Genomic DNA, 72,089 nt, shown 5'->3' with positions numbered 1-72,089 from the left:
GAATAATATTAGTCATAATTAATTTTAGTTATATTAAACCAATTTAGTTGGATTTGGTTAACAAATATCATTATTCATTTTTATTTTACATTTAAAAATATAGTTTAATTTTGATGCAAAACGTTTTACATAGTTATGCAATAGTATCCGTTTTTTAGATGACTATTTACGCGGCTAATGTGAAAGATTTTTATTTTTATTGATGTGTTGTCACGTAATTAGATGCACATATAAAACTATTTTACACTGACAACACATTAAAGTTAAATTTTTAAAAATATTATATAAACACCAAAAATTAATGACTATATATTTATATATGAATGCATGTGTTATTTAATTTATTTTTTATATATATTTTATAAAATAATAAATTTGATAATAATTAATTTTAAATGTGTATCTAACATAGTTATTTTACATCATAAATGTTTCAAAATTTTAATATTAAATATACAAATTAATCTTTAAAATATTGTAGAAGTTTTGGTTCTTAACAAAGTTTTATTGGACAAATTGGTTTCTCTTTTAGTATTAAAAGAGAGTTAATTTATCTTAAAATGTATATTTGGAATCTAATTATATTATAATAAAATTTGTTAAAAATTTATTTTACTAATATAAACATTAAATATTGGTTGAAGGCGAATAATAGATCAATTTGTTCAATGAGAATAACTTTTAAAAACGTTCAAAGAATAAAAAATTAGCAGGTCAAAATATCAAATATAAATTTTTTTGGGAATTAATTTGAGTGTTTATTCTAACAGTTGATAATCTATTTGTTTTGTATTTTTATTTTTAAAATTTTATATAAAAAAATTAGTTTTTTGTTTTATCTATTATTTTCACTTCAACCCAAATAAAGTATTTGAAATTTCTTTAGTCAAAGTTATTTTTTTAATATTTATAGAAGTCATTTTTTCAATTTTTTTAAAAGAATTTAACAAGGTGTTTTTATTGTTAAAAAGAAAAAAAAGAGAGATTTAACTCCTATCTATTAAGATAGAGTATAAATTTATTTAATTATAACAGAAAATACAAGCATATCTTTCACTTTTTGTTTTCTTTTGTTCAATTATTTGATTGTTTATCCAAATTAAAAAAAAATAAATTACTACAAGAAAATTAATTTAATTTAATTACATTGTATTTTAAATTCTTTTGAAAAATTTATAATTCACTGTCCAAACAGATGCTCACGCACACTTTTTCTCGATCACTAATGTAATTTAAATTGTGTGTAAGATAAAGTTAAAAATAAGAATTAAAATAACTTATATAAAAAATACGGAATTTGTTTAACTTTTTTTAATACGTTTGTTATTTATTTAATAAAATAAAATATTTAAAAAATTTCACTATAATAATCTTAATATATATTTTTAAGATGTATAATAATTAAATTATAAATTATTTATTAATGAATGAGAATAAATAAAAGCATATGAATAAAATTGAAAAAGTACTATTATTATTATTATTATTATTATTATTATTATTATTAAATGCTTTGTATACAAACAAAACAACCCGTTATTAATTACTAAAAATATTTAATTATAAATATAAATTATATTTAATTATAAATTGTACATTTAGTTTGGATTATAAATTACGTGAAGTTCGCAGTATCTCAGCCAACTTCAAATGACAGATTTTATAAGCGCTGTCAACCTACTCAAATTTTATAATTTTTTTTGTCAGCCACCTTCAAATGATAGATTTTATAAGCGTTGTCAACTTACTCAAGTTTTATAACTATTTTTTCAATGTCAGAGAGTATTATTTGTACTACGTTATTGCACGCACTATTTAAATTTCATCTCATTTTTTTATGAAATTTTCAAGAGTACATGTTCTTAGAAAAAACTAATGTGACTTATTATTGTATTCTTTTGCGTATTCTTTTGACAGAGACGATGATAACATTGTCAATAATGTTGAAGAATTGAAATTATCTGTACTATTTAATATTTAGCTATTTTAACTGCTTTTGACAGAAACTTGTTCACCACAAATTTTTTACTGTGAAGTTGGTTGACGGGTGCATAAATCTTAATCTCTTTTGAAAATTAGAGTTGGTTTATTAATTTTTTGGAATTAAATATTTTTTATTTTATTTTAATATTAACTATCCAACTATGATACTTTTCTCTCTTAAAATTTGAGGTGTTGACTAAAAAAATATTAATTTTTAGATTTTTTTTTATTAATTATTATGTATAAGTCAACCTAAATATTAATTTAGCATTTATATTCTAATATAAATGCTAAATTAATATTTAAATTGACTTATATATAATAATTAATAAAAAAATCTAGAAATTAATATTTTTTGAGTCAAAGCCTTAAATTTTAAGAGAGAAGTATCCGATAGTTAATATTAAAATAAAATAAAAAATATTTAATTCTAACAAAAAAATAGATAAATAAACCAATTTTAATTTTCAAAAACGAACCTATAGTTAAGGTTTACCGCATCCGTCGACAAATTTCACAATAAAAAACGGCAAACTTTAAGGTCTGTGTCTTGTACTTGGGAAGAATATATACGATGATAAAAAAATTTAATTCTGACAAAACTTAGTTTAATTTATATGAGACAGATAATTAAAAAAGCTGAATATTAAACAATATAGATAACATAAATTCTTCAACGTGACCACGTTAGTTTTGTTTAAAGAATATGTACTCTTGAAACTTTCATAAAAATAAATGAGATAAAATTTAAATAGTCCGTGTAATAATAATGTAGTAGAAATGATACTCTTTGACATTAAAAAAATAGAAGTAAAACTGGAGTAATAGAATTAAATTGCGTATTTTATGTATGCATTTGTATATTTCATCTGCGTATATGTGCATCTGCAAAAATAAATAAATAAATAAGTAAATATTTTTTTATATTTTATTTTAACTAATAATTATTATATATGTTGTATTATTTTATTTTTATTATTTAAAAAATATGTTTAATATTATTTTAAAAATAAATATATTTTTAAAAAATAAAAATAATTTTATTAATTTTTTAATAAAATAAACTTTAAAAATAAGTCTTAAAATTTTTTCTATACATGCACTTTTTAAGAAAAATGCTATAGGTAAAATTTTTGTTAAGTATTTAATTTTAGTACACAGTAGGTAAAATAGTTTTATATGTTGCAGAAGAATAAATGTGGATACTATAAACAATTTTAAATACCTTGTATTTATAACCATTTCTATAAATTAGAAATAAGACAAATTTATAATAAGAATTGATTTAAGACAATAACATAAAGTTGCTTCCAATTTAATCCAATTGTCATAAGAAAATAAGTAAATAAATAAATAAATAATAAAATCATCATTATCATTACTTTTTTATTTTATAATGAAACACTACATTTTAATTAATACCAGTCAATATTATTTAAATTCTTCCTCAAATTAATAAATTGTTATGAAGTTATTATTACAACCGCAATCAAATTTTTTTTATCCATGCATTTTCCAAGGAAAATGCTATACCTACAATTTTTATTAAGTATTTAATTTTAATATACGGTTTGTAAAATAGTTTTATATGTTGCGTTCAATTATGTAAGAATGAATGCGGATCGAATATGATCAAAATTTATGGATTTAATATTGAAATTTTGGTCATATTTAATCCGCATTCACCTTTACGTAATTAAACGTAATATGTAAAATTATTTTACAAATATTATATCAAAATTAAATACTTAACTAAAATTGTTCTTATTGCATTATTTAAAAAAGTGCATGTATAGAAAATTTTTTATTTCAGTTGTAATAATTTCATAACAATTTATTAATTTGGGAAGAATTTATAAATAATATTGACTGGTATTAATTAAAATGTAGTGTTTCATTATAAAATAAAAAGAGTAATGATGTGATGATTTTATTATTTATTTATTTATTTACTTATTTTCTGATGACAATTAGATTAAATTGGAAGCAAATTTATCATATTGTCCTAAATCAATTCTTATTATAAATTTGTTTTATTTTTAATTTATATAAATTATTATAAAACAAGGTATTTAAAATGGTTCATAATATCCTGTAACTGACAATGATTTAGTAGGTTTAATTTTTAATGTATACAAAAAAAAAATTAAAGAATTGATTTTTAAGTAGTCAATATTAATTACTTTTTTATTGTAAAATTATTTTTTAATTTTATTTTTGGAGAATTAGTTTAATATTAAAATTTAAGATTTAGGATTTAAAATATAGAATTTAAAATAATATAAAAAATATAATTGACATTAATTGTAAAAAGTTGACTCATTAATTAAATTTAAGTTGGTTCACTAATTTTAAAGTTTTTTACATAAAATAAAAGATTTAATTATAAAATTAAAAGTAATATAGAGATTCAATCAAAAAAATATAAAAATTTAATTATAAATTTGGTGAAATTACAAGAAATAAAAAAGTAATTAAATCTTAATTTTTGTTGGATCTATCTCTTCTAAAATTATATTATCACTTAAAAAGAATGTTAATCACCTTTGAATAAAGATAATAAAACTCACAAATAATAAATATTATAAATTTAAAAATAATTAAAATATTATTTATTATTTTATTAATATTATTAATTAAAAGATTTTTTTTTTACATTTTTTTTACTTGGCTTGCATTTGACTCTTTGGATAGGAATATTTCGCCTACGGCGTCGTCTTTCAAATGCATGTTGGAGATGTGGACTAGTTTAAGAAACAGTTAAACATTACTTTCGAGAATGTGAGAAATATAAAATTATCGGTAAGCTATTAGATTTTTCTATTATTGAGTCTGATGGGGTTAGTAGTTTTGGCTGATGGATTCGAAAATTACTGGATGGTAAAAAATTAATTCAAAAAGTAGTTTTGGCTCGTATATTCAGAAAATCACATTTTGATTGAATTTTTTTTTTTATAATTCTATTCTTTATTTTTTTTTGTTTTGAGTCTTTTTAGTACTCAAATATTTTAAATATATAATTATATATTTTATAAAATTTTATTTTTGATTTTATATAAAAAAAATATTTTTTTGTTTGATTCTATTAAAATTTATAAGTATAATTTTTGTATATTAATTTATTATTATAATTTTGTTATAATATGAATTATTGATTCCATTAAAACAACAAAGTAAATAAAAAACTAATTATAACTAATAATAAGATTATAAATAATTAAAATTTATAGTTTAAAATAGTATTAAATAAAAGAGTACTAAGAGTGCTAATAAATTTACAAGTAATATAATTTAATAAAGTATATTTTGATATATTTTTTATATATTATTTTTGTTTTTGATATAAAAATATATTTTATCAATTTTTATATGTTATTTTTATTTTAGTAAATAAATATTAATTTTATTATAAAATTAATTAATAAAATTAATTTAAATATTTAAATTGAAATCATAGGATAATATAAAAAATTTATTTAAGTTGATGTCTATTTTAGTAATTTGTTAGTTAAAAGTAATTTTGAGTAGTATAATTTAAACAACATTTACTTTATTATAATCTATTTTAATATAAAAATTACCAAACATAAATTACTCTAATACAAACTTACTTTTAATTAAAATTAAATTTTTAAAATTAATTTTATACAAACTTCTATTTACAAACTGTAATCTAAATACACATAAAATTATTGTCAATATTAGAATCACTATAAACATCTTTAAATGGATGTGGATCATAAACAATTGTTCAAACATTTGTTAATTGAAAACTGTCATTTATACAAAATTAATTGTAACGTTAGTTTATCGTCTGATTGGGATATAGCTCGTTTCAGATGCATTATGAGAGATTTTTAATTTCTCTTAGTAATTGAATTTTGAATTTTTGGAGTCTATTTCAACTTAGAATATTTTTAAATGTAAATTATTTACGGTTTGAAAATGACTTATTTTGACGTGAAAGAACGATATAAAATTTGGTGACTGTTATAATACTCGTTTACTGTTTAGAATTTTAAAATTCTATATAATTTTAACAAAAAAAACTATTAAAATTTAAAATTCAATTTAACCTTGCGTTGATTTGGCTTAATATTTAATGCATATTAATAAGATCAATAAAAAATTAATACATTTTTTTATAAAACTACAAACACATTAATTATGACTTCTAAAATATATTTTTAATAAATAATAATTATGATTATTATAAAAAATCAATATGCTATATTAGTATATAAATGATTAAATTAGTTTATAAAATCTAATTAATTAATAATTTTATATTTTATTTATTTAAAATTATAATTTATCTCATTAAATTTATTTTATATACTGCTTTTTTTTTTGTTCATTGGAAATAATGAATTTGTCTACGGATAAACTTATTCCTATTTCTGTATAATTTGAATCATATTCATATATTTTTATTTTTTTATTAATCTAATTTTATTCACATATTTAAATTTTAAAATTATAAACTTTTTTATTTAAAATTTAGATATAATTTTATTCACATATTTAAATTTTAAAATTATAAACTTTTTTATTTAAAATTTAGATAGATATAATTTAAATTATATCTATCTAAATTTTAAATAAAAAATTTTATAATTTTAAAATTTAAATATGTGAATAAAATTAGATTATTAAAAACATATACCAATACGATTCAAATTATACAAAAATAGGAATAAATTTTATGAGATAAATTATAATATTGAATAAATAATTAAAATAAATAAAATATAAATTATAAATTAATTAGATTTTATTAACTAATTTAATAACTTATATACTAATAGAGTATATTAAATTTCTTAGAGTAATTATAATTATCATTTATTAAAAATACTTTTTATATGTTGTAATTAATATGTTTGTAGTTTTTTAAAAAAAAATGTATTAATTATTTATTAATCTTATCAATATGCATTAAATGTTAAGCTAAATCAATACAAGGTGGATTGAGTTTTAAATTTTAATAGTACTTTTTTTTTTAAATTATATGAAATTTTAAAATTCTAAACATCAAAAAAGTATGGTAACATTCACAGTATTACAATACTCCTCTATTTTTTGGAGTTTTAAAAGTCCATAAAAAATTTACAAAGAGAATTTTTTTTAATGCTACATTTAAGGTGAAAAACTGAAAATTTAATACCAAAATCTTTTGACTTTGAACCTTCTCTCTCCCTCTCTATTACCAAAAATAGCCTCTTCACTTCCTCTCTTTTTCTCTCATCTTTATTTATTTATTAAGGGCAACACTTTTTTTTTAATTTTAATATTTTATTAGTGTTAATTTTTATAAAATAAAATAAAAAATTATTATTTTTCATAATATTTTGTATTTTTATTTTTTAGAATTTACTTTTTTTTAAGTTTCATAAATTCATTATAGTATGATTTAGATTGTACTAATATATTTTTATTTTTAATTAATTTAATTTTATTTAAATAACTTAAAATTTTTAATCTAAAATTTAAATATATATAATTTAATTTGATAAAAATAAACATAATCGTATTATTATTATACTTATATGATTAATTATGTTTATTTAGATTTTTAAAAAATAACTATTTAAAACTGTTAATTTCAAATTAAAAAATTAATATACTCATATTATTTTAATAAATATTTTCGTATTATTTTTTTAATAGAACTTCAGCCATTATGGTATTTTAAATATCTAAACGAAAAAGATAGATAAATACAATCCTTCAAATTAATGACATTAATATGTATATATATAGGTACATAATATCGAAAAAAATTAATAAATCTTACCTAAAAAATATAATTAGAGATATTTTTGCATAAGATAATAATATATATATTGTTTATCATATTTATTTAAAAATAATAAAAGTATATTTATTTTTTAAGATTTAATTATTCTGTTGATTCTTATAATTTTATCGAATTTTTAATTAGGTCTCCTTTTTTTTTTCTTTTCAATTGAGTTTCTATACCATATCAAATTTTGTAACTAAGTTCATGTCATCACAAAAATATTAGAATTAACTGAATATCTTAATACGTCAATAGTTTAATATATCTAAATGTATAAACTTTATATTTCTCAGACATTTTTTAAAAAATAATGTTTAAAAATTAATTAATACATAAAAAGTATCGTTTAAATTTAAATTATAGTTTAAATTTTTTTCCTGTCAAATTTGTACTATATTACGATAAACAATATGATTTTTATTGTTGTGACAGCCCAACATTTGAGTCCAAACCTAAAAGCAAACGAATTAAATAATACAGGTTTGGTCAAAATAAATTTAAAATATAAAAATAATAATAAACAATGATTTTTTTTTACTTTTCATTTGGAATTTCAGTGCTCCAAAATATATTAGATGCATTGAATCAGGCGCCATCCCAAAAAATTTATTTGTGAAGTTAATTGTTAGAATGTATGTCCTCATTCTTTTTCAAAATTTATATTGTCTCAACAAATATGAAGATTATGATATTGTCTCTAAGATTCAAGAGATCATCCTTCGACAATAGAATATTCAATATGTTTAAATTCTTCGTAAAGCAAATTCTATAGTAGATTACTAGATTGAGCTAATTTTCATATTAAGATCAACATTAATCATGTAATATGATTAGCTCCAAATAATCTTCAACAAATTTTCTATTTGGATAGGAAGATTACTATTTAAACGCGTGTTTTTTTTTAAATTCTTTTGGACAACAAAAAACCTAGTACAACTGTTTATACTTATGGAAGATGTTCTGGTATTCCATTGTACTTGAGCAGAATTTGATATTCCGTTAGTCTCCACCATTCATATATAATATAAATAATGTAAATGGTTAAGATCTTGAAAGTTGTGCTTGAGTGAACATGATAAAAAAGACTTCATGAGGGGTGCGAGATGGGCTGTGTAGTTGAGAAGTTTTGATGCTCATGATTTGTCTCCACTAACCATGTACACTGATAAATAGGTGTGCAGAGATTAGTCTTCAGCCAAGTCGTGGTGCTACTTTCAACTGAGTTGGGAAGTTTTTAAGCTTGGTCTCCTCTGACCATTTTCAATTCGATTCTTTCTTCCTTTTCCTTGCAGCCATGTGACCTTCCTCTTCGGCTCTTCCTATACCTTTCACATATTTTTGTTAAAAAAATATTTGTATGTGAATAAGATGAATGGTAAAAAATTATAAAAATTAATATTTTAAAATTAATATTTTTTTAAGAAATAACCATTACTAAAACCTTAATTATATGTTTTTATTTAATATAAGAATAAGAATTTAATTACAAATTTTAAAATTATAAATTTTTATTAAAAAATAAAAACTTATAAAAATTAATAAAATAATTAATAATTTACTTGCTTATGTGCTTTAAATCCATTTTTTTAAAAAGTTTTTTCTCTCTAATATCCAAATAGTTCTAGTTTTCTAAGATTAAATAATTTTAAATTTTCAAGTTTAAACTAAGGCGCTATTTGATTAATATGATTCTATTTATTATTAGGTTTCTTTCATTTAAAATTTGAACTCCTCATTTTTTTTCTTAATCTATTTTTGAAGTTGTTTATTATTTAAAATTAAAATTAAAATTTTGATAAGGGTAACAGGTGTTACAATCAACTTAATAAATATTAATATAATGTGTCTGTTAATATATTTATTTATAATTAAATATTATATATAATAATAATTAATGGATTAATTAATATGATAAATATTTTATATTTTAATTAAAAATTTTAAATTCAAATTTTATAAATATTTTTTATAAATTATATATAATGAAACATCATTTTTAAAAAATAAAATTATATATAAAATATTTTTCCAATCTTGATTATATATAATAGATTAGTATGCTAACATGTTTATTAATTTATTTTTTAAAATTAATGATGCATGTATAATACTAATAAATATCAAATTTATCAAAATATATTTTTTATTTTTTAATGGTGGATATCGGTACCAAAATTTTATTTTCATCGCCTTTGGTAATTGGTTATTCCCTCTCCTACCTCTTCTGTGTCTCCATCCCAATTTGAAGAATTAATTGGGGTTGAGTGCATGATGAAAATTTTTAGTGTTACTGGGTTAAGTTTGAGAGAAAAAATAAATATAAAAAACGGATAGGAGTATGTACTTGGAGGTGCATTTTATACACAAAGTCACAAACCATGGGTATGATGAATGCTGCAAAAATTCCAATATCTTACAGCTGAATTCTTCGCTGCTTCACTGTTAAGCTAGGAGTTTACAAATTATTGTTTACTTCAACAAGTATTTACGTCAAAACACTCGTATAATAAGGGACATTTTCGTCATTTCATAACTCATTACACGACAAAAAAAGTCTAGACAACCTGATCGTACCATGAATATGATGTTCCATTTTTTGTCAGGAAACACCTAATCATTTTCCTATACTTCATATCATGTCTCGGATCTTATTACTAAGATAACTAAATTATGAATGTTAAACTATTTAATTTATACCAATCAAGTTCGTTGGAGACATAATATATGTAGTTATTTTTGTTGAGAGACTCACTCATTACGATTAAGTATGTGTTTGGATTGAGTTTGATTGTTCGATTGAGTTAGAATAAAATTTCAAAAATCGAATGAACAATAAATAAAAAATATTAAATATTACTTGATTTGTTTTGTGAAATTCTTAAGATTGTGTTTTTTTATTTATTTATCTACTTAATATATTAAAATTGATTTTTTTTCAAATAATAAAAGTGCTATTCTCTTTTCTAAATTTATTTTAAAAAAATATTTTTATTATAATTATATTACAATATTATAATTAATATTTAATGAATAATGCATAATTATACTAATTTAAAAATATATTTATTACAATTATATAAAATCAATATTAATACATTATTAAACTAATTATCAATCAGAAATATTTTAATGATTTTAATTATATTGATACAATTCTAATTTTCATTCATTATGAAATAATTTCATTAATGGCGACCCATAATAATAATAATAATAATAATAATAATAATAATAATAATAATAATAGATATCAATAATTAAATATTAAAATAATTGCCAAACATTGTCTACTTAGCTTAAATTAGTTAACAAATTTGATTTTCGTTGTTATATTTTAATTTTTACATAGTTATGTTATTAATTGTTAATTATTATACATCAAATTAGCATTTAATATATAATTATGTTAATTGTCAATAATTTTTTTATAGTTATACATCAAATTAGCATTTAATGCATAATTACATTAATTGTTAATAATTTTAATTTTCAAGCATTGTAATATAATTTTATATTAATTGTAATTTCTACTTAGTTGATATTGATATCTACCTTAAAAAATAAAAGTAAAAATCTATGATTCTAATCATGATAAAAATATATATGATATGATAATGACTTATTCAATCACGACAAATGTATGATGTATAACGTAAATAATAAAAAAATTAACTTAATAATAACTAATTTATATAATTATTTTTTTCTAATAAATGCTATATATAATGTTTTTCTGTGGTTTGTGAGTATAGATCTAAAAATCAACTTATTTTTAATTTGTTATTTTTTTGACTATTTCATAGAATAAGAATGTATTATTCGTTTTTTATCGAAGTTGATTCTTTTAAGGTATAATTTATAATTTTTTATAGTATTTTTTTATATATTCATTCTATTATATTATTCTTTTGATAATTTAATGATTGTTCTTACTCCAACTTATTCTTTTTGCCTAATGTTCCAGTGCGATTATCTTTTGCCGTAATCATTTATAATGCACCACATCCATCAAATACCATCTCAAGTTGTATTCACTGATTTGGGTTCTGATTACATGGATGTAAGCGTCCAATGAAAGGACAGTAAACTCTATTTACCGAAACATGGTTGGATTTACTCACATACATATTATGACAAACCTAATGGAATGTGGGTAAAGTTAGTTTTCTTAGGAGGAGCTTGATTTTTTATTAAGGAATTATTTCCACGGAGCTTTGTAGGACAAGTTCAAGTTCCATCCCTTCCATGCTTTTTTACGTCTGTCCAGAAATTTTTGAAGTGGAGTATATAATAAGATTAAATTTTCTCAATTTAAGTTTAGTTTTGGTAAATTCGTATCAAACTCGGAGATGCAATTCAAAGATTGGTAATTGATGAGTTTGGAAAACTCTAATTTAATTTTTGATGATGAACAAACATTATTGAAATAATTAATTACAAAATTATTAATTTGATTTTATTTAACATACGTTAATTAATAATTTTGTGATGCAGGATTGTTACTGGGCCGAAAAGAAAAAAAAAATATATCAAGCTCAATTGTATCAAAAATATTCAGCTTTAGTATTAAGACTTTGTGATAATGTTGGCTGAAATCATATTTGGGCTAGAAATTGTTACTTAAGCCCAATTGGTCAAATCAATTCAGCATTGATTCAAAAATATTCAATGATGTATGGCTGAATTGATCATTATAATGTTGGGCCAAATTTAAATGTGCAAGCCCAAATTTATTGTTGGTAAATGACCAACTTGCTTGGACCGAAATCAAAAGGAGATGGGGCACACAATATTGCTTTATCCTTTTAACAAATAAAATTCATTTCTTTAATTATGCTGCACACTCCCAACGGACTCCACTCATACCATGTGATGGAATTCAAATCTCCTTGAAGTGGAGTTAATAAATGCATGGGAACTATGAGAGAGAAAGTGTGATTGACATGATGGTGATCATCAATGCTACACGCTACTCAATCAAAGGGAAGTAAAAGCAACCCATTTTAATTAATTTACTCAAACACAATTTATTGCTTTTCTTCATCTCTCTCTCTCTCTCATCTCTTTCCTTCTCTTTTCGGTCATTACACAGGAAACAATGGCTTCCATGAAAGCAAAATGGAGCTACCGAAGCAAGGGAAGGACAAGCTACAAGTCCATCACAATGATGGCAAGAAAACAAAAAGTATGTTGTGGCTGAGAGAATCACCAAATATGGTAAGATTTGGTGAGGTAATCTCGGATCCTTCATACACAAACAGAAGGAAGAAGATTCGGCCAGTAGGGAAGATCCTTGGAGGCATGGCTTGTCTTTGATTCTGCTCAACCACCACAGGAAGTAGCTAGAGTGGCGAAGTGATGGTTGAAGGCAGAAATTGAAGCAGATGAAGTCATCATCATCATGAAGCATCAAGGGCCAGAAATCCATCTTGGAGAGGGAGCCAAGGATGGAGCGCTCGAATTGATGAAGAGTGGTGACCAAGGAAGGACTAGAGGTATTTGCATGTTGGTTTTTGCATGAGTTACCTCTTCTCTCTGTATGGCCGAACCGGTTTTTGTTGAAGGAAAAGAAGCTGAGCTCGGGTTTGTGTTTCAAGTGTGGAGGCTTCCCTCTTCTTTAAAAAGAGAGAACAGCCACTGTTTGGAGCAAGGAGACAGTGTGAGAGTGCAAGGCATAGGGTTCTCAGAGCTACCTGAGCTAACATATGTTCTTCTCCTTCAAAGTATTCTGTTTTGTATTTTTCTGTTTAATTTTGTCATGTCTTGAGTCTCATGGAAAAAGGTAAACAGTGAGGTTTGTATGAAAAAGCCATAGAGCGGAAAAAGGCAGAGAGTGCAAAATTAAAAGAAAAAGCCATAGATGTCTTAGAGTTCCTTTGTACATCTGTGTTGTGTTTCATGATTCTGTGGGAATCCCCTTGTAAGTTGGGTTAGCACTTTACAAGCTGTAATCTGGATGATTATAGTGAAATTCCATCATTGTTGTGATGGAGACTGGATGTAGGCTGCACTGCACTTAGCAGCTAAACCAGGATATATCTGGGTGTAATCTTCTCTCTCTCCTACTTCACTTATGTTTTTACTGTTCTAATGCAAAGTCAAAATGTCTCATGCCAAGTGATGAGACAAAATGAAAATGTCTCGTGACTAGGGACGAGATAAAACAGAAAAACTTCCTCTAAGTCCAAGCAAGTGTCAGCAAGCAAAAAGGGGGCTAAGATTCAACCCCCCTTCTCTTAGCCACTGAAACCATCAATTGGTATCAGAGCTTGGTCTCAAAGAGATCAAGCTTTGCAGCTTGGAGTAAAGATCCTCATGGCAGAAAACAGTGGCGCAAACGTGGTGTCTTACAATCTGGTTGAAGGTCAATCAAGCAACAGACCTCCTCTTTTCAATGGGAAAAACTATACCTATTGGAAGGAGAGGATGAAGATATTTGTACAAGCCGTGGATTACAGACTTTGGAAGATCATCTTGGAAGGTCCTAAATTTCCAACTACCACAAATGCTCAAGGAGTAACCTCTCTTAAACCAGAAGTAAGCTGGACCGAGGAAGATAGGAAGAAGGTGGAGTTAAATGCCAAGGCAACCAATCTGCTCAATTGTGCTATCAGCTTTGAGGAGTACCGACGAGTATCACGATGCACAACGGCAAAGAAAATCTGGGACAAGTTGCAAATCACTCAGGAAGGAACCACCCTTGTAAAGAAAACTCGGACTGACATGTTAAACAGGGAATATGAGATGTTTGCAATGAAGGAAGGAGAGTCCATTGATGAACTGTTTGAACGGTTCAATATCATCACTGTTGGCTTAGATGCTCTTGGAATCACACATTCAGAATCTGTGCTAGTGAGAAGAGTGTTGAGATGTCTCACAAAAGAGTGGGAAACAAAAGCCTTAATTATTTCTGAAAGTAGTAACTTAGATTCCATGACACTTGATGATTTGAGAGGAAACTTACTTGCTTTTGAAAACTCATATTTGAAAAAAGATTCAAAAAAGAAAGGAATTGCTTTTTCTTCTATGACTAACCCTCTGGATGATGAATCCAGTGATAACTCTTCTGAAAATGAGTTTGTATTGTTTGCAAAAAAATTCAGGAAAATGGCAAAGCTCAAAGGCAAAGGCAGCAACTCAAGGAGGACGAAGAAAGACCTTAGCAAAGTAATCTGTTTTAATTGCAAGAAAATGGGGCATTTCAAATCTGATTGTCCCAAGTTGAAGAAGGAAGAAAAGCCGAGAAAAGGAAAGAAGAAAGGACTAATGGCTTCATGGGAAGAGTTGGAAAATGACTCAGATGATGATGATGAAAAATCAGAAACCAAGTCCCAACAGTGCCTTATGGCAGATCATGTAAATCAGGTAGTCTTTCATAACCCTGACACTGAAGATCTTCATCTTATGATAGACCACCTTTCTGAAAAAATAAGATGCTTTCTGCTGGAAAATCAAGAACTTGAACAACAAATCACCATTCTTCAAGCTGAAAACAGTTTTCTAAAAGAAAAAGTGAGAGAGGCCGAAACTGCTTGTGATCTTGTTGAAGAGAATAAGCAGTTAAGAGCCCAAATTAGAAGTTGTGAAAGTGACCATTCAGTCCTTGCATATGTGAATTGTTTTAAGCAAAATGAAGAGTTGCTTAAAGAGGTTAAAAGACTTAAAGAAGACTTAGCCAAGTTCACCCAAAGTTCTGAAAATTTGAATCAAATCTTGGCTAGTCAAAAACCTCTTTATGATAAAGCTGGGTTGGGTTTTTATAAAACTGAAAAATCACATTTTGAAAACCTTGCTTCATCTTCAAATGATACAAAGTATCAAGACCCAACTTGCTTTAACAAAACAACTACTCCAAGATTTTGTAGATTATGCAATCGAAATGGACACTTTCCTATTCAATGCTTCTTTGGTGAAAGAATGATTGGTGATAAAGTTTGTAAAGTTGTTTTTAATTACAATGGCTTAGGACATAAAAGATGGTTTAACGTTAAAGGATCCAAAAAGATTTGGATACCTAAGGTCTCTTAAGCATTGTTTTGTAGGTGTGCCTAGCATCCAAAAGAAAAGAGAACACGTGGTACATGGATAGCGGATGCTCTAGGCATATGACCGGAAAGACAGCCTTCTTCATAAAGCTTGATGAATATGATGGAGGATTTGTCACATTCGGTGATGATGCAAAAGGAAAAATAGTAGCTGTTGGGAAAGTGGGTAAAAATCTCTCATCCTGTATAAATGATGTCCTTCTTGTACATGGATTGAAACATAACTTGCTTAGTGTTAGTCAATTGTGTGATTTGGGTTTTGAAGTTATTTTTAAGAAACTTGTTTGCTTAGTGGTTTGTGAGAAAACTAGGGATGTTTTATTTGAAGCTAAAAGATGTAATAATGTGTATGGATTAACTCTTGAGGATTTAAAGGAACAAAATATAACATGCTTTACCTCTCTTGAATCTGAAAAATGGCTTTGGCATAGAAAGTTGGGTCATGCTAGCATGTACCAAATTTCTAAGCTAGTCAAAAAGAATTTGGTTAGAGGAATTCCAAATATCAAGTTTGACAAGGATCTTACTTGTGATGCATGTCAATTGGGCAAGCAAGTAAAATCCTCTTTTAAATCAAAAGATGGAATCTCAACCAAGAGGCCATTAGAAATGTTGCATATTGATCTTTTTGGTCCTACTAAAACTCAAAGTTTGGGAGGTAAACACTATGGTCTTGTGGTGGTAGATGATTACTCTAGATTTGGTTGGGTACTTTTCCTTGCTCATAAGAATGATGCATTTTATGCCTTCTCCACCCTTTGTAAGAAAATTCAAAATGAAAAGGATTTGAAAATTGCCCATTTGAGAAGTGATCACGGAAGAGAATTTGAAAATCAATATTTTGAAAAATTCTGTGATGACTTAGAGATTTCTCATAATTTTTCATGCCCTAGAACCCCCCAACAAAAGGGGTGGTTGAAAGAAGGAATCGAAGCCTTCAAGAAATGACTAGGGCCATGCTATGTGAGAATGAAATTCCCAAATTTTTATGGGCTGAAGCTGTGAACACAGCATGTTATATTTTGAATAGAACAATCATTAGAAAAGGGTTAAAGAAAAATCCTTATGAGCTATGGAAAGGAACCCCTCCAAATCTTAAGTACTTTCATGTTTTTGGATGTAAATGCTTTGTACTTAACAATAAGGAAAACCTTGGAAAATTTGATCCAAAATCCCATGAAGGAATGTTTGTTGGATATTCCATCACAAGCAAGGCCTATAGAGTTTATCTCAAAGAGCATAGAACCATAGAGGAATCCATACATGTTACCTTTTGTGATTCTAACTTAATTCCCAGTATTGTAAAGGATAATGATACAGATTGTGAAGAGGATGGAACAAGTAAAGAAAATTCCAAAACTGTGCAAAATGAAGAATCTGTCAGCCCAGTTATGTCTCGTCAGATCGAAGAAGAAACTTCCATTTTGTCTCCTGAGCAGGCACGAGCAACTGAAACAGTGAGACCACCAGAAGATCATCAAAGCTCAACACCTGTCCGAAAGCCTAGAGAATGGAAATCCATGAGGGGTTATCCTCATGATTTCATCATTGGTGATCCCTCTCAAGGTGTAACCACAAGATCTTCCACCAAAAGGCAAACCGAACCTAGCAACTTTGCTCTCTTGTCACAAATGGAGCCCAACAATGTCAAACAAGCTCTTGAAGACCCATCATGGGTCAAGGCCATGCAAGAGGAGCTTGCTCAATTTGACAAGAATAAGGTTTGGAATTTAGTACCTCATCCGGATGGTAAGAAGGTAACGGGTACTAAGTGAGTTTTTAAAAATAAACTTGGTGAGGATGGACAAGTTGTTCGTAACAAGGCTAGATTAGTGGTCCAAGATTACGATCAAGAAGAGGGAATAGATTTTGATGAGTCTTTTGCTCCGGTAGCTAGAATGGAAGCAATTAGGTTGCTTCTTGCATATGCTGCCCATAAGGGTTTTAAAATGTTTCAAATGGATGTTAAATGTGCTTTCCTTAATGGCTTTATTGATAAAGAAGTGTATGTGGCTCAACCCCCTGGTTTTGAACATAAAGATTTTCCTAATCATGTTTTTAAACTTTCAAAGGCTCTTTATGGCCTTAGACAAGCTCCTAGAGCTTGGTATGAAAGGCTTAGTGCCTTCTTATTAGAAAATCATTTTCAAAGGGGAACCACCGACACTACTTTGTTCATTAAAGTTTCTAATGATGATATCCTTCTTGTTCAAGTTTATGTGGATGATATTGTTTTTGGATCGGCCAATGAAACCTTGTGTGAAGAGTTTGGAAAACTCATGACTAGTGAGTTTGAAATGAGTTTAATGGGCGAGCTAACTTTCTTTCTTGGCCTCCAAATTAAACAAACTCCTAGTGGTACTTTTATTCACCAAGGCAAGTATGCAAAAGAATTGATAAAGAAATTTGGCTTAGAAAATTCCAAATCAATGGGAACACCAATGCATCCTAATACTAAACTTGAAAAGGATGATGATGGCCTAGATGTGGATGAGACACGATATAGAGGAATGATTGGTTCACTAATGTATCTTACATCCTCTAGACCGGATATTGTTCAAAGTGTGGGTGTATGTTCAAGATTTCAATCTCACCCAAAAGAATCCCATTTAACGGCTGTTAAATGCATCATTAGGTACATTAAGGGAACATGTGATTATGGCTTGTGGTATCCAAAATCTAATGATTTTTGTGCAGTAGGGTTTTGTGATGCAGATTATGCGGGAGATAGGGTGGATAGAAGGAGCACCTCCGGCATGTGTTGCTTCCTTGGAAGTTCACTCAACATGTGGTCAAGCAAGAAACAAGCCACAGTGGCTCTATCCACAGCTGAAGCTGAATATATATCCGCATCTGCTTGTTGTTTGCAATTAATTTGGTTAAAAACTCAATTGGAAGATTACAAATTAAAGATCAATAGTATACTCTTATTTTGTGATAACATGAGTGCAATAAATATTTCAAAAAATCCTGTTTTGCACTCAAGAACAAAGCACATTGAAATTAAATATCATTTCATTAGAGAACATGTGCAAAAGGGAACTATTGATATTCAATTTGTAAAATCCGAAGATCAACTTGCGGATATTTTCACTAAGCCCTTATGTGAAGACAGATTCTGCACCTTAAGAAACAATTTGGGAATGATAGAATTAAGTTCTGTTGAAAATCTGTGAACTTTTTGATTCTGTTTGGTTTTGTCTCGTAGGAAAGCAGGAGACAAATTTCAGGATGTGTTGAACGGGCCATGATACAGGGGGAGACTGAACTGAAGTTAATTATTTTGGGTCCCACCAAATCTCTTTGATATCACTCTGACCCGTTCCTCATTTTTTTGGAAGTTGTCAAATCAAATCTTTATCCTTTTCTCATACCTTAGGAACTATTTTCACTTGTCTTGAATTAGTATGGACTGCATTATTTTTCCTCATTTTTTTGCAGGGTCGCTCCTTGAAAAAAAAAGAAAAAAAAAAGAAGGAGGCTGAATTGAAATTGTTATGTTGCACTGTTTTGCAGACCTGTTTTGCTCTATTTTATGCTCTGATCTAGCTCTGTTTTGAGCACTTTGTGTTAGTGGATTAATTTCGAGTTGAACTTTGATTGTCATTTGCTCAAATGCATGTGTGCTTACTGGACCATTGTGTTTTGGTGAAAAACAAATATTCTGAAAAACAAATTTTGCAGTGTCCCTTGATGCCAAAAGGGGGAGAAATGGTGCTGAAAATTGAAATCATGAAAACAGGGGATGAGAACAGGGATGAAATTTTCAAAATTGAAAATTCATGATCACCCTTGTTCAAAAAATGCATGTTGTTATTGCATTTATTTTACTATGATCACTGCTGATTGAACTGCATTTGGATTTTGGTTCATCATGATTAGTTTATTTGGCATTTGGTTTATAATGATGTTTAATTTATTTTGATGCCTGGCTGTTGATTCATCATTGATAAACTTGTTGGATTGAAAATTTATTTTTGGCAGTTCCTTTAAATTGTATAAAGCATCAAAAACGGCCTTATTTTGCTCTACAAATATTTTCCATCATGTTGTTTTGCTCTGATATATTAAACAGGAAAATGTTTGGATATTTTTGATATATGAGCAGAAAATCAGATTACTGATAACAAATGAGTTTTGATTATCATTCAAATCTGCTCATAAATCAAGCATTTAACATCATGAATAAATATGCTAAATAACATTGTTATTTGAGGCTTGATTAAAATGTTACAGGTTAGTGCTTCCCTTGGTAAAATAGCATACATTAAGGGGGAGTCATGTGACATTTAGAAAGGGGGAGAAATTCAAATACAAAGGGAGTATTCTTTACTCAATCTTTAAATTTCTTTCCATTTCAATTTTAATAATGTTTGTCATCAAGGGGGAGATTGATGATTTTGGAAAACTCTAATTTAATTTTTGATGATGAACAAATATTATTGAAATAATTAATTACAAAATTATTAATTTGATTTTATTTAACATACGTTAATTAATAATTTTGTGATGCAGGATTGTTACTGGGCCGAAAAGAAAAGAAAAATATATCAAGCTCAATTGTATCAAAAATATTCAGCTTTGGTATTAAGACTTTGTGATAATGTTGGCTGAAATCATATTTGGGCTAGAAATTGTTACTTAAGCCCAATTGGTCAAATCAATTCAGCATTGATTCAAAAATATTCAATGATGTATGGCTGAATTGATCATTATAATGTTTGGCCAAATTTAAATGTGCAAGCCCAAATTTATTGTTGGTAAATGACCAACTTGCTTGGACCGAAATCAAAAGGAGATGTGGCACACAATATTGCTTTATCCTTTTAACAAATAAAATTCATTTCTTTAATTATGCTGCACACTCCCAACGGACTCCACTCATACCATGTGATGGAATTCAAATCTCCTTGAAGTGGAGTTAATAAATGCATGGGAACTATGAGAGAGAAAGTGTGATTGACATGATGGTGATCATCAATGCTACACGCTACTCAATCAAAGGGAAGTAAAAGCAACCCATTTTAATTAATTTACTCAAACACAATTTATTGCTTTTCTTCATCCTCTCTCTTCTCTCTCATCTCTTTCCTTCTCTTTTCGGTCATTACACAGGAAACAATGGCTTCCATGAAAGCAAAATGGAGCTACCGAAGCAAGGGAATGACAAGCTACAAGTCCATCACAATGATGGCAAGAAAACAAAAAGTATGTTGTGGCTGAGAGAATCACCAAATATGGTAAGATTTGGTGAGGTAATCTCGGATCCTTCATACACAAAAAGAAGGAAGAAGATTCGGCCAGTAGGGAAGATCCTTGGAGGCATGGCTTGTCTTTGATTATGCTCAACCACCACAGGGAGTAGCTAGAGTGGCGAAGTGATGGTTGAAGGCAGAAATTGAAGCAGATGAAGTCATCATCATCATGAAGCATCAAGGGCCAGAAATCCATCTTGGAGAGGAAGCCAAGGATGGAGCGCTCGGATTGATGAAGAGTGGTGACCAAGGAAGGACTAGAGGTATTTGCATGTTGGTTTTTGCATGAGTTACCTCTTCTCTCTGTATGGCCGAACCGGTTTTTGTTGAAGGAAAAGAAGCTGAGCTCGGGTTTGTGTTTCAAGTGTGGAGGCTTCCCTCTTCTTTAAAAAGAGAGAACAGCCACTGTTTGGAGCAAGGAGACAGTGTGAGAGTGCAAGGCATAGGGTTCTCAGAGCTACCTGAGTTAACATATGTTCTTCTCCTTCAAAGTATTCTATTTTGTATTTTTCTGTTTAATTTTGTCATGTCTTGAGTCTCATGGAAAAAGGCAAACAGTGAGGTTTGTATGAAAAAGCCATAGAGCGGAAAAAGGCAGAGAGTGCAAAATTAAAAGAAAAAGCCATAGATGTCTTAGAGTTCCTTTGTACATCTGTGTTGTGTTTCATGATTCTGTGGGAATCCCCTTGTAAGTTGGGTTAGCACTTTACAAGTTGTAATCTGGATGATTATAGTGAAATTCCATCATTGTTGTGATGGAGATTGGATGTAGGCTGCACTGCACTTAGCAGCTGAACCAGGATATATCTGGGTGTAATCTTCTCTCTCTCCTACTTCACTTCTGTTTTTACTGTTCTAATGCAAAGTCAAAATGTCTCATGCCAAGTGACGAGACAAAATGAAAATGTCTCGTGACTTGGGACGAGATAAAACAGAAAAACTTCCTCTAAGTCCAAGCAAGTGTCAGCAAGCAAAAAGGGGGCTAAGATTCAACCCCCCCTTCTCTTAGCCACTGAAACCATCAGTAATATATTCAAATTTTTTTATTTTAAATTTTTCGTAATTAAAATAATTTTATAACATATTGTGATTTTTTCAGAAATTACCGGCCTTCTTTTGATCAATGCAATGCCATTGAGGGAAAATAAAGGTCAGTTTAGTTTCTTGGTGTAGCAATTCTATATCTTGCCGCATTGCATGAATAGCAGATGATGAAGCTTATTTAACAAATGAATGTCTGAATTTGCATGAATTCTAAATGTTCGAACTTATGATGTAGTTTCAGTTAGTTGTCATTACGAGAATGACTCTAATTTATATGTGTCTAAGGACTAGGATAACTTATATATTATTTAAGTAATTTAGTTCTAATATTGGTATTTAATTAAATTAATTTTAAATTAATTTAAATTTAAATTGTTGTCTTAATTTATATATTATGATTATTCTTCCTTAATATGTTATTTTTAAATTTTTTAATATGAAATTTTTTTCTTTCTTCGGGTTTTAAGTTATTTCTATTTCTACTTTTATTTGCTCTCCGTATAAAAAGGTTAAGTTAAAAAACTGCAAATAATAAGTATTATTTTTTATATGACAATTATTTTAATCAACTATGTAAAATTATTGTAAACAAATAATAAAATAATTAATAATTGGGTTCAAATAAATCAACAATAGTATTTATTAAAAGTTTTACACGTCTAATAACATTCTTAGTTGTGTTTAAATTTTGATAATAAGTTTAACTTATTTATTTCATATAATGAACACATTGGAGATTATATAATTTTTTATAGAATACAAAATTTTTACGTTATATGATGAGTTTGAAAAACTTCAAATTAATGTGATGATTAAACATTGTTAAAAATTGTTAATTACAAAATTATTAATTTATGCTTCCAATTGTTTGTTTAATAATTTTGTTAGTGTGCAGATTTTGTTAATAGGCCAAAAGTTACAAGCTCAATATGATGAGAACTTACTTAGCTATTGTACAAAAATATTTCAAGTATTGAGGCTGAATTATCTTTTGCATCACAAATGTTAATTGGGCCAGGGAACTAATGTGAAGCCAAAAACTATTTCCTTTTGATCCAACAAATTAGTTGGTCCGAAATTGAAGAAAAGAAAAAGGAAATGACGCATGCTTTCCACGGTTACCTTTTTTCATGGGTTATGGAATTCAAAATTTAATTAACGTGGTTTAATTGCATGCATTGGTAATAGGAAAGAGAAAATTCAAAATTGATTTGATGGCAATTAAGTCTCCACACGTTACTATGCATAAGGGAATGGAAGTGGAATTTAACTCATTTTAATTTCATTCATTGCATCCAAAAACTTTTTCTCTTTTCTCTCTCCTCTCTCTCTTCTTCGGTCATGTCAACAGGAAAGAAGAAGGTGAAAGTTATCAGAAAAATCATCAGAGGAGCTAGGAAGAAGCAAAAGGCTAGGGTGATGGCCTTTGAGAAAAGAAGATCTAAGGCATGGCGTGGTTGAGATCTTTTTCACTAAAGGCAAGATGTGGAGAAGAAGTCTCAAGATCTCCATGCCTAAAGTAGAAGCAATCCGTTTCGGTCAGAGAAGAAGATCCCTAAGGTGAAGCTCGTTTCCACTTTTGTTCATCCATCACAGAAGGTAGCTACTGTAGCTACATAGAGGAAGAAGCAAAAATGGAACAGATGGAGCTGTCAAGGATCAAGAGTTCATCAAGGGTCATAATTCTTTCTTGGGGACAAAGTCAAGATGGAAGGCTCAGATTGATGAAGCTTGATGAGAAGGGATGAGAGAGAGATACATGCATGTTGATTTGCTTTCGGTTCTCCCTCTCTCTTCTCTCTATCCGAACCGGCCTTTGTATTGAAGAAGAAGAAGGTGGCTTGGTTGAACCGTTTTCAACCTTAGAAGTTTCACCTTCTATAATAAGGGTGAACGGCCAAGGCTTGAGATAAGAAGAGTAAGCACAGAGTTCTCATAGCTACCCAAGCTAACAGAAGTTCTTTTCCTTCAATGGGTTTTATTTTGTATTTTCTTTAGTTTTGTCTGTCTGAGTCTCATGGTGAAAAAGGCAAACAGAGTGAGGTTTGTAAGAAAAAGCTAGTGAGAGAAAAAAGGCAGAGTGTACAAAATTAAAGAAAAAAGCCATAGATGTCTAGGAGTTCTTTTGTACATCTGTGTTTATTATCCTGTGAGGATTCCCTTACAAGTTGGGTTAGCACTTTGCAGTTAAAAGCTTGGTAGGTGACCAAGTCAAGTTCAGTTTTGGGGATAGATTCTGGACTTGTCCCGGATAGGAAGGGTAGTTCCTAGTGAGAATTGCTTATGTAATCAGTTGATTATAGTGAAATTCCATCACTGTTGTGATGGAAACTGGACATAGGCTACATTGCACTTAGCAGCTGAACCAGGATACTTCTTGGTGTGATTCTCTCTTTCTCTTCTATTTCATTTCTGTTTCTGTTGCGTAGGAAATAAAATTGAAAAATATCTCCTAACCGATTACGAGACAAAAATAAAATGCCTCTTGACTAGTTATGAGACAAAAAGTAGAAATATCTCCTGAAACAATCTTAAAAGGTAGAAAGTGATACTCAGCAAAAAGGGGCTAAGATTCAACCCCCCTTCTCTTAGCCACTGATTACCATCAATTGGTATCAGAGCTTGGTCTCAAAGAGATCAAGCTTTGCAGCTTGGAGAAAAGATCCTGATGGCGGCTAACAATGGCTCAAATCTGGTTGCCTATACTCTGACAAAAGGGCAGTCAAGCAATAGACCCCCATTCTTCAATGGAAAGAACTACAGTTACTGGAAAGAAAGAATGAAGATATTTGTTCAATATGTAGACTACAGACTTTGGAAGATTATCTTGAAAGGTCCACAATTTCCAACCATTACAAGAGCTGCTGGTGTGGTTACTCTTAAAGGTGAAGCCAATTGGAATGAGGAAGAAAGGAAGAAAGTAGAGCTCAACGCCAAAGCTGTCAACTTGCTCAACTATGCGGTCAGCTTTGAGGAATACTGACAGGTATCAAGATGCACAACAGCAAAGAAAATCTGGGACAAACTTCAAATCACTCATGAAGACACAACTCTAGTGAAGAAGACCAGAATAGACATGCTGAACAAAGAATATAAAATGTTCTCAATGAAGGAAGGAGAAACGATAGATGAACTGTTTGAAAGATTCAACGTCATCATCACTAGCTTGGATGCTATAGGGATCACATATCTTGAATCTGTGCTTGTAAGGAGAATATTGAGATGTCTCACAAAAGAGTGGGAAACCAAAGCAATAGTGATAGCTGAAAGTAGTAACATTGACACTATGACATATGATGATTTGAGAGGAAATTTGTTTGCTTTTGAAATCACTTATTTGAAAAAGATACAAAAAAAAGGAATTGCCCTCAAATCTGTTACTGAACCTCTGGATGATTAATTTAGTGATAACTTATCTAAAAATGAATTTGTTTTGTTTGCTAAAAAATTCAGGAAAATGGTGAAGCTGAAGGAGCGAAACAAAGGAGGCAGCTCAAGGAAGACGAAGAAGGATCTCAGCAAAGTAATCTATTACAACTGTAAAGAAACTGTGCACTTCAAGTCTGATTGTTGACGATTGGATTTTTGACGGTTTAGAATTTCACTAATAAAATCTCGTTGTAAAGTATAGTTTCTAAACCAATCACTAATCCTTTCATACAAAAAGTTGTTTGTCACAAGTACAAACCCCTAAAATCTATAAACCGAAGTATTTAAACCTCGGGTCGTTCTCCCTAGAATTTACAATAAAGTGTTTTGTTATTGGTTGTGAGTTATATTTGGGGTTTTAGATGAGAAACATGAATAGTAAATGGTAAGAAAACTTTATTAACAAAATGGTCTTGGCAAGATTTGGTTGTCAAGGGTCTTCATCATTATCACTAGCCACAAGTATGGTAGTTGCAAGGATTAATCCTACTTAGTCATCCTTAAATCAATTAACAAAGGAAAGTCAAGTGAGTTATATCAATCCTAGTCCATAAGTCCTAGCTTTCCACTAATTGGATTAATGAAGGCTAGAGTTAATGGCTATCAACTAGCAATCAATTGGACACTAGTGACTCAAGAAATCCTAAGTTACCTTCTCAAGCCAAGAACATAAAATCCTACTCTAACATCCTCTCAAGCATTTCATCAAACACTTGGAGGGTAATGAAAGAAAGCATTTTTATTTGTAAGAATAAAAGGAATCAACAACCAACAATTACAAAGAATTAACAAAACAACAATCAACAACATCACAATCACATGAATTATCTCAAATTGCATTATTAGAAGAAAACAAAAGAACAAGAATATCTCAATTACAAAACCTAAAAAAATAAGAGAAATTACAACAAGAGGATAGGGATAGAAAGAAGAACCAAAGTGTAGCAATCACCACTTGAAGGTATAAGTAGAAGGAGACTTGAATTAAACCTAGAACTATGAGATCCTAATCTAACCCTAATTCCTAATCCTAGAGAGAAGTGAGAGCTTCTCTCTCTAAAACTAACTCTAACTCCTAAAACTAAGCTAATGATCAAAAGTATCTAAAAGTATGTTGATTCCCCTTCAATACTTGACTTAAATAGCATCAGAAATGAGTTGGATTGGGCCCACAAGGCTCCTAAAACCGCTGGGGACGATTTCATTAAAGTGGGCCACGGACAGAATCAGCGCGCGCGCGCAAAGTGCGCGTGCGCGCCCCTGAACGTGAAGCAACATATGGCAAAATTTTTATCATTTCGAAGCCCTGGATGTTAGCTTTCCAACCCAACTGGAACCGCATCATTTGGACCTCTGTAGCTCAAGTTATGGTCGTTTAAGTGCAAAGAGGTCGGCTTGACAGCTTTTCGGTTCTTTCATTTCTTCATGAGTTCTCCAACTTTACATGCTTTTTCTTCATTCCTTTAATCCAATCTTTGCCTCCTAAATCTGAAATCACTTAACAAACATATCAAGGCATCTAATGGAATCAAGGTAAATTATATTTATCTATTTTAAGACCTAAAAAGCATGTTTTCACTCTTAAGCACAATTAAAGGAGAATATACAAAACCATGCTATTTCATTGAATAAATGTGGGTAAAAAGTGATAAAATCCCCTAAATTCAATACAAGATAAACCGTCAAATTGGGGTTTGTCAACCTCCCCACACTTAAACCAAGCATGTCCTCATGCTTAAGCCAAGAGAAAGCAAAGGGCATCAACATTTATTCTATGTAAATGAGCTATATGCAACCTAAACTATATGCAACTAAATGCAAAATGGTTTTACCTACTTGGTTAAAAATAAATCAATCCTCCAAGTGCATGTATAAACGGGTAGGGCTAAGGTCATATGACGATTCATGAATCCTACCAATTCAAGTGTGGAAATGAAGTTCAAATAGACTTGCGAGAAGAACGCTCATGAAAGCCGGGAATCAAGGAATTGAGCATCGAACCCTCACCGGGAGTGTTTGCACTCAAGTCACTTGGTGTTTGGGGTTGATTCTCTCAATTCTCCCCTAATCATGCTTTCCAAGATTTGTTTTTCATCTAACAATCAACAATTATTCAATGCACGCATACAATTATCATGAGGTCTTTTCCTTAGGTTGTAATGGGGCTAGGGTCAAGGTAGGATCATATATGGCTAGTGGACTTAGGATTTGAATCTTTGATTAACTTAAACTTTCCCACCTAACCTATATAATGACCTATACAATTAAGTACTAACCTAACTACCCATTCCTCACTTTTTCACATACTCATGCATTTTGTCCCCTTTATTGCTTTTCTTTTTCTTTCTTTTTTTCTATATACATTTTCTTTTCTTTTCTTTTTCTTTTTTTTTCTTTTTAACTTTTATTTCTTTTTTTTTTCAAACTATATACAAGAACATCAATGCATGAGGTCTATACATTTAATCAATACATGAGCATGTACCCAATTCCCCAATATAAAAATACAAAACACAAACACCCTTTTATCCCAACCAATGTCCCAAAGTCTTCCCACTCTTGGATGATACTCACACTCACTAGCCTAAGCCAATCAAAGATCCAAATAAAGGACATTCATTGTTTTCCGCTTTAAGGCTTGTAATGTGCTAAATTAAGAACAAAGTGGGTTAAGCATAGGCTCAAATTTGGCTAACAAGGAAGATAAAAGGTAAGGCCATTTGGGTAAGTGAGCTAATGAAATGATGGCCTCAATCATATAAATGCATGAATACACAAAATAATGGACATAAAGAATCAAACAAATCGAAGATTACAATCATAGGAAGAGAATAATGTACACAAGAAGGAAAAATAAGTGGTTATAAGATGTAACCACATCATTAGGCTCAAATCTCACTTGCTTGTGTTCTTAGCTCAAAACCATGTTCCAAAATACATTCTTTCAAGCGAGTTCAACAAAAATTTTTCTTTTTCAAATTGGTAGGGTGCCCTAAAACAGTTTCTTGGAAAAGAAATCATCACCCTAACCAAGTAGTCCTAATAGGAGAGAAGTGGTAAAATATGTATAAATTCTAACTTAACATGCAACCTATCATGCAATGCAATAGCTAGCTAACATTGGTGTTGAAAAAGGAAATTGTTACCCATGGAGATCGGTCGAACGACCTCCCCACACTTGAAGATTGCACCGTCCTCGGTGCATGCGAAGAAGAGCAAGGTGGACGGGTTGCTACAATTGATGAGCTCCTTCAAAAGGTTGTGCGGATGACTTGTTTGTTGCCCCATTTAGAAACTCTTCCTTTTTCCCTTTGCTGGTGGCCAACCTAAAAGGAAAGAAAAGGAAAGAAAATTAAGCCTATAACAAGGATATCAAGGCAATTAGAGCATAGGCGGGGGCTAATGCCAAATAAGAGTATGATTCTCACACTACATGGTAGGTAAGCATGTAAAAGAGAAAACAATATAAGCCAATGGCATATTAACTAATACTTGATGCAAGAGTAAAGTTAAAGCATGGAGAGTATATTGAGCATCAAGATCAAATAAGAATTGATACAAACAAGATTAGTGATACGAATGAAAAGCATTTGATTCTATCCTAACTCAATGATGAAGCGGTACAAGAAAAAAAAAGGGTAATGAATTAGGAAGGACTAAAGCACTAATCTTGTGTGTTGACAAATATTACAATTAATGTAACAAGTCATGAAGCACCAAAACAAATGCAAGAAATTCTCAACAATTGAGTGAGAGAATTCAACACCATTATTAAAATGAGAAATTTAGAAAATAAAATGAGAACAAATTATAGAAACAAAATTAAAATGCAAAGAATAAAAATATGCAAATGTAATAGACAAAAGAAAATGGAAGAAGAGAAAAATTTTTTTTGTATATTTTTAAATTTTTTTTTTAGTATTTTATTTAATTATTTATTTATTATATATTTTTTTATTATTAAAAAAAAAATTTTTCTTTTTTTTTTTATATTAAAAGAGAAAAGAAAAAAAATCTTTCAAGAGAGGAAGAAGAAAAAAATGAGAAAGAAAGAAGAAGAGAAGAGGAAAGAAGGAGAAAAGAGGAAGGGGAAAAGCAGGGAGCAAATCCGCGCGCGCGCGCACAGCGCGCTTATACGTGGATGAGGTTGGGACAATCCGCGCGCGCGCGCACAGCGCGCTCACGCATGGATGCAGCAGGGACGATCCGCGCGCGCGCGCACAGCGCGCTTACGTGTGGATGAGCTTGTGCTCCCAGCACAATGCTGGCACAACGCGCGCACAACTCTCTGGTTTTTGTACCAGAAGTTGCAGAAGTGCAATGTGCGCGCGCGCGCACAGCGTGCTTGCGCGCCCATGGCCGTTTTTTTTTTTTGCCCAAAAAGCAGAAAAAATGCCCAAGAGTTCCCTATAATGTCTAAAACTCTTCTTTATTCAATCAAATATCAAACAATTCACAAAAATGTAATTTGATTTTAGAATTTATTCATCTACTACTAATGAATACAATATACTAACAACCAATCTTTACAAACAAATCAATATGAAATGAAAATCTACCTACAATGGCAACTCAAAATCACTTATTAAACAAAACTAAAAGAGGATGGAACGAGTTTACCATGGTAGGGTGTCTCCCACCTAGCACTTTTAGTTTAAGTCCTTAAGTTGGACATTTGAGGAGCTTATTGTCATGGTGGCTTATGTTTGTACTCATCCTTGAATCTCCAAGGATCTTTGCTTCTCAATTGGTTGACAGAATTTCCAACCATCTTCACCAAACTTGGGCAAAGTTCTACCCAAGATATGAGCTCCCAAAATTGGTCTTCATGTTGTGATCCGGGATCCCATATCTTATTTTCACACCCATCTTCTAGTTGATCATCATGATTCAACTTGGGTGGTAGGCATATAGAATTCTCCTTTATGCACCAAATTCTCCTTCTAGACCCATACAATTTAGCATTCCTCCAACCATAGTATTTATGCCTTGAGGGTTTAACCTTAATGAGCCTAACATTCTCTTTCCAACCATTACACCACTCCCTCTTACTCTTAACTCCACAAAGAGCTCTAAGTTGACCATCATTTCCAATCAACCCATATTCAAGTGAGAAAGTGAAGCTTAGGGATAGAAATTTTACCCACTTGAATGTTATGTTAGGTGATGGTGGCTTGGGAAGGGGGACCTCCCCACACTTAGCTATTGCGATGTCTACGCTCTTGTGCTCTTCCCTTGTAACTTCCACCTCTTGACAACTTATATCAACCTCAACCTCTTCCTCTTGGTAGCTTCCTTCCAATTTAATATTTTCTTCGTGGCTTACCAAGGGTATGGGAGGTAAGGTATCTTCTTCCTTACCCTGTATGTCAAGCTCAATGGGAGAGGATTCAATTGTGGATAGGAACTCATCAATAATTGAATCCATCTCTTGATCAACCTCTTCAAAGTCTTCAACCATGATGTGCTTTGGAGGTTGCGCACCCTCCTCAACATCAATGTCAAGCTTCTTGGAAGAGTTTTCCATGATGCTACATTCCCATGGACTCTCAACGTCTCCTAAATCTTCAACCACTTCTTCCTTTTCTTCAATAACCATAGGCTCCTCCAATTGCTCTAATACAAAATAGCCTCCCTCATTTTCCACCGGGTTTTCCAATCTCTCCTTCATGCTATGATCTTCAATGGATTCTTCACATGTGGCCACGGAAGCACCTTGAGTGTTCAAAAATTTGTAGGCTAAGGTAGACATTACCTTGGTCAAGTTAGTCACAAACTCTAGGGTGTTCCTTTGCATATCCGCTTGTCCTTGAAGTAGCAATGTGAGAGAGTCATCTATTGGGACTTGGGGTGGATAAGAGGGTTCATTATTTTGGAGAGAGGGTTCATAGTAGGAAGGTGGTTCTTGAGAGTAATTGTGTTGGAATGGTGGTGGTTCCATGTATGGTTCATATGGCTCATAAGGTGGTGGGTATGGTGGATAAGGATTGGGGTCATATGGAGGGTTTTGGTGATATGGGGCTTGTGAGCAAGGTGGTTCAAAATCATGTTGAGTGGGTAGTACATAGGCATGTGGTAGTGGTTGTTGACAATCACAATAAGGGTTACCACATCCATTAGATTGATATGCATTAGGATAAGAGTTATACCCATAAGGAGTTGGAGGTTGTTGCCAAGAAGGTTGATCAATCCCTTGAGGCTCTTCCCATCTTTGGTTGTGCCCAAATCCTTGATGCATATTACCATTGTAGTTCCCATTTCTTACAATATAATTTGCGCCAAACTCATAGCCAAAGTGAGGATGAGAATTCATAATAGCAAAGAAAACAAAAATTAACAAAGATAAGCAACGAAGTCCTAAACCTAACAAAAACTAACAAACAAGCAAAAGACAAACATATTCACAATATTCACATATGTACAATAACCAATAACATAATACCATTGCAAATCCCTGGCAACGGCGCCATTTTTGACGATTGGATTTTTGACGGTTTAGAATTTCACTAATAAAATCTCGTTGTAAAGTATAGTTTCTAAACCAATCACTAATCCTTTCATACAAAAAGTTTTTTGTCACAAGTACAAACCCCTAAAATCTATAAACCGAAGTATTTAAACCTCGGGTCGTTCTCCCTAGGATTTACAATAAAGTGTTTTGTTATTGGTTGTGAGTTATATTTGGGGTTTTAGATGAGAAACATGAATAGTAAATGGTAAGAAAACTTTATTAACAAAATGGTCTTGGCAAGATTTGGTTGTCAAGGGTCTTCATCATTATCACTAGCCACAAGTATGGTAGTTGCAAGGATTAATCCCACTTAGTCATCCTTAAATCAATTAACAAAGGAAAGTCAAGTGAGTTATATCAATCCTAGTCCATAAGTCCTAGCTTTCCACTAATTGGATTAATGAAGGCTAGAGTTAATGGCTATCAACTAGCAATCAATTGGACACTAGTGACTCAAGAAATCCTAAGTTACCTTCTCAAGCCAAGAACATAAAATCCTACTCTAACATCCTCTCAAGCATTTCATCAAACACTTGGAGGGTAATGAAAGAAAGCATTTTTATTTGTAAGAATAAAAGGAATCAACAACCAATAATTACAAAGAATTAACAAAACAACAATCAACAACATCATAATCACATGAATTATCTCAAATTGCATTATTAGAAGAAAACAAAAGAACAAGAATATCTCAATTACAAAACCTAGAAACAAAATAAGAGAAATTACAACAAGAGGATAGGGATAGAAAGAAGAACCAAAGTGTAGCAATCACCACTTGAAGGTAGAAGTAGAAGGAGACTTGAATTAAACCTAGAACTATGAGATCCTAATCTAACCCTAATTCCTAATCCTAGAGAGAAGTGAGAGCTTCTCTCTCTAAAACTAACTCTAACTCCTAAAACTAAGCTAATGATCAAAAGTATCTAAAAGTATGTTGATTCCCCTTCAATACTTGACTTAAATAGCATCAGAAATGAGTTGGATTGGGCCCACAAGGCTCCTAAAACCGCTGGGGACGATTTCATTAAAGTGGGCCACAGACAGAATCAGCGTGCGCGCACAAAGTGCGCGTGCGCGCCCCTGAACGCGAAGCAACATATGGCAAAATTTATATCATTTCGAAGCTCTGGATGTTAGCTTTCCAACCCAACTGGAACCGCATCATTTGAACCTCTGTAGCTCAAGTTATGGTCGTTTAAGTGCAAAGAGGTCGGCTTGACAACTTTCCGGTTCTTTCATTTCTTCATGAGTTCTCCAACTTTACATGCTTTTTCTTCATTCCTTTAATCCAATCTTTGCCTCCTAAATCTGAAATCACTTAACAAACATATCAAGGCATCTAATGGAATCAAGGTAAATTATATTTATCTATTTTAAGACTTAAAAAGCATGTTTTCACTCTTAAGCACAATTAAAGGAGAATATACAAAACCATGCTATTTCATTGAATAAATGTGGGTAAAAGGTGATAAAATCCCCTAAATTCAATACAAGATAAACCATCAAATTGGGGTTTGTCAATTGTCCAAAACTAAAGAAGGAGGACAAGCCGAAAAAGGGAAAGAAGAAAGGTCTCATGGCACCTTGGGAAGACCTTGAAAATAACTCTGATGAAGATGAAGAATCAATAACCAAGTCTCAAACCTGTCTCATGGTCGATCACATAGAGCAGGTAGTATTTCTTAATCCTGACACTGAAGACCTTCCTCTTATGATTGATCATCTTTCTGAAAAGATTAAATGTTTTCTAAGTGAAAACCAAGATCTTGAGTCTCAAATTGAAATACTGAAAGCGAAAAATGGTTTTCTTAAAGAAAAGTTGAGAGAGGCTGAAATTGCTATTGATCTTGTTGAAGAAAACAAGCGGTTGAAAGCTAAAATAAAAGGTTGTGAAAAAACAGCATTCTGTGGTTGCATATCTTAACTGTTTTGAAGAAAATGAGAAGCTGCTTGATAAACCGCTATTTTACGGTTTATCTTATGCTTATTTCAGTAGATTTTACCCATTATTCTCTCACTTATTCATGTAAATTGCATGTTTTACATTTTTTTCCTGATTTTGTTCTATGATTGAAAACATGCTTCTTTAGTCTTAATTTAGCTAATTTTAATCCTTTCTTATTACTATTCGATGTCGTGATATGTTTGCTGAGTGTTTTCAGGATTTATAGGGCAAGAATGGCTTATAGGATAGAGAGGAAGCATGCAAAAGTGGAAGGAACACCAGAAAACAAGGAATTCAGAAGCTGACAATGACGCGTACGCGTAAGCGATGCGTACGCGTGACAAGGATTTTCGCCAAACGAAGCGTACGCATAGACGACACGTACGCGTGATAAAGCGTCATGTGCTGCATATTGCAGAAAGCGCTGAGGGTGATTTCTAGCCTATTTTTGGCCCAGTTTCAAGCCCGAAAAACACATATTAGAGGCTGTAGAGTGGGGGAATCAACAATTCATTATTCATACACTTCTCATTATTCACAATTTAGGTTTTAGATGTAGTTTTGTAGAGAGAGAGATACTCTTTCCTCACTCTAGATTTTAGGTTTTTAGGTTTAGTTCTTCTCAATTCTAGATTTTCTTGTTACTTTAATTTAGTTTCTCTTCTACGTTATATTATTCTAGTACTTTAGTTATCTATTTCCCTTTATGATTTCCTTATTTTGCTAATTGGTTTATGAATTCTTCATGTTAGATTTAATTTCTCATTAATGCAATTTGAGGTATTTCATGTTATTATTTCTCTCTTCATTTGTTATTGTTGTCTTGCAATTAGGTATCTTAGATTTTATCATTTCTTATTATTTTTCTTTTTATTTTGTGCCTTCCAAGTGTTTGATAAAATGCTTGGGAGGATTTTAATTTAGATTTTTATGTTCTTAACTTGGATTGATTATTTAGAGACTCTTGAGTTATCAAAAGTCTTTTGTTGATTGGTAATTGAGACTTGCTAGTTGGCTTAGGCTTCACTAAATCTAGTCTTTGATTAGGACTTGTGAACCTAAGTTGATTTTGCTCACTTGACTTACCTTCATTGTTAGAGGTTAACTAAGTGAAAGCAAAAGGCAATTACCATCACAATTGATAACGATAATTATGATAGGACTTCTAATTTTCTTTCCTTAATAAGAGCTTGCTTAATTATTAGTTTATTCTTCTTGCAATTTATAATTCCTTGTTCCTTATTTTAAAAACCCAAAAAGATACTTTCCCATAATCAATAGTAAGTACACTTTCCTGTAATTCCTTGAGAGACGACCCGAGGTTTAAATACTTCGGTTATTAGTTTTATTAGGGGTTGTTACTTGTGACAACCAAATGTTTGCATGAAGGAATTGTTTGTTGGTTTAGAACTATGCTTGCAACGAGATTTTATTTGTAAAATTCTATACCATCAAAAATTCACTCATCACTGCTCAAAGAGGTAAAAAGACTTAAAGAAGACTTAGCCACCTTTGCTCAAAGTTCTGAAAACTTAAATCAACTTTTGGCTAGTCAAAAATCTCTTTATGATAAAGCTGGCTTGGATTTTCATAAATCTGCAAAATCTATTGAAAATCCTTCTTTTACTAATGTGGCATCATCTTCAAATGACATAAGGTTTCAAAACCCAACAAGCTTTAGAAAAACAGCAACTCATAAATTTTGTAAATTATGCAATTGGAATGGACATTTTCCTATTCAGTGTTTCATTAGAGAAAAGATGATTGGGGATAAGGTTTATAAAATTGTTTATGATTATAATGGCTTGGGAAAAAGAAGATGGTTTGACATCAAACGATCTAAAAAGATTTGGATACCTAAGGTCACTTAAGCTTGTTTTGTAGGTTTGCCTAGCATCCAAGAGAAAAGACAACATGTGGTATATGGATAGTGGGTGCTCTAGGCATATGACCGGAAAGGCAACATTCTTCATCAAGCTTGATGAGTATGATGGAGGTTTTGTCATTTTCGGTGATAATGGAAAAGAAAAATAGTGGCCATAGGTAAAGCGGGTAATAGTTTTTCTTCTTTCATAAATGATGTTTTACTTGTTGATGGATTGAAACACAATTTACTTAGCATTAGCCAATTGTGTGATCTTGGTTATGAGGTTATTTTCAAAAAATTGGCTTGTTTGTTTATTTGTGAAAAATCTGATGAAATTTTGTTTGAAGCAAAGAGATGTAATAATGTGTATAGATTGCTCTAGAGGATTTAAAAGATCAAAATGTAACATGCTTTACTTCGCTTGAATTTGAAAAATGGCTTTGGCATAAGAAATTGGGTCATGCAAGCATGTACCAAATTTCTAAGCTTGTTAAGAAAAACTTGGTGAGAGGAATTCCTAACATTAAATTTGATAAGAATATTACTTGTGATGCTTGTCAACTAGGCAAACAAGTAAAATCCTCTTTTAAACCAAAAGATGGAATTTTCACTAAGAGGCCATTAGAAATGTTGCATATTGATCTTTTTGGTCCAACTAGAACTCAAAGTTTGGGAGGTAAACACTATGTTTGGTGGTGGTGGTCTGGTGGATGATTACTCTAGATTTGGTTGGGTTCTCTTCTTAGCTCACAAGAATGATGCTTTTCATGCTTTTTCCACTCTTTGCAAAAAGATTCAAAATGAAAAAAATTTGAAAATAGCCCACTTGAGAAGTGATTATGGAAAAGAGTTTGAAAATCAAGATTTTGAAAAATTCTGTGATGATTTTGGTATTGCCAATAACTTTTCATGTCCTAGAACTCCTTAACAAAATGGGGTAGTTAAAAGAAGGAATAGAAGCCTTCAAGAAATGACTAGGGCAATGCTTTGTGAAAATGATGTACCAAAATATTTGTGGGTTGAAGCTGTAAATACAGCTTGTTATATTTTGAATAGAACCATCATTCGAAAAGGTTTAAAGAAAACTCCATATGAGCTATGGAAAGAAACCCCACCTAATCTTAAGTATTTCCATGTTTTTTGTTGTAAATGTTTTGTGCTTAACAATAAAGAAAACCTTGAAAAATTTGATCCAAAGTCCTATGAAGGAATGTTTGTTGGATACTCCACCACTAGCAAAACTTTTAGGATTTATCTCAAGAAACATAGAACAATAGAGGAATCCATACATGTATCCTTTTGTGACTCTAATTATATTCCTAGTGTTGTGTTAGAAGATGATGTAGGTTGTGAATCTGATATGAACCAAAAAGCCATTCAAAATATTCCCAAGTCTGTCCAAACTGTCGAACCTGTCTGTCCAGAAATATCTCATCAAAAGGAAGGAGACATTTTGGTTTTGTCTCCTGAGCAGACCAGAGAAGCTGGAACAGAGTTGATATTTGAAACTCATCAAGGCAAAACCTTACCTCAAAGGCCACAAGAATGGAAGTCTCTGAAGGGTTACCCTCATGATTTCATCATTGGTGACCCATCCCAAGGCATAACTACAAGATCCTCAAGCAAAAAGCAAGTCGAACAAAGCAATATTGCTTTCTTGTCCTAATTGAAGCCTCTCAATGTGAATCAAGCTCTTAAAGGACCCCTCATGGGTTAAAGCCATGGAAGAAGAGCTAGCTTAATTTGAAAAAAATGAGGTTTGGACACTTATACCATATCCAAATGGTAAAAAGGTAACCGGTACAAAGTGAATTTTTAAAAATAAATTGGGTGAGGATGGTAGTGTTGTTAGTAACAAGGCTAGATTAGTAGCCCAAGGTTACGATCAAGGGGAAGTAATTGATTTTGATGAGTCATTTGCCCCGGTAGCTAGAATGGAAGCAATTAGGTTGCTCTTGCCTATGCTGCCCACAAGAATTTTAGGATGTTCCAAATAGATGTTAAATGTGCTTTCCTTAATGACTATATAGATATAGAAGTATTTGTGGCACAACCCTCTGGTTTTGAAAATAAAGAATTTTCAAATTATGTTTTTAAACTTTCAAAGGCTCTTTATGGCCTTAGGCAAGCTCCAAGAGCTTGGTATGAAAGGTTTAGTGCCTTATTGTTGAAAAATCACTTTCAAAGGGGTACCATCAATACTACTTTATTTATCAAAGAATATAATGATGATATTTTACTTGTTCAAGTTTATGTGGATGATATTATGTTTGGTTCGGCCAATGAAACCTTGTGTGAAGAGTTTGGAAAACTTATGACTAGTGAGTTTGATGGGTGAATTAACCTTTTTTCTTGGTCTTCAAATTAAACAAACTCCTAGTGGTATTTTTATTCACCAAGGTAAATTTGCAAAAGAATTAATCAATAAATTTGGCCTTGAAACTTCCAAACCAATGGGAACACCTATGCATCCAAACACTAAATTTGATAAGGATGAAAGTGGCAAAGATGTGGATGAAACACGGTATAGAGGAATGATAGGCTCACTTATGTATCTTACATCCTCTAGATCGGATATTATTCAAAGTGTGGGTGTGTGTTCTAGATTTCAATCTCACATAAAAGAATCCCATCTTTCGGCCGTAAAAAGAATCATCAGATACATTAAGGGCACATATGATTTTGGCTTATGGTATCCTAAATCTAATGAGTTTTGTGTAGTAGGTTTTGTGATGCAGATTATGCGGGTGACCGAGTGGATAAAAGAAGCACTTCCGAAATGTGTTGATTCCTTGGAAGCTCACTCAACATGTGGTCAAGCAAGAAACAAGCCACTGTTGCACTATCCACGGCTGAAGCTGAATACATATCTTTCGCAGCTTGTTATTCTCAATTAATTTGGTTAAAAACTCAATTAGAGGATTATAAATTGAAAATCAGTAGTATACCTTTATTTTGTGACAATATGATTGCTATAAACATTTCTAAAAATCCTATTCTGCACTCTAGAACTAAGCACATTGAAATAAGATATCATTTTATTATGGAACATGTGCAAAAAGGTACTATTGATATTCAGTTTGTGAAATCCGAAGAGCAACTCGCTGACATCTTCACTAAACCTCTGTGTGAAGATAGGTTTTGTTCTTTAAGGAACAGTTTGGGAATTATGGATTTGAATTATGTTGAAAAATTGTGATTTTTATGTTTCTGTTGGTTTTTGTCTCATAGGTAGCAGGGAGACAAATCTGGGCATATGATAAACAAGTTGTGAATCAGGGGGAGACTGGACCTTGGTGCCTTTGAACTCAAGCCCAACCAACTTTCTTGATCCATTCCATGATTCTAGCATGTTTTGAATTTTTTTCCCATCATATTTTCATTAAAATAAATTTTAAATATTTTTTTAAGGTTATCACATCAGTTACTTATTCTCTCTCACATTTCAAGGAAAAGATCTTTCAGTTACTTATTTTAATTTTAAATTTTCTTGATTGAAAACATTTCCATTAAATGCTCTTTTCATTAAATGATATTCTCTCCACTAAGCATTTAATGTGATCTCAACCTTTCCCCACCTTCAACCTTCTTCGGCATTCTCTTCATCTTCTCACTCTCCACTTAACCTCTTTCATCATGAGAAAGAAGTTAGCCTCAAGAAGAAGTAGCCGAACCTCCACTGTCAAAAATCCTCCATCTTCCTCTGCTCCTCAAACTCATACTCACATTCATATCCACCCCAACTCATCATCTTCACCATCCTCTCTTTCAACCTCATCCATGGCACGTAAGATAATACATCCAAGAGCGTCAGCAAGGCAAGAGGCTGGTTCATCTAAGAAAAACACCAAGGGACAGGAACAAGTCCCTGAAGAAGAAGAATAAAAGTTTCTTTCATCTCCACAACCTTCACCACCGCGGCGTTCAACACCTCATCCATCCAGCCGGTCCCAAAGATCAAAGAAGCCAGTACTCCACAACACCAGGGAATCCTCCAACCTAGACTCTCTGGACTTCAAAAACAAGTTTAGTAAAAGTCACTCACACTTTGATCATGCGCGATTCATGTCTTGTGTTGCGTTTGAGTTCCACTCACAGGTTCTGGTAAACCGTCATCTTTGTGCTTCCTGTTATAAATCTGAAAAATCTGTGTGAAAAGAGTATTGATTTTACTGCTCTCTTTGACAATCTCAAATGGACTCCACTTTTTAAAATTTACAAACCTGTTTACCCGAATCTGGTTCGTGAGTTTTATACGAGTATGATATATCATGATGGAGCTCTACACTCATGTGTCAAAAGGGTTCATTTAACTTTGAATAGAGATACAGTGAGCGCTGCCCTAGGGTTCATTTAACTTTGCTATTCTTACTTCTGCATCAATTTCTTTTTCATATCTGATGATGCGACACATGTGGGATTGTATTCGCAGTGATAAAAAGGCAAATTTACCTTATGGAATATTTCTGACTTGCATCTTTGAATATTTTAATGTTGATCTAAGCAATGAACCTGTTGAAAACAAGGTTTCTACCATCAAGGGAGACGGTGTTCCCGAGTCTATGAAAGGGAAAAAGGGTAAAAACTCAATGGCATCCATGTTATCTGATAGTGACAGTGATAGTCGTCCTCTTGAGCCTTCTAAGCTTTCTGAATTAATCAAGGACGTTTTGAATGAGCTTTCAAACATGTCTAATATGATGGTTCGTTCTTGCAAAGAAGCTCGCAAGCAGTCCTACACAAATGAAAAGGCATGGACTAAATATAATGAAAGGGTCAATCTGCTGTTTAAGAGCTTGGAAAAAGACATGGCTCATTCTGATGAAGACGATGATCACTCTGACTCGGATATAAATCTTTCTGATGCTTGACTGATGTGCCCATTGCTGTCCATGACTTTGAACAATTTCTAGTTTACTGCTCTTTTTGATTTAGTGTCTTTTGAACTGTTTATTGGTGGATGAATGTACTAAGTACTTTGTTTGTTTTAATCAAATATTTTGCATTGCACTGCTATGCCCATCTGTTTTGCAGGTTCCCCTCTTGATGACAAAAAGAGGCGGAAAATTAAAAAGAAAAGAAAAATGGGTAATCTTTTGCAAATATGATTGGAAATGTCAATCCAATCTTCTGTGCTCTGATTTTAGAATTTTTAGTTCTATGTCTGATTATTGATTCATGCCAATTTTTTCTGATGCTCTATTTTGATGGCTGAATATTGATCATATGTTTTCATTTGCTTGATTTAATTGCTTTGATTGGCAGGAAACATATTTTTATTTCCAGAGATTTGTATTTGTTTTGAACATGTTGATATATGCAGTATGTTGATATACTCTAAATGTACTCTGGCATACCTTCTTTTTGAGCATCATGTTATCTGAGGGATAAAAAATTATATCTTGATTATTTTTTCATGTGCTCAAAAATCAAGTTGTTAACATGTTCTTTGCTTCATAAGGTCCCATGTGGTGAATACATAAATTTCTTTTGGAACTACTTGAAGCATGAAAAATTGCACACATTAAGGGGAGCTATATGAAAAATGGAAAAGGGAGAGGATTCAAAATCTTTAAGGGAGTTCTTTTAATCCTTAACCTTTTTCAATTCATTTTAATAATGTTTGTCATCAAGGGGGAGATTGATGAGTTTGAAAAACTTTAAATTAATGTGATGATCAAACATTGTTAAAAATTGTTAATTACAAAATTATTAATTTATGCTTCCAATTGTTTGTTTAATAATTTTGTTAGTGTGCAGATTTTGTTGATGGGCCAAAAGTTACAAGCCCAATATGATGAGAACATACTCAGCTGTTGTACAAAAATATTTCAAGCATTGGGGCTGAATTATCTTTTGCATCACAAATGTTAATTGGGTCAGGAAACTAATGTGAAGCCTAAAACTATTTCCTTTTGATCCAACAAATTGGTTGGTCTGAAATTAAAGAAAAGAAAAAGGCCAATGAGCCTTAGCTCAAGTGGCATATATTCCCCTTCTTTACCAAGAGGTCTCAGGTTCGAGCCTCATCTAGTGCAAACTTGACAAAAAAGGGGATTTCATGTGTGTGTGAGTGTGGTGTGTGTGAGTGTGTAACCTAGGATTGGGGGTTGTCCAATCCATCGACCAAAAAAAAAAAAAAAAAAAAAAAAGAAAAGAAAAAGGAAATGGTGCATGCTTTCTATGGTTACCTTTCTTCATGGGTTATGGAATTCAAAATTGAATTAAGTTGGTTTAATTGCATGCATTGGTAACATGAAAGATAAAATTCAAAATTGATATGATGGCAATTAAGTCTCCACACGTTACTATGCATAGAGGAATGGAAGTGGAATTTAACTCATTTTAATTTCATTCATTGTATCCAAAAGCTTTTTCTCTCTTCTCTCTCCTCTCTCTCTCCTCTCTCTCTTCTTCTGTCATGTCAACAGGAAAAAAGAAGGTGAAAGTTATTAGAGAAATCATCAGAGGAGCTAGGAAGAAGCAAAAGGTTAGAGTGATGGCCTTTGAGAAAAGAAGATCTAAGGCATAGCGTGGCTGGGATCTTTTTCATTAAAGACAAGATGTGGAGAAGAAGCCTCAAGATCTCCATGCTTACAGTAGAAGCAATCTGTTTCGGTCAGAGAAGAAGATTCTTGAGGTGAAGCTCGTTTCCACTTTTGTTCATCCATCACAGAAGGTAGCTACTGTAGCTCGTGGAAGAAGAAGCAAAAATGGAACAGATGGAGCTGTCAAGGATTAAGAGTTCATCAAGAGTCATAATTCTTTATTGGGGACAAAGTCAAGATGGAAGGCCAGATTGATGAAGCTTGATGAGAAAGGATGAGAGAGAGGTACATGTTGATTTGCTTTTAGTTTTTTCTCTCTTCTCTCTGTCCGAACCGGCCTTTGTATTGAAGAAGAAGAAGGTGGCTTGGTTGAACCGGTTTCAACCTTGGAAGCTTCCACTTCTATAATAAGGGTGAACGGCCAAGTCTTGAGACAAGGAGAATAAGCTCAGAGTTCTCATAGCTACCCAAGCTAACAGAAGTTCTTTTCCTTCAATGGGTTTTATTTTGTATTTTCTTTAGTTTTGTCTATTTGAGTCTCATGGTGAAAAAGGCAAACAGAGTGAGGTTTGTAAGAAAAAGCCAGTAAGAGAAAAAAGGCAGAGTGTACAAAATTAAAGAAAAAAAAGCCATAGATGTCTAGGAGTTCTTTTGTACATATGTGTTGTTTTTCATGATCCTGTGGAGATTCTCTTACAAGTTGGGTTAGCACTTTACAGTTGAAAGCTTGGTAGGTGACCAAGTCAAGTTCAGTTTTGGGAATAGATTCTGGATTTGTCCCGGATAGAAATGGGTAGTTTCTAGGGAAGAATTTGTGTATGTAATCAGTTGATTATAGTGAAATTCCATCAATGTTGTGATGGAGACTGGACGTAGGCTGCATTGCACTTAGCAGCTGAATCAGGATACTTCTTTGTGTGATTCTCTCTTTCTCTTCTATTTCATTTCTGTTTCTGTTGCGTAGGAAATAAAATTGAAAAATATCTTTTAACCGATTACGAGACAAAAAGAAAATGTCTCTTGATTAGTTGAGACAAAAAGCAGAAATATCTCTTGAAGCAATCTTAAAAGGCAGAAAGTGATACTCAGCAAAAAGGGGTTAAGATTCAACCCCCATTCTCTTAGCCACTGATTACCATCACTATATTATTTGACAATTATTTTTTATTTAATATTATATCTTTTTTCTCTTCTTTAACTACTTAGATAATATATATAATGAACAAGTATCTCCATTAAATTAATCATAAAGGTTAATAAAATATAATGACATAATTTACAGTATGTAAAATTTTAGTATTTCACAATAAGATTTTATTTTGTAATAATTATTTATTCATATGCAAAATCTTTTATCTTTTTTCATGATATATTACTACTTATTTTTCTTAATTCCTACTTTATTTAGAAATGAGAAAAAAATAAGATGCACATTGTGAGATCAATTTGCAACCCAAATACACAATTATCTACGTGATTACCAAACAACCGAATACATACTTATTCTCTAATTTTCAAAACTTAACAAATGCATTGATAAACATATTGGTTTAACCTTTTATTTAATATATTTGTTTATGTTATATTTGTAATCATATTATATCTGTTTTTACATATATATTTTTTTTAAAAATACTCTTAGTAGTAGCACATAGTGTATTAAATAAATATTTTAAAATTAATTGTAACATATGATAAAAATAAAAATTAAACTAAATAGATATTACAAACACAAACACAGGCACAACCTATTTAACTGAGCTCCAAATACAATCACAGCAAAGAACTCCTTAACCCACCTATTTAACTACTTCATCTACTTTCATAAATCTACATAACAATTTCCCTCTTTCCTGACCAAGATCATGAAACTTATCATAACTGGGGTCTAACGGTTACCTGTTACAACAAAGCACACAAACAATCTTAAACCCAAATAAGTGAATAAACCTAGCAATTATTTAATGGCATAAAGAACAAATCCGTTGCGCTGTCACGTGTTTGTTATTGTCGTCTATCCGTCGCTTGGTCATGTACTCACCATTAGAGTTGATACACTTAACACTAAATTAAAAAAAAATGAACAACACATAATATATTACTTTTTTTATTAATCAAATACTTATAATTTAAATTAATTTTAATAAAATAATTTAAAATTATAATTTTAGTTTTATCAAGTTCATAGCATGGCTTATTACACTTGTTATGCCATAAAATGATGAAAGTTTTTGTATATTTTTGTTTTTCTTCTCTTTTTATTCATTGAGGAGTTTATTTGCTAGGAAATAAATCAATTATTTCATATGTACTTAAAATTAGCAATCATCATTATTCATTAGTATGAAAACATAAAAAGAAAATTTGAATAACCACGTAATTAATATTTGTAACTAAATGAATCAAATCCAATATTTCTGTTTTACTTTTTCACTCATGCGTTCCGAGTACTGGCTGCTCTTTCTTTTTTTTCTTTTAATCCTTCTTCTTCTACGCCTTCTTCTTCTCCTTCTCCTTCTTTTGCATCTCTTTTCATTTTCTCCTTTTTCTTTTTTTCCTCCTTCTGCATCACCGTCGCTCTTCGTCGCTCCGCCGTCCACCTTCACTGCCTCCGTTTAACGCCCTCTGTTGCGCCTCCGTTTCCTGTTCTTGTTTCCCTCCACCGCTTCCCTCACTCCCCTCCTCCTCCTTCTCTTTCACGGTTTCACCCTCTGCTTCTAGTCAGCTCTCTCTCTCTATTTAATTCTCCATTGGCGGTAATTTCTTTCTCTATTTCTCGAAACGCATTACATTGAATTGAATTATCTAAAGGATTATGAGTAACTAAGCTTCGTGTTTAGGGGAAAATGGTTTCTTTGATTTATCAATGTTTGAATGTGATTCTAGGTTTAGGGGGTGACACATACAGCTGCAACCATTCGAGAATGTATGTCTATTGAGGACATGTGAGATAGTGTATGAAGCAATTTGAGGGCATGGAAATTGTATTTGAAATGGCAATGCAATTGATGATTTGTGGATATCATTATTTCCTGTTTTTAAGTGGTTTTCAATTTGTCATTTCAATTCCTATGTTCGGTTCCACTAGATATATAGTTTAATTCACGGCAATGTCAGAATCTGATGAGTGATGAGCTTGCTTTTTTTTTTTTTTTTTTTTTAAAAGGGCTAAAAGGATTACTTAGAATTACTTGTTTGATTTTTGCCCTAAAGTTTTTAATGCAGCTTGTTTTTATGTAGACGTTGGTTTTCTGTATTCTAATATGTTATGATGGTGCAACACTGCAAACTTGAGTTTTGTTTGGTTATAATCTGATGTTTGAAGTTTGTTTAACTGTAATTTGATTCTTGAACTTGGATTTGGAGGTTGTTTGATTATAATTGATTCTTAAACTTTAACAATAGATGATTAAATGTCTTTGTAAAATTCTGATAGCTATGTGATTTTGTATTCTACGGGAGTATGGGACTGTGATATTAGATATAGCTATTCTAATTTTTTTCCTCTTTGCTTGATGTGTGTGTATATGGCAGTGAATTCCAACCTTGCTCGCTGTTGTTATTCTTGAAAACCAACTTGAAGCAAGCCTAAACTTGAAGACTGATTTTATCTATATACATTTCTGTTACCATTTGCATCAATGGATAGGTTCTCCATAGATGAGGTAATGTCCCTTTTCACTTTGTATTGAGGAGTTTTATCTTCCATAGCAGACTATTAAATTGCATGGGCCTCCCATGAGGCATTAGATAGAAAACCATTCATGTTCCTCAATAGCCGCACCTAGTGAGATAAGGCTTTGTTGTATGTTCCCCAATATGGGTGGTCCTATGCATTGTTTTCATGCTTTAAGCCCAAACGAGGCTCTTGTGAAAAAGGGGTGTATTAATATAAAACTTCATGATTTCATAACATGAGGTTATGTGATATTACATATTTACATGACACTACTTGATTAGTCATGTTTATAGAGGAGACTAGTGTCACATTATATAAAATCTAAAGGTATTGAGTATCATGTAACCTAAATTTCAGTTGAGGTCAATGTATATTCTTACGAATGGAGAGTTGTCGGGTGTAATGTCACCAATTCTTATTGGAGTTCAGTATAATTTACCCTTTGAATTATGGATGTGTTATCTGTTATGTACAGTCATTTCTTATTTTAAAAGATATGATGCATTATTTGAATGTTTTGTGTTCCACTTTATATTGGTGCTGTCAGCTGCGTTTTGCTTATATTGACTAAACCATGCCCTCTTCCTCTATTATGTTCCTGTGGCCACTGATGCATAGGTCAATGAATTGGAAAGAATATATAAGGAGATGGGAGAAAAATCAGTTGACCAGAATTTCTGCAAGTCCGTTGCCATAAGTTTTAGGTGATTAATTACAGTCTTGTATTAACTACAGGAATAAATAAAGAGGAATTTGCGCTACGCTTACCACTTTACTTGATATTTCATAATTGAGCTGTTTTTATGTTGCAGTTCCTCATCAAGACGTGCTGGTAAAGCTTCTTTAACTTGGGAACAGGTTGTTACAGTTGCTTTACCATTTATACATGTTTTGGAATTCATGCAGAGGATGTTATAAATGATGAATTTGTTGCAATGGGGTTTAGGTGCGGCATTGGTTTCAAAATAAACTGAAAGAGTCAGAGACTAATGTTGCTTCCACTACCAGTTCAATGAACCTATATATCGATCTTTCAGAAGCATCCGTGTTAAGAAATGGGCAGAAAAGCTCTTCAAATGCAAAAGGTTTTCACTTAAATTCATTATGTTCTTAAAGTCATATATGTGAAGCCTAAAAATTCTTATCATGCTATCATTTCTTTAGGAAACAAAGGGCTCACCTGATTTGTGTTGCTCTTAGCTCCTCCAATTACCAAAGCTTAAAAAAATTAGGAACAATAATGGTATTTACATGTTATTATTTTGTATTACAACCTGTCAGTTAAATAATAATATTAAGAATCTGCTGTGGTTATTTGTTTCTTTTGATATCAAGGTTTTTAGTATTTACACTTTCCAGTTTCTATATTACATTGAACTTCCTATAGTTTTGTCTCATATCAAGTTACAGTGCTAAAGTATATTTTCTGAATAGTACTTTGATCAGATCTCTCCCTGCTAAATTCTGACTCTTGATTTCTATTAATGTGAAATGAAATCACTGAACAATTGTGCACATTGTAAGGTGATGTCATTCATGTGAAGCTTTGTTGAGACAGATTTAAGGAACAACTATAGAAATTAATAATAAACAGGAGAACATAAGTTCTATAAAGTTTCTTTTTTCAATTAACTTCAGCAAGGATAGGATCCGGTGACAACCCTAAATGGACAAGTGATGATTAACAGAGTTATGCCCTATATTCAGTCATTATACGTTTCTCAATTCAACTAGAATTTATGATTATAATGTCAGGCAAACGAGCAGAAGATATCTCAGAGTTGACATTTGAGGCAAGGTCTTCAAAAGATGTTGCATGGTGAGGAATTACCTTCTAATTGATATGCATGTCTTGTCTTGTGTTTAACTATCTGTAATGTGTGTGGCATCGTTATGCATTTTGGATCATAAGAGAATTGTAAGGTGTGGGTGAATTTTGTTTTGGAATTCTATTAGAGCATGATCCAATATGAGTATCTCTTTCTCTCCCTCTCCTAAAACTCATCATTTGAGAATTATAAGGTGTGATTCCCCCCCCCCCCCCCCCCCTTTTTTTAAAAAGTACTGCTAAAACTGCTCTTTCCTTCATAAAATGGGTCTTTTATTGTCTCGTCAGTTTGTTTTCTGATATCTTTGATTTCTTAATTACAGGCATGATGTTGCATCATTCCTTAACTATAGAGTTTTGAGCACAGGCGAACTTGTAAGATTCTGCTATATGTTTATGTATTTTTCATTTTTAGGAACTGAGACGCATTATATAAAAGTTTTAATCGAGAGAGGAGTGATAGTTCCTTTCACACCTACAATAATTGCCTTCTTTTACTCGAAAATATCTATCAACTTTTAAGTTGGAGGTACACAGATGTGTTTCCTTCCATTAAATTAACTAATGATTAAACTGAAATTTACCTTGGCTTTAGTCAGTGTGTGCTCCAATAGTATCTTTCGAACAACTTGTGCATAACAACAGGCTATTTTTGTTTGGGTTAACTTTTTCACTGGAAAAAAGGATGCAAAAGTTGGAAAATGATCTATGCAAATTTTGTTTGTATACTTATGTCATATGTGAAGTAGGGAAAAATTGCAAGTTATATCCTGCTGTCTTCTGATAGCTCTACTAGCTTATGTGTGCAATTTAATTGGATTTTGCGGATTTTAACCAATTAAAGTTAATGGTCTTGCTACGTACATTTAAGGAAGTGCGTATTCGATATGCCGGATTTGGTAAGGAGCAGGATGAGTGGATTAATGTAAAAGAGGGGGTGCGTGAGAGATCCATCCCTTTAGAACCTTCAGAGTGTCACAAGGTCAACGATGGAGATCTTATACTGTGTTTCCTGGTAAGTGGAACTCTAGCTATTTCATTCTATTTCAAGCTAAGGTTAACTCTAAACATAGGTCATTTCAATTTTGATCCATCCAGAATTTTGCGTTGGTTTTGGTCTCTCTCTCTCTCTAGCCCCGACCATTCAAATTGTAGTCTTTATAAATACTTCACAATATCTATGTAATCAATGCAAGTTTGTTCTGGTCGATATACATGTTTTCAAACCTTATTTTGATCCTTATAAACATGATAACATCAGATCTAGAGAGTAGGACTAAGAGCCTATCAATAGAAGAAAAGAGAGACCAAATTCAAAAGAAAATTCTAGAGGTGATAAAATCAAAGTTACTTATATTTATACGGACTATAAACATATTTAAATCTTCAATTTATCTTATGCAATTTGCTTGTGACATGATTGAATTGTTGCTAAGTCATTGTTTGTGTACAGACATCAAAACTCATCTATAAGTTCTCTCTTTGGCATTTGTTTGTTCTGTTTCTTCTTCCTCACAGGAAAAACATGATTATGCGCTCTATGTTGATGCTCGTGTTGTCAAAGTCCTCAGAAGGCTCCATGGTCCTACAGACTGTAGGTGTATCTTCATTGTTCGTTATGTTCATGATAAAACTGAGGTAACTTCAATTTTTCTTTTTTCAATGCTATTCTTAAAACTCTCCCATATCACAAGCAGTCATGCTGTCAATCTTGAAATGTGTTTGTACACAATTTATCCAATCAAAATCAAAGGAATTGTCAACATGATTTATTCTTACGGTAAATTACATTCACTTCTCCTGTGGTTAAACATGTTACACACGATACTTTTTTCATTTGTAAAACGATACACCAACTTAAAACTGGTATTTAAATTATGCGAAACTTGAAACATTTGTATTTTATAAAATGTGACACTAACATTTCTTATAAATATGAGGTTAGCATAGGCATGAAAATTCGAGGGGTGCCGTGTGTAATAGTTTATCATGATTCATGGTATGTCAAGTTCCATAATTTCTATTGGATGACATCATGGGTGCATGAAAACTAATCTTGTCGAATTTTGCTTCATATGGTGGTTGAATCCTTCTATTTTACATGTGACAGGAAGGAGTTTCGTGGAACAGGTTATGCTGTAGACCTACACAAGAGGAATATGTCCCTGAAGAAATCCCCCTAAATCCCCTAGAGGACCTATGGGGATGAATAAGAGCCAAATTTTATTGTGTTTCCCTTTCTTCCTTTCTTTCTTTATGATGGTAATATTGTTATGTTATATCCAAGGATGTTGTTTGAATATTTTTAAAATATTATTTGGTTAGCATCAACAAATTTTGGATAGAGAAATTATAAGTGATCAATAATATTATGGGTGGCTTAGGCCAAGCAAAAAAGATAAACTTCGTGTCTAAGCTACTTATGATTACAATTTTAAAGAGCAGACCAAATCTAATGCTATTTAATTACAACAGAAAAGGATGATCAATCACATGGATGTGTAGCATCTAGCATATGCAACATTTTCCGGCATGTATGGTAGGAACATATGCAATGTCTGCGTTGTCCTTTTTTGTTCCGAATTCCCATTGATTAGTGCTTGAATACTTATACTAAGCGTGGAGGTAACAGTGTAGCCCATTTTCTAGACAACTATGCACAATCATAATTGTTTGGCGAAGAAAACGTCACACCATTGGTGGACACACATGTCTATTATAATTGCAAGATGTTATTATCAGAATAAAGGTGTGTCTTCCGTGTCCCAAATCTATCCCCATCATATATATAGGTAAATTATTACAGCCATGTTTTTTTTTTTAGTATCTAGTTTGATATTTAGTAGGGTTGCACATGGATCGGATATGCGGATATTATCCGCATCTGATCCGAATTTTGCGGATATTATCCGATCCGCAGAGTTATCGGATCAGATTCGATTTGATCCGCACTATGATAGGATCGGATTGCAGATTTGGCAATGATATTCGCGGATCTAATCTCCAGATCTGCACGTCTCATATAAATAGCATTGTTTAAGAAAGTAAACCCTAATGTGATATGAATTTTAGTGTGATGTTTTATGAATTTTATGATATCTTGTTTTTAATTTTTTATATTGTACTTTAACTTAGAATAATTAAACTTAGATCTTGTGTTTTTTTTTTTGTTATTCAAGAGAACTTTTATTGATAATATTTTAGAAATAGGCTTAAACAAATGAAAAAAAAAGATTTTCTAAAGCCGAAAAGGACCTTAAAACAATTTTTTTGAATTATACAGATATACCCGACATCCGACATCCGACGCAGATCGGATCGGATCCAACTTGAAAAAATGCGGATATCGTATCCGATCCAATTTGATTAGTGCAGTGCGAATCGGATAGAATTATAAGTTATATCCAATCAGATTCGTATACAGCCCTAATATTTAGTGTTATAAACAATGTAACAAAAATATTTCTACTCAATTGAAAAGAATCCTATTAATATTTACTTTTGATACATCGTAAATTCAGAACAATTTCACACAAGCATCTAATAATGAATTTGCCTAATTAGCAAAAATAACTATTTTTATTGATTACGTAAATTGTATAAAATATTTTACACTATCACTATATCAAAATACTCTTACATTTTCTTTTACCTCTCTCAATTTAACTGTATAATTCTTGCACATATTAAATAAAAATTAATTGATATTCGTAGAAACACAGCCGTCCCAATATTAAAATGAAAAAATTTATGAACAATTTTTGGTTTCCAAACACGCCTATTAATGCTTTACTATTATATATCGATCTCGTGATCAAACTTGGAGTGGAAATATGGAATAACCATGAACCTATATAAACATGTCCTTAACAGGGTAAGTAAAATCACATTAAAGGGGAAGAAAAACAGGTGACTCCTTTGCATAACATTAACTGATATTTTGACATGAACCAATTTACCACCCCAATGGCAACTTTCAGATATTACTTTTAACCCAAGATAATGTGCTACCTACAAACAATGTTAAGCCCTTTTTCGTGTCGCCATCAAAATTTCTCGGAGCCTGCACTGCGCCATCATCAATCGTGTCACTTCACATATCTTCACCGTGTTCGAGTTGGGGCGTGGTAGCAGAACAGCCATAATCACCAGAACCGCAACTGACACATGCAGGGTCAAGAAACTGTACGTCCATAGCATATAGAAGCAATGTAGAGGTTCTTCCCCCACTTCTCCTGTAAGAAACCAATTATAGAAGTTGAATCAGAGACTGCACCAAAAAGTAATGGCGTAGCGGCACAGGCACAGTACGGCCGTGAGGATAATAACATAGGTTCTAGTAATGGAGAGAGAGCACGAATGAAAGTATAATCCACCTTGACATGCGTACTCGGAAAGGCAGAAGTCCGAAGTGTTTCCTGAGTTTCATCCACAGGCTTCTTCCTGGGCACACTCAGGACAAAAGCCGCTTGGTCCCATGTTGCGGCAGTCGAGGTGATTCGGTATCCACAATCCCACCGCTTGTGAATCCCTTCACTAGGGTACAGGAAATCTAGCTCAACCACCTGAAACCCCGGAGACGAATATAAAGGTCGGTTAATCACGCTAAGAAGTTGCATTATCAACTGAATTACCAGTATGTAAAGCTCAAAATCAAATAGTGACCTGGTCCGAAAATCCTGCACCACGAGACATGACTACTCCCCATCTGTTCAATGAAGTAGCCATTGAGGTGACATAAAATCCCTCCCTCCATTTTTTGTTGATCCACTTGAAAGGAAACGAATCACTAACTTTGTATGATTGCTGCAGATACTGTGTGCCTGGAAATCCATGATCTTTGTTAGCAGAAAACTAAATTGAAAATTGCCAACACATCAGCAACTACACTTGTTTGAGGAACTAACCCTTAGACATCACTACTAGCGAGCTTCCATTTGCAGCTCCGGCAATTGCGCTGATATAGTAATTTTTTTCCCACTGCTCCATGATCCATTCCTTAAAATACACCAAGACAGTTAATTTCTCTTTATTAAGCATGTGTTGCTTAAAGCAATAAACATTAACAGTTCTAAAAGCATGCATATATGATGCTAAACCGAAAATTCTAAGAATTCACAAGAAGAATTTAAAGCAACATATTGAAAGTTACCTTATGGAGAAAGTAATAGGAAAGTTCATACACTTGGGAATTGAAACCTGTTCCTGCATCCATTATTAAGGCCCACAGGTTCTGACATGAAGCAACACTGCTAATATATAAACCATCCTCGTTTCCTTTCTCAATGTGCTGGGATAGCCTTTGATCAGACACATTGTAGTGATACCTGTAACACAAGGACAATCATTCCTTGTGCATCAAGTTCCATTCTAATAGGATAATTATCATCTAATTTATGTTATTTAAAAAGAGTCTGATTAAATCAAACATACAATTCAGCAAAAACACACAAAAGGCGTGTCAGATTGATTAACATAGATGACATGTGTCTTTGCCATCATCATAATCTTACAGATGGGGAAACAGATGCTCGCCACTGATTTTTATGCATAGAATCATACAAGGGAGACGACAAAATTTTCAGCATACTACTATATACCTTTGTTTCATAGGTCTACGAGCATTGTAAACGCTTATCCACTGAGTTGCTGGCAAACCCATACGATACTTCTTTTTTGGTTGTTCATCATCATCATCTTCCATTGCCTGCCGGCCTCTCTTGTGACCAATGAGCTTCAAGAGAAAAAAGATAGTAATATCAAGTCTATTAGATTATGAACTTTGGATGCATACAAAGCAACACAAGGGTAAAAGAATAATAAAACCATTACCTTTTGTGCTCCTTCTGTATTAATCGGCCTGATATCTGGATTTGGACCAACAATTCCATCAAAGAAAGAAATGTATTTTGCATAGTTAGGTTCTTCATCGAACTTTAAGTTCACAACATGTTCAACAAATAGTTTAAAAGGCTGGGGGCAAAAGCAACATAAGCTGTCTGGAGGCGTTCCCATCTTCTTCTTGCAAACAAGAAATCCTTTGTTTTCTCCCTATGAAAAGGATGTCAAGGTCCATCATTACAAAGCTGGGCATTAGGATATGATATTAAGTTATTTAAAAACTGTCTAACCTGGAAACCCTGCCAGGGAAGACGACCTCGAAGAAGAAAAATCAGTGTATAAGCTAGAGATTCCAAATCATCCCTCCTGCTTCCAGTTCTCCCTAAATGGGCATTTGCACTAGCATAACGGACTGTGCCCCTGGAATAACATAAGAAACCAAGAAGGTATAGGTTAATATAAATACATAGAAACCTTTGACAATACGGCATTTCCAACATGATCCAAAAGCAATTATCAATACCTGAAAACATCTGGCCTTTGGTCATATTCTACATGCAAACCTGTTGTACTGTCTCGCCATTTAGTAGCTGTTAAATGTGAGTAATAGATGAGTCAGTAAATTAGCTAACAAAATCATGGGGGAAAAGGCTTGGTTGTTATCATTGTATAATAGATGAGTAAGTAGTCCACAGTTACATCATACCCAAACCAAGATCGACAAGAAACAATTTCTTCTCATTAGGTGTCCCAGGAGGACCAAGCAGAAAATTTTCAGGCTTCACATCCCCATGCACATACCTGCCAATTAGCAGTCATATAGTTTAAGAAACACAATTTCAATTACTAACATGAATGACAGTAAAACAAGCGAAGCATAACATAAAGTATAGCAAAGCAATCGATCTAACTTCTACAGAAGCTGCCTACCAAATCGTAGATTCATAAAATGAATAAATATACTAAAAACTAGGTTTACATAGATTGATAGGAATATGTTTAGGAAGGATGATAGACAGATTACCCTCGAGAGTGCATCTTCTCCAAGATGGATATTGCCTCGATGGCAATACATGCGACCATTTCAGTGGACATGCTGGAATACAAAAAAACACATTAGAATGGCAAATGAATCTCAAAAATACAATGGGAAACACAATTTCACACACATCAGGCAAATATTTTCCAAAGCACTTACCTGTGGGAGTTGTTATTCCAAACGTCCCACAAGCTCGGACCCAGCATATCCATAACCTGAAAAAATGAATTTCTCAAGTCAAACAGACTCTTCATAAGGGAAAAAAATAAAAGGAAAAGGGAAATATTGCAGCACCATTGAAAATTCAAAATTATAGAACAGAATGTAATAATTGAGAAAAAAAGCTCTAGAATAAGACCTAAAAACATACCATAACATAATAGTCACCTTGCCTGCCCTTGTAATGTACTTGAGGCACACCATGACTGCCACCAAGAGTACTGCACAAGCAGAGGGAAAAGATTGAAAAGGAAGCAAGGTACACAAACCGAGCCAAGAGAAAATACAGAGTTCAAAACTAGCACTCACTTGTACACTTGCCACTCGTATGGTGGTCCATAATTACATCCTTTACTACTTCTATGCTCAAATTTTAACGCAACCTGAGAACAAAAGCTTAAACTGTCATATCAGAAATTAAAATTACTGGCACAACCAAAAGTGAAAATACAACTTATCACCCAAGGTTGGTAGCATGCGCATACCTCTACAGCTCCAGGTCCAGTTCTCTCATTCAAATTTCCACCAGTAAGACGTCGACCAACATATACTTGACCAAATCCACCCTTCCCAAGTTTTCTTTCTAATTTATACAAAGGGGAACCACCTACTTGAATCTGTGCCATAGTGACAAAAAGATTAGTACACAGGTATCAATTAAACAAAAGTAGTCATCTATGATTTTGCGAATAATTATTTAATTATTACTCATTGACATCTAGGCAACACCGTGTGGAGAAATTTAAAATAGAATGACGCATCAAGATAAGTAAAACAAAATTAAACAAAAGACAGTTCCCGTCCTCTGATGAACTAAGAAAACAAAAGCAAGGGAGAATTGAAGACCCTAACTGAGTGCAGAAACAACCGTTAGCAACCATGATTTCAATTTTTTTTGTGACATCAGCACAGATAATTCCATTTTACAGTAACACAATTGCGATGCAGACTGTATGAATGCCTTATCGATTTGCGAAAACAAACTCAAGAAGCAAGCCACCATCATATGCAGATTCGTCAGTTTAAAAGACATCAAGACCGAACAAAGAGAATTCATCAAGACTGTTCCCCAAAAGTAATACACAATCACAATAAGTTGAGAAAAGGCAAGTGAAATAATGGATTGAAAACTTTTAAACCAAAACAAAGGTGTCACTATCATCAAAACTAGAATGACTAAAATAGGAAGTTTTCAAAGAGATTGAGTTTCAGTCTCCCCTGACTACTAGCCACCCTAAACAGTTACTTACACATTAATAACAATTTGAAGAACACCCTGCCATGCACCATAGTATCCGATATCATGAAACATAACGATATTGAGACCTCAAGGCATAATAAACCACAATTAAAATTCAAGAAATGACAGATTTTGATCAACCAGAAAAAAAAAAAAAAAAAAAAAACAAATTGAACAAACATGCATATTGATTGGATTATATAATCCAAAGAGACACAAGAAGCATAGATAGTAACAAACCTTCTCTGGAAGGGGAGCAGTGCTGCCCTCATCTTCACCAGCATTGGCCTTATTGCTGCGGCCGCCGCTGTCGAAATCATCCATCTGTTTCTCTCCTACTTCTTCTTTATCGGCTCCTTCACCTACCTCAATTCCCTTCTTCTCTTCTTCCTTCCCAACAACTACCCTCTCATTGACCTTCAGCAGCGCCTCCTCCTTCCTTTTATTGCTATTCTTTGGCACAATAACCTCTGCTGCCGCCGCTGCTGCACGACGCCTCCTTGTTCTCGTAGCAATCGCTTCCTCTTCCACCACTGGACTCTGCTGCTGATGTGGCTGTGGCTGTGGCTCCTCCTGCTGTTCTTGCTGCTTCTTCTTCTTCGCTGCTGCCCGGCCCCTGCGCGCTCCGCTACGCAGCACAGGCATCGTTCATCCTTCAAATCTCATCCTCTTCTCTCAAAATTACCCAAACAATACATACAAAAAAGCACCACAAACGCACAAAACAGACACACACACAGAGACAGAAAACGGTATATGAAAAGTTATGAAATTTGTGCGTGTTTCTGAGACCCTTTTGGGTTCCGATCAGGACACACCGAAAAGGGAATGTTAGTCTCTCGTGGGAATCTTCTAGAACAGTGATGAGTTGAAAAGAGGAGGTGAGAGAGAAGAATGTAGTTGAGTATGGGTTTGTTGGCGGGTTGGGTACTCTGAAAAGTGGAATCTACGCGCGAAATAGGATCGTGACGGAAGATTTAGGGTTCCGATCACGGAGTGAGGGAAGAAGTAAGAACCGATCGCAGAGGAGAGAGAAAATACAGAGAGAGACAGAGAGAGAGAGAGAGAGTGTGTACTTGCAGGTGCACAGAACACGATGTTTATATTTGTTTATTTGCAAATTTACGAAAGCTATATATATTCTCCTTTTTTTTATCTTTCAAAAAATTTATTTTTATTCTCTAAAATAGTTTTACACAATAATATTTTGTATTTTTATTTCGGTAAAAAAATTCATTTTAAAAGTATTTTTTAAATATTATTTTAATACATAAATAAAATTAAGTATTTATATAAAATTATTTATAAAATTAAACTCTATAAACAAATAACAACATTTTTAATAATTAATTAAATTTTAATTATTGATATTATAAAACTTTTATAGAATTGTTTATTCAAATTTGTTATTTGATTGGTTATATATGTAAAATTAGTTATTTATATTGATCTAATAACATATGATAAAATTCGTGAATAAAATGTTTCTATATTAAGAATGTAAAAGTGCATAAAAATTTTAATTCACTAAAAAATTATTTTAGAAATTTAAAATTAGAATGATTTTATTGAGATAATAAGATTTTGTTATTTGTATTTAGTTTATATATAATAAATAAATAAATAAATTTTCTACCCATATATTGTTTATCATAATTTCGTATTATATAAATTAATAGAGACTAATTAGTTATGCATATAAATTATTTTAAAATATTTGCATTCTTGAAAAAACAATACTATCCATTAAAAAAAAAGGAAACTAACCGTCCCGGGAAGGAGTACCAATCTTTAAGCAATTAATAACAAAGTCCAAAAAAGCATAACCAGGTCATTAATAAAAAGGTGTATATTATGAGCTCATGACAAATTCTTCCTCATAATTCATAATTCTCGCCACAAACAAATTTGTTTCTCTCATTTAAAAAAAAGTAATTATATTAGCTCTCTCATATATATACGAATATATCCTATCAAATATGAACACTTCTATAATTTACTCTGTCTGATTTGTGGTGTCTAAATATTTTAGATATTATATTTATTGATATTTATTTGATATGTATATTTTTTTATGTTTAATTATATTTTAATAAAAAAAAATTTAAATATTTTTAAACACATTTAAATATCATCATATATCAATATATCTAATTTTATTTTTAATATGTATTTTTAAAATTAATTTAAAAATTATATATATTATTAATTATTAAAATAAAAATATTTTAAATATTTTATATAATTAAAAAAATATTAAAACAATTAAAAATTTTATATTTTATATATATCGTATTTTCGTATTTTATAAAAATTTTAAATAAAAGTGTTCATATATTATATATTATTATGTCGTATTTTATATCCATATCAATATTGATAAATCATAATGTATGTCTTAAGATTAAAATGTCCCTTTTCTTTTTTTTTTCAAATGAAGAAAAAAAAATATCATTCTAAAATCTAAACTCTAATAGACAATTTGGTCCAATAAATAATTTACATGTCGGAACTTTCAGCCTAATAAAAAATTAAGACAAAATTATCTATAAAAAATTGTTAAAGATATATTTTTCAGTAATAATGAGAATTGAATATAACCCTAATCCCATAAGAGGTCAAAGATATCTAAGCATAATTTAGTGGGAACGAAATCATGAAATTTTGTTTAAGTTATTAAACGTTTAAACCCTTAACTTACAACCAAGGCCCGTCTAGCTCAGTCGGTAGAGCGCAAGGCTCTTAACCTTGTGGTCGTGGGTTCGAGCCCCACGGTGGGCGTTTTCATAAACATTTTGCTTCCCCTAATCTTTATCCAATTGGGCTTTATATTCCAATTTTGGGCTGTGCTTATATAAGAAGATCCCAATTCTTTGGACTGGGCCTTTTAAAACATGTATTTTAATTTTTCCTTCAGTTCTGTTTGCTATTGTTAAACGAAAACCCCAACTCAAAAAAAAAAAAAAAAACGAAAACCAAGATGTATTGTTATGAGCTTTGATCAAGTTAGAGATTTCTCTGTGTTGGTTTTTGCTTTGGCCCTTTCCTAGAATTTATCACACATTAGAGTAAAGCTAATCCTTATTACACAAATAATTTAGGCCATAAAAGTTTGTTTTAATCTTAATATGGAATAGTAGTTATAATTTTGTTAAGAGAAAGTTTAACCTTGGCTTAGTAATCTCTTGGACATTACCATCAAGAGAGAAAGTAAAGAAGGGCAAAATTAATAAATTTGAAGAAACATTAATATTGTGATTTCTTGCATTATGAGAGGTATATATGAGGTAAATTCCTCCCTTTTTGTGATAGTTTTCCATGCTTCAAAGGAATCTAATTCTAAGCATAATTTATTGTATCCTCTATCTATATATGGCTATTTGGAGAACGCATGCAATCGTTTTCGATCAGTTTTAATATATAGGATAAAATATATTTTGATTTCTAGTATTTAGATCAAATTTTAATTTAATTTATAATATTTTAAATATTTTATTTTATTCTAAAAAAAATTTAAACAAATTTAATGTTATACTATGTTAAATATGACATGAATTATTATTAGAACGAGTGACGTAAATTTTAATAATATTATTAATTAAAAAATACTAGATAATTATCAGAATTTATTATTTTTTTTTATCAATTTTACCTATCAATTCAATTATCTTAATTTAATAACTCATATATTAATAAACATAACCAAATTCTTGTAACACTTTCTTTTTTCATTTTTCTTCTTGTACAAAACTCTAAAACCTAGAAATTAATCATCGACACTTCAAAATTAAAAAAATATATTTATATTGGTAATCATTAAAGAACCAATTTCACTTATATACTGAAACCGAATGTTATTATCTCTTTAATATGTTAATTATAAGATACTTGAGGACAGATTAACTAATACTTTTAATTTAATTGTCTGTTTTTAGTTTATTCCTATGATATTTGGAGTATGAAATTCCCTCCCTCTTATGATAGGAATAAAAATCACTTGAGAATAGGTATTTTTAGATGCCTATACAATTAAGTTTTTGGTGACTGCCTATACAATTAAGTTAAACTTGAGAATCATTCCTTAAAACACATGAAACATCAAGTAATTAAAGAAGTACGTTATATTCCCATGTAATAATAATTCCTAGAAACAAGTTGAAACACTAGGTTAGTTTACCAAAAGTTTGAGTCACGAAAAAAAGAAAGAACCTCCATTAGTAGTGATGAGAGAGATATATAAAGAGTTTTTATTAACCTACTCTTTCACCTTAATTCATGACAACAATAAAAATGTCTTATAGCCTACAAATTAGGAGTGTTTATGGTGCGCTTTGGTTCGGTTTTAAGAGAAAAAGTCATCCGATCCGAACACTTAATTTATGTGCGGTGCAGTTTGGATTGGATGAATTTTTTTTGGAAATCCGATCCGACTACAAGCAGTTTGGATCGGTTTGAATTTGCGGCTTTTTAAATAAAAAAAAATTAAATACATATAACAAGTCTTAACATCAAATTTTAAATAACCAACAATGACATAACAAGTTTTAACAATATCTTAAAAAGCCAACGATAACATAACAATAGAAATAAAATTATAGGTTAGTTAAAATAAATAAATAAATAATATTTTGAACATAAAATATTTATTAAATAATAATAATACATGAATAATAAAAAAATGTATAACAAATTGAACATGTTATAAGTATAATTGTAAATATAATAATAAAATAATAATATTATAGCACAATGTGCGATTTGGATTGGATTGGATCGGTTATGAAAAATAGATCCAAAATCCAATCCAATCCAGCGATTTGCAAAAAATAGAATCCAATCAAATTCAAATTAGTGCGGTTTTAATCGGTTTCGGTTTGGATTGAATTGGGTGAGTGATTTAATTTGGATCGGTTTGAATTTGAACACCCCTACCACAAATTCAACCCAACAGAATACATAAATTCAATTACAATTTTAGTCTTTATTATTTTATCTTATCTTATCTTTAGCGGTTCTTATCTTATCTTTATTTGTTTTTATCTTTTTTAGACCAATACTCTATATATATTTTGTTACGGCCCGGCCCAAAATCAGCACGGGTTGACCCGACCCAAGCAGTACCCGACCCGGACGCGCGCCCTCCAACCGACCCGGACACGCGTCCTGTACGGCTCACACACGGCTGCAGGACAACGTCCTTGGGGATATGGGCCTGTCCCATGAGGGGCCCACTACTGACATGTATATAAGGGGAAGATTGGCTCTCCCCACGAGGTACGTCACATTCTCTCCCCTATCATTCTGCTCGCCTGCACATTGCTGACTTGAGCGTCGGAGTGTCTTTGCAGGTGGCACCCCCCCTCAACATCTCCCCACGACCAAGTACTCCAGTGCTCGGCTACTCGACAACTCGCGAGCGATGCGACCCAAGCCAAGGCGTCCTTCCCCCTACATCTAACCACCCGACCTGTTCGGAACCCGACTACTGAACATTGGCGCCGTCTGTGGGGACTCGCCTAAATGGAAGTCGTACTGGGTCCCGGCGACCACGCTCGGGCAGCCGGAGCGGAGGGGGCAGCCTCCGTCGCTTCGCAAGGGGGGCGGCGGAGGTCCCCCCATCGACACACGAGGACACGACCATTCGGAGGAACGGGCGGAGATAGCGCCATAATAATGCAAGAGCTACGCCACAGAGTTCAGAACCTAGAACGACAGCTTGCCGACCGGGAACGGGAAGGACGGTCTACCGATCCGAGCTACACCCCGTCTCCCGGGAGCGAGGAGGAAGACTCCCACCGAAGCCGCCCGAGGACGGAAGCGGAGAGCTCGCGGGAGGAGTCACCCGTAAGGAGGAGACGGAATGACACGATCATCTACTCCCGCGGCAGACCGACCCATCGAGCGACAAGAGGTCGCGAAGACGGAAGAACACGACAACCTGTCATAATGGGCGTCACCCCGTTCCACTGATCTATCCTCGAGGTCCGGCTGCCGAAACACTTCGACAAGCCAACGGACATGAGGTACGACGGAACTCAAGATCCTCTAGAACACCTCACGGCCTTTGAGGCCAGGATGAATCTAGAAGGAGTAGGAGACGAAGTAAGGTGCCGCGCCTTCCCGGTAACCCTAGCAGGACCAGCGATCAGATGGTTTAACGGCCTCCCTCAAGGTTCCATCTACAACTTCTCAGACATCAGCCGTGCATTCCTGGCCCAATTTACAACGCGAATAGCAAAGGCCAAGCATCCTATCAACCTTCTAGGGGTAACCCAGAGACAAGGAGAACCAACCAGGAGATACCTAGATCGGTTCAACGATGAATGCTTGGAAATCGACGGCTTAACCGATTCGGTGGCCAGTCTCTGCCTGACAAACGGCCTCCTCAACGAGAACTTCCGAAAACACCTCACCACGAAGCCGGTTTGGACAATGCACGAAATCCAGACGGTGGCCAAGGAGTACATAAACGACGAGGAAGTCAGCCGAGTCGTGGCTGCCAATAAGCGGCAGTCCGGTTACGGCCAGGCTCGGCAGTCCGGTGGCGACGGTGAGAGAGCAAGAGAAAAGGGCAGGGAGGAGGCATCAAACAAAGCACCTAGGTCGTTCCCTCGAGTCGGAAAATTTACTAACTACACTCCACTCACCCTCCCCATCGTGGAAGTTTATCAACAAATAGCTGAGAAAGGAATTCTTCCGAAGCCTCGACCACTTAAGGACCGTACGGGAGGGAACAAGAACCTTTATTGCGATTACCATAAGGGATACGGCCATCAAACACAAGACTGTTTCGACCTGAAGGATGCACTAGAACAGGCGATAAGGGAAGGAAAGCTAGCAGCGTTCTCCCATCTCATCAGGGAGCCGAGAAGGCGTTATCGGGATCAGGACGAGGAAGGCAAGACACGCTCGGCCAAGCGACGACAGGAACCCGAAGACAGAGACCATGGCCTCACTGTGATAAACGTGGTAACGGCAAAAAATGCTGCACCAAAATCTCGGTCGGCACACAAGAAAGACGCCAAGGTTCTGGCGATCTCATCCTCGCCAGTGCAAAGCTCCAAAAAACCTCCGTCCATTTCTTTCGGCCCGGAAGACCAATGGTTCAGCGACGCCCCGGAAAACCCCCCCATGGTCATAACGGCCAGAGTGGGAACCGGCCTCGTCAAACGGATCCTTGTCGACACAGGAGCTGATTCGAACATCATGTTCCGCAACGTATTCGACGCACTAGGGCTAAAGGATGCCGACCTGACGACTCACCAGCACGGGGTTATCGGGTTAGGCGACCACTTTATCAGACCGGACGGAGTCATTTCCCTACCAATCTCGGTGGGACAGATGCAAGGCCGAAGATCGGCGATGGCCGAGTTCGTAATCCTCCGAGACTCCACAGCCTACAACATCATCTTGGGAAGAAAAACAATCAATGATCTTGAAGCCATAATCAACACCAAGCTGCTAATTATGAAGTTCGTTACCGATGAGGGATCCATAGGGACCATAAGAGGAGACCTCGAGACGGCGGTCGCTTGTGACAACGCCAGCCTTTCCCTTAGAAAGAAGTCCAAGGAAGGATCCGGCGTGTTCCTAGCCGACCTTGATGCCAGAGTAGAGGACAAGCCCAGGCCGGAACCAGAAGGGGACCTGGAGAAGTTTAGAATCGGTGACGAAGGGGAAAAATTCACATTCGTCAACAAGAACCTCCCGCATGAGTTGAAGGAGCCTTTGATTGAAATGATAAGGGCCAACAGGGACTTGTTCGCCTGGACGCCAGCCGACATGCCGGGCATAGATCCAAAAATCATCTCACACCATCTAGCCGTCAAGCCGGAAGCACGCCCAGTGGCTCAACGGAGGAGAAAAATGTCGGCGGAAAGAGCAGAGGAGGTAGCCAAGCAGACGGCCGGCCTCCTAGAAGCAGGCTTCATACGGGAAGTAGACTACTCGACGTGGCTCTCAAATGTGGTACTGGTGAAAAAACACAATGGCAGGTGGAGAATGTGCGTGGACTACTCTGACCTTAACAAAGCATGCCCCAAAGATTGCTTCCCCCTCCCCAACATAGACGCACTCGTCGACGCCGCGGCGGGATACCGGTATCTGAGTTTCATGGACGCCTACTCAGGTTACAATCAGATACCGATGCACCGACCAGACGAAGACAAAACGGCGTTCATAACGCCAGGAGGAACTTTCTGCTATAAGGTAATGCCATTTGGCTTGAAAAATGCGGGGGCGACATATCAAAGGCTGATGAACAGGATATTCCACGACCTCATAGGAAAAACGGTTGAAGTCTACGTGGACGACATCCTGGCAAAAACAACACGACCTGACGACCTCCTAAACGACCTGGCAAGAGTATTTGCATCCCTCCGTCAACACGGTATGAGGCTGAACCCCCTCAAGTGCGCCTTCGCCATGGAAGCCGGTAAGTTCCTGGGATTTATGATAACTCAGAGAGGGGTAGAAGCTAACCCGGAGAAATGCCAGGCAATACTTCAGATGAAGAGCCCGGGTTGCCTCAAGGACGTCCAGAGGTTGGCAGGGCGATTGACATCACTTTCCCGGTTTCTCGGAGCCTCGGCGACAAAGGCCCTGCCATTTTTTAACCTCATGAAGAAAGGGATGGCCTTTGAGTGGACACCCGCGTGCGAAGAAGCCTTTCAACACTTCAAGGAAATCCTGGCGGCACCTCCCGTTCTCGGGAAGCCAAGGGACGGGGAACCACTATACCTATACCTCGCTATAACAAGCGAAGCCCTGGCTGCAGTACTGATACGGGAGGACGGGAAAGCCCAACAACCAGTCTACTTCATAAGCAGGGCCCTACAAGGAGCATAATTAAGATATAGCAAATTGGAAAAGCTAGCCTTGGCACTCCTAACTTCCTCGAGAAGGTTAAAACAATACTTCCAAAGTCACCAAGTGGTCGTCAGAACGGACCAGGGGATCCGGCAAGTTCTACAAAAACCCGACCTAGCGGGAAGAATGATGACTTGGTCCATCGAACTCTCTCAATATGACATACGGTACGAGCCCCGGCAAGCCATCAAGGCCCAGGCCATGGCGGATTTCTTGGTTGAAGTAACGGGAGATCCAGGCGAAGACATGGGTACACGGTGGAGGCTCCATGTAGACGGAGCCTCCAACCAGACCTTCGGAGGTGCCGGGATCATCCTAGAAAGCCCGATTGGGGTTGTATACGAACAGTCGGTTAGATTCAAATTTCCCATCTCAAACAACCAAGCAGAATACGAAGCCCTCATAGGAGGCTTGACCCTAGCGGCGGAAGTCGGCGCAAGAAGACTGGAAGTATGCAGCGATTCCCAAGTCGTCACCTCCCAAGTAAACGGCAGCTACCAACCCAAGGACCCCTTGTTACAGAAGTACTTGGAAAAGGTTAAAAGCTTGAGCCAAAAGTTCGAAGAGGTCACGGTCCAGCATGTACCCAGAGAAAGGAACACACGGGCAGACCTCCTATCAAAATTGGCCAGCACAAAGCCAGGGGAGGGGAACCGGTCTCTCATCCAAGGCATGACAAGGGAACCAGCAGTTGCACTACACATAACAACCCTAAGTCCCTCATGGCTAGACCCCATCACCAACTTCCTAGAACACGGCCAAGTCCCTGGTGATGAAAAGGATGCGGCGAAATTAAGAAGAGAAGCGGCAAAATACGCCGTCATCCAAGGACAGCTGTTCAGAAAAGGGCTTAGCCAACCCCTACTGAAGTGCCTACACCCCGACCAGACGGACTATGTCCTCAAGGAAGTCCATGAGGGCTGCTGTGGGCACCACATCGGAGGCAAAGCCCTAGCAAGGAAGTTAATCCGAGCTGGGTACTACTGGCCGTCGATGATGGCGGATTCCAAAGAGTTTGTCAAAAAATGCATAAAGTGCCAACAGAACGCCAATTTTGCCAAGGCACCGGCCTCCGAGTTAAGCTTGCTAACGACCTCCCGGCCATTCGCTCAGTGGGGAGTCGACCTCTTAGGGCCCTTCCCAGTCGGCCCTGGGCAGGTAGGGGTGGCAGTGGGGCGGGTAGGGGCGGGTTTTTACCCTACCCGACCCCGCCCCGCTGTCCCATAACTCAGGTACTACCCGCCCCGTCACAACCCGCGGGTAGTAAATTACAGTATCCGAACCCGCCCCTGCGGGTACCCGCCCCACCCCGACCCGCCCCTATAAAAATTAAATATTTTAATTTTTACATATTCATATCTAAATTAAGACAAAAATTTAAAATTCATAAATAAATTAAAATAAAAACAAAAAATTCATACAATGTCATTAGCTCAAATAATAAAGAAATTACAATATTAGATATAAAGGAATCTTCAACCCTTATTCTTGATCACTTTCAACATCTTCATCATCATTAAAAGTTTGCAAATCAAGATTTAAACCTGAAAATCAAAAGATGTAACAATTATAATAAACCACATAAATCACCTGACATAGTCATTGAACTATGCAGCAGGCAACCACAAACAGAACCAAAGCAAAATAGTTGAATGAAGAAAATATAGCTTTATAAATTTTCCACATGAAACGCAAACAAACTAAAGGCAATTTGACCATGCAGCATGCATCATTTTTCAAAATTAGGTTAGCACATATAGCGTGTGCTTCTTTTTCTCTAATAAACATGCTTGTCTATTAAAACAAGTTTGCCTACTACAATTGAATGAACTCCAACAGAACATGCTTTTATTTTAATAAGGAGCACAAAATTCTTTGAAACATAGTAACCTATAGCTGAGGTGAAAGGGTAATATATGCTTTTGAAAGCAACCAAAATGCATGACATGAATGTTAGTTATATTAATTGCGGTCTAATCAATTAGCAAAGCCAGTAAATAAAAAAAGCAACATAATCTCAATTTTGTTTGTTATATTAATTTCATTCTTTAATAAATAACATAAAAATTCATCCATATTATCATAAGATCAGCTCATTTCAATTAAGCATACAAGATTCTTCATGCAAAGAATGAAGGGGAAGAGCCATAACATGTATCTTGAGGGACAGAGAAACAAAACTGGAAGTTTAGCACTATAATTAAGTGAGTGATATACAATACGAACATTAAAGAATGAAAAAAGCAACATAATCTGACAATTTTGTTTTAAGTTTATCCAATCTCTTTAGTAAAATTATATTAATTAAAATTGAATAGGATTTAAATAGAATAATACATAAATTAAAATTTCAGAGCAGAAACTCCTCATAAATTAAAAAGTGTTGCAGTCCCAAGAATCATGACAAAAAGTGGTTCAATTGCAAGTACAATATTCAGATAGCCATTGATACACAAACTAAAGAAGAGTTTTCAAGATCACAAAAGTGAATAAACTGCATCTGTTTGTATACAAACTTTGAAATAGTAGTACAAGGTGGTAATTAGAGGCATGAAGTTTTATAAAGCTGTGGTTAGTGATTAACCAACCACAAATTAAATAGATCCAGCTTTTCCAATATTTATATTAGAAATATCTGAAGTTCATTGGTTACAATAAACATTCATCACTGGACACATAAAAAAGGCTCAAATGACAGCAAAATATAGCCTTTATAAAATGTAAAACAACATATAAAAGGATCTATTATGGATCCATTCTGCTTCAAACAGAATAATACAGCAGGAACAGAACATATTTATACTATCCCGCACAAAAAAAGAAGCAGCAAACTAAAATCATAGAATATGCAACTGAAGTACTCAATAGTAATCCAAGGTTGTTTACACTATCATTTATTCAAAGCACTTCACACAGCATACATGAAAAATTTATTCTATAAAGGCTAAATACTTTGAACCTACAGATTCCCTCAGATCTCATAGATACAAGAAATTCATATACAGTGTTTACCAGTCACCAGAGAGAAGACGACAGAGGAAGGAGGGACGACAAGGTGACCACAGACCAGAGACCACAGGGGCAAGTCGGCGAGGATAGTGACGCGAGAAGTGGGAGCGACGCCGACGTGAGCTCTGTGAGCGACAGCGGCGAGGCGATCGAGATGAATGAGGAGGGTTGGTGTCTTGGTGAGCGACGGCGAATGACCGGACGATCTGTGATGGCGACTTACCGGCGAAGGAGTGAAGAGCGACGAAGTGGGTGAAGAGTGACGCAGAAGTGAGTGACGGCGAGGAAGTCCTAATGCCTAGGGTTGAGAATGGAGATGAAATGACTGACGGCTTAACCTAATTTCTAAATTTCATATATATACTTATGCACTCCGGGGCGGGTAGGGGCGGGTTCACCCTAAACCCGACCCCGCCCCGCCCCGCTGCGGGTCGGGTTTAAACCCGCCCCGACCGGGTAGGGGCGGGACGGGTACCCGCGGGTTCGGGTTTTGCTGCCACCCCTATGGGCAGGTCAAATATCTCATAGTAGCGATTGATTACTATACCAAATGGATAGAAGCCGAACCACTGGCTAGCATATCCTCGGCCAATTGCAGAAAATTCATGTGGAGGCAGGTAATAACACGATTCGGGATACCGGAAGTCGTCATCTCGGACAATGGCACGCAGTTTACTGACAAGAAGTTCACAGAATTTCTCAGCGGCCTGGGTATAAGGCAAAGGTTCTCTTCGGTAGAACACCCTCAGACGAACGGACAAGTGGAGTCCGCCAACAAGGTTGTCCTTTCAGGGTTGAAAAAGAGGCTGGACAATAAGAAGGGCGCTTGGGCCGACGAGCTAGCGTCGGTCCTCTGGTCTTACCGAACAACCGAGCAGTCTTCCACCAAGGAAACTCCTTTCCGATTAACGTACGGGGTGGATGCGATAATACCCGTAGAGATCGGTGAACCGAGTCCGCGATTGCTTTTGAAAGGAGTAGAGGAAACTGTAGAAAAGGACCTGATAGACGAAGCCCGGGAAATGACCCATTTGACGGAAACGGCGCTTAAACAAAGAATAGCTCTGCGATACAACACCAAAGTGCTCAAGAGGGAATTTGAGCCTGACGACCTCGTCCTAAGGCGGAATGATATCGGCCCACCGACCCCCGGAGAGGGCAAGCTAGCGGCAAACTGGGAAGGTCCTTACAGAGTCAAAAAGGTGATGGGAAAGGGAGCCTTTAAGTTAGAAAGGCTCGATGGCAAGGAGGTCCCGAGGACTTGGAACGCGGACAACCTTAGAAGATTCTACTCCTAGAGGACGGAGCGACACGCCGGCTAACCTAGCTAAGTAGTCAATTTGTCATTTATAGTAACTTTCAAGTCCTTTATGTGGTTACCGAATAAGACATACTTGTGCAAATTCTCCACCCTATTTTGTCTCCGTTTTTCAGATAAACCATCTCGTCGCGACTAACGACGACACCTGACCCGAGACTGATCACCCCGGAGGTCATCAACTACCGTTGTAACGAATAGTCACACGAGAGGCCGCGGGCCGCCAGTATAAACGACTATAAACCAAAAACGGTTAATAGAAACGATAACGCAATCAGACGAGTAAGAAAAAACTTTATCGCGACAAAACGAGCAAGCGACCAAAAAGTCATTGTTCACAAGCCAAAATAAAAGCGGCTAAAATTAAATTGTTCATAAGCCAAAACGGCCGAAATCAAGACTGTTTACAAGCCAAAACAAAACGGCTAAACGAAAAACAAGGAAATAAAGAGTTCATTTCTTAGGGACATCGACAACTTGGCCATCCTTAATAATCTTAAAAACACCAATTGCCGACGTGTCGAACTCAGGGGCAACGATTTTAATTTGAGCTTTCAGGGCTTCCTCAGTGCCCAAAATCGCGCCTTTGCCCTGTTTGACGACATCTTTGTACTTAGCCTTCCATGTTGCCAGTTCAGCCTCCACGGCCTGCTTCTCCTTCTCGACTTCGGCCGCGCGCTTCTGCGCCGCGCCGACCTGTTTCTCCAAAGCCATCTCGCGCTCGACCAAACGTTCAACCGTCGCATCCGACTCTTTCTGTTTCTTCTCGGCAGCTGTTACCTTTTGTTCGGCGGCGGTAGCTTTCTGCTCGGCAGTGGTGGCTTTCTTCTCGGCGGCATCCAATTTCTCTGAAGATTGAGTCAGCTGCTCCCGAAGGGTCTCAACTTCGCTTTTTAGCTCATTATTGGCCTTCCCAGCGGAATCCAACCTCCGTCGGAGAGACTCCATCCCGGACAGCTCGAACTCGGCCTTCCGAGCTATGACCGCACCGCGCAGGAGAGTGCGGTACATCCACCTCGCCTGCCCGGCAAGGGATGACTCATGGAAATGCTCCTCGGTACCGGGGATCAGCTGGGTGTCTATGAAATTTCCGGCGTCAAAATTCCTTTCCATCACGGTAAGGACGCCCTCAGGGCTAGACGACGCCGTGGAGGCCTTCTTCCTCTTTCTCTTCAGGCTGGGGACCTCTACCACTTCCTCCTCATCGTCCGGATTGGCCACCGAATCCCCGGTCCCGATCACCTCACGGATAGGAGAAGCATTGACCGCCCTGTCACCATCGGTTGCGGCGCCTTGAGCCGATGTGCTGATCCCTTCGGTAGCGGCCCTCTGCTCGGGAGCATCCTGGCCCTCCGGGGGAGCATTAGACCCTTCAGGGGCGGCTTGCTCGTCACCTTCCTCGTCATCGGCAGCTAGAAAGGTTTGGAACAAGTCGGAAAGACCCGTTACCGACGCAGACATATCCACTGCAGGGAAACAAAGAAGGTCGGTTAATCGCCACACAATATCAATAAAAGGAAAAAAGACAAAGGGCAAAGTAAAAAGCTCCTCACAAATATAATTACGACCGGACTCCCGGTCACCCATGAGAAGATGGGGATTTACTGGGTTCTTCCCAAAGACTGCCATCAACACCTCGGCAATCTGCTTATCCACCTTCGACATACTCCTATAATTCACCTTAATGAAAGAATTGGACCCTGCCCCGAAAATCCAATAAGTCGGGATGAGCCGTACCCCCTCCAAAGACAACCAAAAGGGATGACGACCTTTGGCAGGGCGGACCTTAAAATATTTGTCCTTAAACCCGTGGTAGGAATCTTCGAACAAACCAAAAATCTTCCGACCCTGGGCAGCTCGGAAGGACATGAACCCTTTTTTGTGTTTTCCCTCCTTAGAAGGGTTTGTGAGGGTGAAGAAGAAGAGGAAGACATCCACGGACACCGGCAGTTCGAGGTATTCACAGACCATCTCGAAACAGCGGATCGAGGCCCAACTGTTCGGATGCAACTGGGACGGTGACACGGAAATCCGGTTTAAAAGCGCCATTTGAAAGGCTGAAAATGGAATACGAACTCCGACTTGAGTGAACATGGATTTGTAGAACCACATCCAGTCGGCGACCTGGCGGGGATGGAAGTTGATTTCGTACAATCGCTCGTGAGGAGCCGGGACGAAAACGTCATAATTGGCCTCCTCGTCAGTCCCGCCACACAAGTACCCGGCTTGTCGGAACTCGGTGAGCTCCTCCTCGCCCATTTGGTTGGGTGATTCCTTCACGTCGGAAACAACCCAGGCATACGGATCATACGCCGCGGGGTTAACGGAAGCCCGGGAAACCGTGCGAGCCATACCTACACGGGGGGATCATCCAGTTAGTCTAAGAGATCGGTAGATCGGTTGCTCAGTTCAACCACACCACTACTCCCCAACTAAGGACAAAACACTAGAGGTGGACAGGGAAAAGCCTACCCTGGAATGGCTCCCCCCCTCTAACGCGTGTAACCGCCATAGCAAGGCCACACAACAGTAACAGAACCAAATAACAAGCATACAGAAATAATGCATAAAAGGGAGGATGATTAGAAAGTTACCTAAATTGATGGAAAGGAGAT

General features: G+C 34.3%; 3 protein-coding genes and 1 non-coding gene across 4 annotated transcripts; 3 read left to right on the top strand and 1 right to left on the bottom strand.

Moving 5' to 3' along the window:
- Positions 1–44,916: 44,916 nt before the first annotated feature.
- Positions 44,917–50,358, top strand: LOC130947926 (protein SAWADEE HOMEODOMAIN HOMOLOG 1). Its single transcript, XM_057876640.1, has 10 exons — positions 44,917–45,189; positions 45,968–46,098; positions 46,731–46,816; positions 46,925–46,970; positions 47,059–47,197; positions 47,868–47,931; positions 48,264–48,315; positions 48,812–48,955; positions 49,459–49,578; positions 50,051–50,358. Exons 2-10 carry the CDS (start codon positions 46,075–46,077, stop codon positions 50,147–50,149), a joined length of 774 nt encoding a protein of 257 aa, XP_057732623.1. The 5' UTR covers positions 44,917–45,189; positions 45,968–46,074; the 3' UTR covers positions 50,150–50,358.
- A 1,313-nt stretch (positions 50,359–51,671) lies between these two features.
- On the bottom strand, positions 51,672–57,368 carry LOC130950623 (casein kinase 1-like protein HD16). Its single transcript, XM_057879175.1, has 16 exons — positions 56,520–57,368; positions 55,525–55,656; positions 55,349–55,422; positions 55,191–55,260; positions 54,980–55,035; positions 54,806–54,877; positions 54,488–54,582; positions 54,305–54,371; positions 54,072–54,201; positions 53,773–53,991; positions 53,541–53,674; positions 53,093–53,267; positions 52,848–52,938; positions 52,606–52,763; positions 52,317–52,505; positions 51,672–52,175 (listed from the first exon to the last, which is right to left on the bottom strand). Exons 1-16 carry the CDS (start codon positions 56,922–56,924, stop codon positions 52,116–52,118), a joined length of 2,127 nt encoding a protein of 708 aa, XP_057735158.1. The 5' UTR covers positions 56,925–57,368; the 3' UTR covers positions 51,672–52,115.
- A 1,619-nt stretch (positions 57,369–58,987) lies between these two features.
- TRNAK-CUU (transfer RNA lysine (anticodon CUU)) lies at positions 58,988–59,060 on the top strand. The gene has a single exon. It is a non-coding gene; the product is annotated as a tRNA-Lys (tRNA).
- A 3,237-nt stretch (positions 59,061–62,297) lies between these two features.
- On the top strand, positions 62,298–64,386 carry LOC130948872 (uncharacterized). Its single transcript, XM_057877744.1, has 2 exons — positions 62,298–64,247; positions 64,348–64,386. Exons 1-2 carry the CDS (start codon positions 62,298–62,300, stop codon positions 64,384–64,386), a joined length of 1,989 nt encoding a protein of 662 aa, XP_057733727.1.
- The last annotated feature ends 7,703 nt before the right edge of the window (positions 64,387–72,089 follow it).

This window comes from Arachis stenosperma, chromosome 9 (genome assembly GCF_014773155.1).
Source record: "Arachis stenosperma cultivar V10309 chromosome 9, arast.V10309.gnm1.PFL2, whole genome shotgun sequence".
Lineage (NCBI taxonomy): Eukaryota > Viridiplantae > Streptophyta > Magnoliopsida > Fabales > Fabaceae > Arachis > Arachis stenosperma.
This window is presented reverse-complemented; position numbering and strand designations above follow the sequence as displayed.

Bases quoted from the DNA above. Each gene is read 5' to 3' on its own strand.
- LOC130947926 (XM_057876640.1), top strand. From the start codon at position 46,075: ATGGATAGGTTCTCCATAGATGAG. The intron at 46,817-46,924 runs GTGATTAATTAC...TTTATGTTGCAG, and splicing joins TCCGTTGCCATAAGTTTTAG to TTCCTCATCAAGACGTGCTG. The intron at 48,956-49,458 runs GTAAGTGGAACT...TCTTCCTCACAG, and splicing joins ATCTTATACTGTGTTTCCTG to GAAAAACATGATTATGCGCT.
- LOC130950623 (XM_057879175.1), bottom strand. From the start codon at position 56,924: ATGCCTGTGCTGCGTAGCGGAGCGCGCAGGGGCCGGGCAGCAGCGAAG. The intron at 55,261-55,348 runs GTGAGTGCTAGT...CTGCTTGTGCAG, and splicing joins TACGAGTGGCAAGTGTACAA to TACTCTTGGTGGCAGTCATG. The intron at 52,939-53,092 runs GTAACTTTCAAT...GTGTATTTTAAG, and splicing joins CCTATTACTTTCTCCATAAG to GAATGGATCATGGAGCAGTG.
- LOC130948872 (XM_057877744.1), top strand. From the start codon at position 62,298: ATGAGGTACGACGGAACTCAAGATCCTCTAGAACACCTCACGGCCTTT. The intron at 64,248-64,347 runs GTACTGGTGAAA...TCCCCAACATAG, and splicing joins CGACGTGGCTCTCAAATGTG to ACGCACTCGTCGACGCCGCG.